The sequence below is a fragment of the Salmo salar genome, chromosome 17 (genome assembly GCF_965601325.2).
Source record: "Salmo salar chromosome 17, fSalSal1, whole genome shotgun sequence".
In the NCBI taxonomy this organism is placed as follows: Eukaryota; Metazoa; Chordata; class Actinopteri; order Salmoniformes; family Salmonidae; genus Salmo; species Salmo salar.
In genome coordinates, this window is record NC_138307.1 from 45,835,967 (window position 1) to 45,908,055 (window position 72,089).

General features: G+C 41.8%; 1 protein-coding gene across 1 annotated transcript; it reads left to right on the top strand.

Annotated features, from left to right (window-relative positions):
* The first annotated feature begins 17,899 nt into the window (after window positions 1–17,899).
* pim3 (Serine/threonine-protein kinase Pim-3) lies at window positions 17,900–22,332 on the top strand. The gene is given in 6 exon segments (NM_001139867.1): window positions 17,900–18,313; window positions 18,644–18,753; window positions 18,905–18,955; window positions 19,071–19,434; window positions 20,318–20,494; window positions 20,679–22,332. Coding segments are annotated over 6 exon segments (987 nt in total). The 5' UTR covers window positions 17,900–18,225; the 3' UTR covers window positions 20,876–22,332.
* Window positions 22,333–72,089: the final 49,757 nt, after the last annotated feature.

Here is a 72,089-nt window from a genome sequence, read left to right on the forward strand (position 1 = left end):
AAATTACAGATCAGATGTAGAACCTTCAGCCCGAGAGCCTTATCAAACAATTTCAGCTCTGTGACATAGTTTTCCTAAAGCTGTCATTGGTAATTAGAGCCAACAGAAAATATCTGTTCTAAATTCCTGTTCTTTGTAAGGCAAAGGATTCTACCTAGGACCTTCAACATCCTAATAACCATTTTTGGAAGAAAGGGTTCTTTGATGATTCGTTGGAAGAAAAAAGGATTCTTTGGAAGGCAAGAAGGGTTCTACACAGAACCATATATCATATTTCCTAGCATTCTCTATTGTAGGGTGATCTCAAAAATTGGTTGTTTTAATATCTGTGTTTTATGTACATTGTTGCATGTACATTGATTGATTGATTCATTTTATTCTACACAAAGATACATAGCATAAATGTTTCTAAACTAATCCAATCAGTTTGTAGTTTTTCCACCCGTTACTGAGATAGTTGTTCCAGTTTAGAGGATTGAGGTAGTCTCAATAGTCAATCTTTCCAACCCTGGCAGTTGCGATGAAAGCAGGAAGGGGGGGTGATAAAAAATTCCACTTGTTGTTTGTCCTAATTCTGGCTGGATTCCAGTAGGAATTAAATGTCACTTTGCCAGCCAACATAATGTGACTTGCAGGCCTGATGTGGCCTGTAAACCAGGAGTTTCCTAACACCACTGTGGTAGAGTGTAACTAGGCCCTCAAAGAAAGGCCTAATGATATGTATTGTCATAAATCATTTAATTCTAAAGGCTAAAAAGAATGGTGGAACTATTCATAGAGGGTTCTAAGAAGAACCCTCCAAAGACAAAATGGTTATTGGTAGAACCCTTCATAGAGGGTTCTAGGCAGAACCCTTCATAAAGGATTCTAGGCAGAACCCTTCATAGAGGATTCTAGGTAGAACAATATACAAATCAAATCAAATTGTATAAGTCACATGCGCCGAATACAACAGATATAGAGCTTACAGTGAAATGCTTCTTTACGAGACCCTAACCAACAATGCAGTACAAATAAGAATAAGAAATAAAAGTAACAAGCAATTAAAGAGCAGCAGTAAAATAACAATAGCGAGAATATATACAGGGGGGGTACCGGTACAGAGTCAATGTATGGGGGCAAACTGTTAGTCAAGGTAATTGAGGTAATATGTACATGTAGGTAGAGATATTATTAAAGTAACTATGCAAAGATGATAACAACAGAGAGTAGCAGCGGTGTAAAAGACATGGGGGGGGGGGGGCAATGTGAATTGTGAATAGTCTGGGTAGCCATTTGATTAGATGTTCAGGAGTCTTCTGGCTTGGGGGTAAAAAATGTTTAGAAGCCTCTTCGACATAGACTTGGTGCTCCGGTACCGCTTGCCGTGCCGTAGCAGAGAGAACAATCTATGACTAGGATGGCTGGAGTCTTTGACAATTTTTTGGGCCTTCCTCTGACACCGCCTGGTATAGAGGTCCTGGATGGTTGGAAGCTTTGCCCTGGTGATGTACTGGGCCGTACGCACTACCCTCTGTATGTTGCAGAGGGTAGTATTTGCAAACAAAATCAAAAAAACTGTTTTTGCTTTGTCATTATGGGGATTGTGTGTAGATTGATAAGGAATAAAAACAATTTAATCCATCTTAGAATAAGGCTGTAACGTCACAAAAAAAGGGGTCTGAATACTTTCTGAATGCACTGTATATAGTTCTATTTAGCACCTTTTTATCCAGATGTGTGTTGACAGATTCACTCCGCATGTCACATAGGGAATACCTACAGTAAGCTACGGTAAGTAAGGGTAAATGCATTTCTCAATACACTTAAGGTGAAGCATTGAGAGCTTGCATGTGAAGGTTCTCACCTTGCAAGGTGCTGCGGTGTCGAAGACATTACATCTCCAAACTACGAGTTTCCTATTTGAAGTGAGAAATATTGGGAGAAGAAAATCAGGAGGGAATAACCATGTATTCATTCTACCATAGTTAAAGGATACATAGTTGTGTTCTATATAGTACAATCTCCTTTTCTTCTTTCCACTTATTCAAATGCATGTAGTCCTCCTTCCATTTGTGTCAAGTTGAGAGAATAATACCTCCGGGTGTCATTATACCCCAGGTGCACGTTTTGTTTTTTTTCCTTATAGAGTTTAAATGAGTTTAAATGTATTTGGCTAAGGTGTATGTAAACTTCCGACTTCAACTGTAGTTTCAGGAGTAGCCTTACTATGGTGCACTTCAGTTGTGTCAATGCAAACCTATTGTATGCTAATGGTAGTGTTTTATTTTACTAGCTTGATTTTGCCACAATAAGTGACACAAAGGACTCTGGAATAGCAGGGTTTCCCTAACTCTGTCCTGGGTCCCTGCTTGGCTGCACGTTTAGTTCCCCCTCTAACACTACACAGCTGATTCAAATACTGTAATCAAAGCTTGATGATGAGTTGGTTATTTGAATCAGCTGTGTCAGTTGAAGTCAGAAGTTTACATACACCTTAGCCAAATACATTTAAACTCTGTTTTTCACAATTCCTGACATTTAATCCTAGTAAAAATTCCCTGTTTAAGGTCAGTTAGAATCACCACTTTATTTTAAGAATGTGAAATGTCAGAATAATAGTAGAGAGAATGATTTATTTCAGCTTTTATTTCTTTCATCACATTCCTAGTAGGTCAGAAGTTTACATACACGCAATTAGTATTTGGTAGCATTGCCTTTAACTTGTTTAACTTGGGTTAAATGTTTCAGGTAGCCTTCCACAAGCTTCCCACAAAAGTTGGGTGAATTTTGGCCCATTCCTCCTGACAGAGCTGGTGTAACTGAGTCAGGTTTGTAGGCCTCCTTGCTCGCACACGCTTTTTCAGTTCTGCCCACAAATTTTCTATAGGATTGAGGTCAGGGCTTTATGATGGACACTCCAATACATTGACTTTGTTGTCTTTAAGCCACCTCCAGGCTGTGTAAGGGCTATTTGACCAAGAAGTAAAGTGATGGAGTGGTACATCAGATAACCTGGCCTCCACAATCACCCAACCACAATCCAATTGAGATGATTTGGGATGAGTTGGACCGCAGAGTGAAGGAAAAGCAGCCAACAAGTGCTTTTCCGGGAAAAGCATTCCAGGTGAAGCTGGTTGAGAGAATGCCAAGAGTGTGCAAAGCTGTCATAAAGGCGAAGGTTGGCTACTTTGAAGAATCTAAAATATAAATATATTTTGATTTGTTTAACACATTTTTGGATACCACATGATTCCATATGTGTTATTTCATAATTTTGACATCCTCACTACTATTCTACAATATAGAAAATAGTATAAATAAAGAATAACCCTTGAATGAGTAGGTGGGTCTAAACTTTTAACTGGTACTGTAAGTACTGAGATGATGCCTTCTTATAAATGCAATGGAAATACAATGTATTCCATTGAACCCATTTCAGCCATTTGACAAGTCATTACAAACATTTCCGTGGTTGTGACTTTAAAAGGATAAAACGACAGGCACAAGCAAGAGTATGAAAGAGTTGCAGGAAGATTTAAGTGTCACAGGAAATACTGTAAATGGCTGAAAAAGACAGAACCTCAGGTGGGCGGGGCATACATGTTGCTATGAAATGGCACCCTATTTTTGAGAAGAGCCCATAGGGCTCAGGTCAATAGTAGTGCACTTTATAGGGAATAGTGTGCCATGTTGGATGCCCATCATGCATTTACATAACTCTGTAGCTGTATAGGAAGATTAGGTTCCAGAGAAGTCTCTAATGTTATACACATTCTCTTTGCTCTTCAGTGTACACAAGGGTTATCACCAGAGCAGGGGAGATAAAGGAGGTGGAAAGCACACGTTACAAACATGAGTCAAGGTTGAGTCAGACTGGATGGAAAAAGTACACAGCTTTCACCTTTCGAACACCTACTCACCATGCGTTTTTTTTTTCCTTAGACTAAACTGGATAAAGTCAGTCCTGTATTATTATTGAGCCAACTCAGCCAAGGTCGAATCAGACTCAGGTGTTTAGGATGGAAAAAGTACACAGATTTTTCCTTACGAACACCATGCGTTTTTTTTCCTTAGGCTAAACTGGATAGAATTGATAATGGAACATCTTAAAATGGCATATTGAAACTGAAACACAAAGGTAAAGATAAATTGTGCATGATGAATGCACCAAGGCTTTCCTCCTATTCCATAATGGAAATGATAGATATAAAAAAGGGTATCTGTCTTTCCTTAATCCCTCCATCCTTATGCAGAGAGAGCCTAATTACTATTCATTCCTAGTAATCACCCCCCTTTGACCCCAACCACAGCCTATGGCCTTCCCCAAGATACATTAATAAAACATGAACTCTTTGTAATAGGCCCTGCATATCATAGACCTGGTTTCCTCTTTGCTTTATGGGAAAAAAATTCATCATGGACTGCTGTGGCGTGTCAGGATGTGAGGTCAAATGGGTCTCTAATATATTCATAATGACACAGAACTATGGAGGAAGAGGATTCCTATTACAATGGTAGCCCATTGAAATGAGTTGGATGGAGAAATGATTGGAGACAGCGATGGCCAAACATTTCTAAATACATTTACAAAAAACTATTACAAAATATCATAAATATCAATGCACCAAAATAAACTGAAATGTATTTCATTAAAATAGTATTTTAAAATACAAATTGCAAGTAGCCCGCTGAACAGCAAAAACATTCTCAGTAACAGTTAACATAAACGTTTTATGACTGTGATATGCTGTTGTTTATTTATCTTAGTTGAATGCACTAACCGTAAGTCTTTCTGGACAAGAGTGTCTGCTAAATTACCAAAATGTACAGATATATACAGTAACAGTCAAACGTTTGGACACACTCATTCAAGGGTTTTTCTTTATTTTCACTATTTACTACAAATTAGAATAATAGTGAAGACATCAAAACCATGAAATAACATATGGAATCATGTAGTAATCAAAAAGTGTTAAAGAAATCAAAATATATTTTATATTTGAGATTCTTCAATGTAGCCACCCTTTGCCTTGACGACAGCTTTGCACACTATTGGCATTCTTTCAACCAGCGTCATGAGATAGTCACCTGGAATGCATTTCAATTAACAGGTGTGCTTGTTAAAAATTAATTTGTGGAATTTATTTCCTTCTTAATGCGTTTGAGCTAATCAGTTGTCTTGTGGCAAGGTAGTGTTATACAGACGATAGCCCTATTTGGTAAAAGACCAAGTCCATATTGTGACAAAACAGCTCAAATAAGCAGAGAAACGACAGTCCATCATTACTTTAAGACATGAAGGTCAGTTCAACAACTTTGAAAGTTTCTTCAACTGTGCTATGATGAAGTGCTATGATGAAACTGGCTCTCATGAGGACCGCCACAGGAATGGTGGGAGTCACACATGTTCTCATCACACCATAGTGACACCAATGCAGGGTGAAAGGGAGCTGCTATATGAACTGCTATAAAACAAAATAGTTTAGAAAAGTATTTTAAAAATACAAATTACAGCTCTTGAAAGTATGTTGTTTCAAAGTACATTGGAGTGTAGTTCAGCCGTTAGCAACTAAATTATCCTTATAACCAATGTTTTAATAATTGGTTGAAGACATACATCTAGTGTATTAGAAGCAATTATTGATTACACAAAGATTGCAATTATTCCATTCAATATAATGGGGGATCCTGTTTTGTGCTAACAATGCCTGCAGTACAGCGGTCACCCTTGAACTTCCGGGGTTTCAATGAGAGGGGGCAGTCGTTCTCACCTGGTTCGTGGTTGTTACTAGTTACCACAGCCACAAAATCAAAAACCCCACCTACAGTGCATTCAGAAAGAATTCAGACCTCCTTCACCTTTTCTACAATTTGTTATGTTACAGCCTCATTCTAAAATGGATTAAATTGCTTTTCCCCTCATCAATCTACACACAATACCCTATAATGACAAAGCAAAAACAGGTTTTTAGAAATTTTTGCTAATATATTCAACAAAAGAAATGGAAATATCACATTTCCGTAAGTATTCAGACCCTTTAGTCAGTCCTTTCTTGAAGCACCTTTGGTAGCGATTACAGCCTCGAGTTTTCTTGGCACACCTATATTTGAGGAGTTTCTCCCATTTTTCTCTGCAGATCCTCTCAAGGTCTATCAGGTTGGATGGAGAGCGTCGCTGCACAGCTATTTTCAGGTCTCTCCAGAGATATTCGATCTGGTTAAAGTCCTGGCTCTGGCTGGGCCACTCAAGGACATTTAGAGACTTGTCCCGAAGCCACTCCTGCTTTGGTTTTCTGCTCTCTCTACTTTGCTCCATCTTTCCTTCGATCCTGACTAGTCTCCCAGTCCCTGCCACTGAAAAATACCCCAAAGCAGGATGCTGACACCACCATGCTTCACCTTAGGAATGGTTTTGGCCAGGTGATGAGTGGTTTCATCAGACCAGAGAATCTTGTTTCTCATGTTCTGAGAGTCCTTTAGGTGCCTTTTGGCAAACTTCAAGTCGGCTGTCATGTGCCTTTTACTGCGGATTGGCTTTCCTTTGGCCACTCTACCATAAAGTCCTGATTGGTGGAGTGCTGCAGAGTTGGTTGTCTATTCTGTACAATTAATCGCTGTCACTATAAATGCCACAAAATCCACCTTCACAATGAGTACATTCAGATCACGCGATTGACTTAAAACACTATCAACTTGCTGCAATGCATCCACCTCCATATCTTCAACACTGTTGCCTCTTGCTCCTTCGACTCTCTTCACTGCCTCCACATAGGAGATCCGCTGCGCATCCCTGATCCTTGACACCTCGAGCTCCTTCACCCTAACAGGTCGCTCAAGGAAGTCCGGAGTATGATCCCCACCACAGTTGCAACATTTTCCATTCACAGATTCTTCAAGATCATACTTCCACCATCTGCAAACATTTGACACATGACCATATCCTTTACAATTCCCACACTATACTGGTTTGGACACAAATGCTCTCACCACATACCTCAGAAATCCAAGCTTCACACATTCAGGTAGAATCTCCTCAAATAAGCTTCACACATTCAGGTAGAATCTCCTCAAATAACAATAATGTCGACAGGCTTTACTCCTTTAATTTACCATACGGGTCAGACTACGTGCACTGACCACTCCTGGGATTTTCTGACTAAGGTACTCATCACCTATATTCAACAAGACTCCAGCTATAACTCCTTTGGCAGGCGCCCTGCTCCGAAGATCAATACATTTTACTTCTGACATGGACAATTTTGCCAGATCGAGTGCATGCTTCTTCTGTTCTTCATCAACATAATTAACCAAAACAGGGCCGCTTCTAGTCACCTTGCTTGAATCCACCTTTCCCACTGCTTTCTTCACAGTACTCAATATTACAAATGGATTTCCCAAATTAATCTCCTTGTCCAAAAACACAGTCCAATAAGAAATGCATTATTGGACCAGTCCTTGTCTTCTACTAGAACTTTTGCTTATTTTGTTCCATTCTTTGATTTTGCTATTTTCCATTCATTGCACATTTACATTTTAGTCATTTAGCAGACACTCTTATCGAGAGCAACTTACAGTAGTGAATGCATACATTTTTTTTTTCTTCCCCATACTGGTCCCCTGTGGGAATTGAACCCACAACCCTGGCATTGCAAAGACCATGCTCTACCAACTGAGCCACACGGGACCATTATCACACACTTCACTTGCCGCACTTTCAAATTCAAGCACAGTCGCCATTTTCTCCCTGTCCACCAGCCTCTGACATGCACTGTCAACTGTGGGACCTTATATAGACATGCGTGTGCCTTTACAAATCATGTCCAATCAATATCATTTTCCACAGGTGGACTCCAATCAAGTTGTAGAAACAGCTCACGGATGATCAAAGGAAACCGGATGCACCTGATGTCAATTTCGAGTCTCATAGCAAGGGTCTGAATACTTACGTAAATAAGGTATTTCTGTTTTTTATTTGTAATACATTTAGCGGCAAGCTAAAGGTTCTAAAACCTTTTTTTACTTTGTCATTACGGGGTATTGTGTGTAGATTGATGAGGGAAACGTGTATTTAATCAATTTTAGAATTTGGCTGTAATGTAACAAAATGTGGAAAAATTGAAGAGTCTGAATTCTTTTCAAATGGAATGTCTTTCTTCAATTTCTCTTCTTAACATTTCATTTTAAACCTACCTCTAACCTAACCCCTAACCTTAACCACACTGCTAAACGTATGTCTAACCATAACCTGGAACTAAGATCAAAAGCACATTTTAGTTTTCATGAATTTTTATGATACAGCCAATTTTGACTTTGTGGCTGTGGTCACTAGTGACAACCCTGGTGGTCGTTTTGCAAGCCAGAAACCTGGGGTGTATTCATTCCGCCAATTCTGTTGCAAAACGTTTCTTAAATAGAAGCAAATGGAACAAAACGGGGTGGGAGCTAACTGCATTTTGTTCAATAAAATTCTTGTTTTGCTCTGTTTTTGTTTGTTTTTAAAATTGTATAAGTGCCTTCATTTTGCTGGACCCCAGGAAGAGTAGCTGCCGGCTTGGCAGGAACTAATGGGGATCCTTAATAAATTAAAATACAAATACAAATTTGGTTCTCAAATGGTAAACTGTTTCTGTAATGAATACACCCCTGTTTGTTTTAATTTATTTTTTATTTAACATTTATTTAACCAGGGGAAACCCATTCAGACCAGGGTCTCCTTTACAAGGGTGCCCTGGGAACAATAAATCAATGTGATCAGTCTCAATAAAACACTATAAATGTACAATGACACATTACAACAAATTAAATTAAAAAGCAAAATATACAATTACACATCAATCAAAACAAGTGTAGTTCTCCTTCACCACATTCCTCATCAAGGTCCCGAACTGACCCTTCGAGACCAGAGTCAAGCCTCAAAATGACCTGCAGGTCATTCCATGTGCAAGGGCAGGAGTGTCAAACTCATTCCATGAAGGGCCTGGTATCTGCTGGTTTCAGGAAGAATTTGGTGCATTTTTCTCCATATTCCATCCAGTATGCTTTATTTTTGTAATAGATTACATTAGATCATTCTTGAATAAGTTCCTCCAGTTCTTTTTGTTTTTCCTTTAACTTATTTTGTATCTCTGTAGTATCCTTTTTATTGCTATCTACCTGTACTATTAGTTCATGTGATTCCCTTGTTATTCTTGTCTCTTTAGACAGAAACTGCTTCTTTATTATTGATGAACATTGAATTGGTGTAGAACTTACTGTGAAATGCTTACTTACAAGCCCTTAACCAACAACGCAGTTCAAGAAATAGAGTTAAGAAAATATTTACTGAATAAACTAAAGTTTAAAAAAATAATCTAATAAAAAAAGAACACAAGAAAATTACATAACAATATCGAGGCTATATACAGGGAGTTCCAGTACCGAGTCAATGTGCGGTGGTGGAGGTTAGTTGAGATAATTTAAAAAGTGACTATGCATAGGTAATAAACAGCGAGTAGCAACAGTGTAAAAACAGAAGGGGTGTCAATGTATATAGTCCAGGTGGCCATTTGATTAATTGTTCAGCAGTCTTATGGCTTGGGGGTAGAAGCTGTTAATGAGCCTTTTGGTCCTAGACTACCACTTGGCGTGCAGTAGCAGAGAGAACAGTCTATGACTTGGGTGACTGGAGTCTTTGAGAATTTTTGGGGCCTTCCTCTGACACCGCCTAGTATTTAGGTCCTGGATGTCAAGAAGCTTGGCTCCAGCGATGTACTGGGCCATACACACTACCCTCTGTAGTGCATTACGGTCAGTTGCCGAACAGTTGCCATACCAGGCAGTGATGCAACCGGTCAGGATGCTCTCGATTGTGCAGCTGTATAACTTTTTGAGGATCTGGGACCCATGCCAAATCTTTTCAGTCTCCTGGGGGAAAAGGTGTCGCCGTGCCATCTTCACAACTGTCTTGGTGTGTTTGGACCATGATAGTTTGTTGGTGATGTGTACACCAAGGAACTTTAAACTCTATAACCGCTCCACTTCAGCCCCATCGATGTTAATGAGGGCCTAGTCCATGATCAGCTCCTTTACCTTGCTCACATTGAGGTATGTTGTTCTCCTGGCACCACACTGTCATGTCTCTGACCTCCTCCCTATGGGCTGTCTCATCGTTGTCGGAGATCAGGTCTACTACCGCTGTTGTGTTGTCAGCAAACTTAATGATGGTGTTGGAGTCGGGCTTGGCCACGCAGTTGTGGGTGAACAGAGATTACAGGGGCGGACTAGGCAAGCACCCATGAGGGGCCCCAGTGTTGAGGATCAGCGTGGCAGATGTGTTGTTGCCTACCCTTACCACCTGGGGCGGCCCGTCAGGAAGTCCAGGATCCAGTTGCAGAGGGAAGTGTTTTGTCCCAGGGTCCTTAGCTTAGTTAGGAACTTTGTGGGCACTATGGTGTTGAATGCTGAGCTGTAGTCAATGAACAGCATTCTCACATAGGTGTTACCTTTGTCCAGGTGGGAAAGGGCAGTGTTGAGTATGATTGAGATTGCGTCATCTGTTGGGGCAGTATGCGAATTGGTGGGTCTAGGGTTTCCAGCATGATGGTGTTGATGTGAGCCATGACCAGCCTTTCAAAGCACTTCATGGCTACCGACGTGAGTGCTACTGGGCGACAATAATTTAGGCAGGTTACCTTTGCTTTCTTGGGCACAGGGACTATGGTGGTCTGTTTGAAACATATAGGTATTACAGACTCGGTTAGGGAGAGTTCGAAAATGTCAGTGAAGACACTTGGTCCGTTGGTCAGGGCATGCTTTGAGTGGACATCCTGCTTATCTGTCTGACCCCGCGGCTTTGTGAATGTTGACCTGTTTAAAGGTCTTGCTCACATCGGTTATAGATAGTGTGATCACACAGCCATCCAGAACAGCTGGTGTTCTCATGCATGCTTCAGTGTTGCTTGCCTTGAAGCGAGCATAAAAAGCATTTAGCTCATCTGGTAGGCTTGCGTCACAAACTTATTTTTTATTTAACCTTTATTTAACTAGGCAAGTCAGTTAAGAACAAATTCTTATTTACAATGATGGCCTACCCTGGCCAAACCCGGACAATGCAAGGTCATCTATGATTCTCCAAAATATATTTTGAAAGAGGAAGCTTAATATTTTAAGCAGATGTTCTCTTTTCCGTCTCATCCTCACCCTTTGAATGACGATTACTGTAAGGAATTCTCTCCAAATAATAAAAACAAAATAGAAAGTTAATAAATGTACAAAAAGATCAGTGCGAATGCCAAATTACAGAGGAAGAACTTTTTGAAGCTATTAAATCCTTTCAGTCTGGAAAACCCCCCAGGCTTGATGGTATACCAGTAGAGGTATGTCAAGCCTTTTTTGATGTACTCAAAGCTTCATTGTTAGCTTTTTTTATAAACTCAAATAAAATAAAATGTAATTTGTCAAATGCGTTGAATACAACAGTGAAATGGTTACTTACAAGCCCTTAACCAACAACGCAGTTTTATGAAAAAATAAGTTTAAGTAAAAAATAGATAAGTACAAAATGTAAATAATTAAAGCGAAGCAGTAAAATAAAAGTAGTGAGGCTGTATACAGGGGGTACCGGTACAGAGTCAATGTGCTGGGGCACAGGTTAGTCAAGGTAATTGAGGTAATATGTTCATGTAGGTAGAGTTACCATGACTATGCATAGATAATAAACAGAGAGTAGCAGCAGCATAAAAGAGGGGCTGGGGACAATGTAAATAGTCTGGGTAGACATTTGATTAGCTGTTCAGGAGTCTTATGGCTTAGGGGTAGAAGCTCTAAAGAAGCTTTTTTGACCTAGACTTGGCGCTCCGGTACCGCTTGCCTTGTGGTAGCAGAGAGAACAGTCTATGACTAGGGTGGCTGGAGTCTTGACAATTTTTAGTGCCTTCCTCCTATAGAAATGGTAGTCTGTCAGGTACTCAGCAGGAAGGTCTGATTTCATTATTATTGAAACACAACCCAGAGGGCATATATAAAGATGCAGTCTATCTAAAAAAAATACTAGCGAAATGCATTAAAAAGGTTTTACCAGGTATTGTTCATCCTGATCAGACAGTTTTTTTACATGGACGATACATTGTAGATAATATACGACAACTACTAAAAATAATAGAACAACATGAAACATCTAAGAAGCTAGGCCTGGTATTTATAGCACATTTTTAAAAGGCCTTTGATAAAGTAAGACTGGATTTTATTTATAAATGCCTAGATCTTTTAATTTTTGGTGATTCTCTTATAAAATGGGTAAAAGTAATGTATAGCAACCCCAGGTGTAAAATAGTAAATAGCGGCTACTTCTCAAAGAGTTTTGAATTGTCAAGAGGAGTTAAACAAGGGTGTCCGAGGTCAGCATAGCTATTATTTATGGCCATCGAAATGCTAGTTATTAAAATCAGATCAAATATCCACTGTAGAGGATTAGAAATCCAAGGCTTAAAAACAAAGATGTCCATGTATGCTGATGACTCTATTAAGTCCGCAAGCCATATCCCTGCAATGTATCATTGAAGACCTAGGTAACTTTTCTTGACTCTCTGGACTAAAACCTAATTATGATAAGTGTACAATATTACGTATTGTACATTTTTAAAAATCCAACTTTTAAATGACACTGCAGCAGGAGGTAAAGAACTGTTCTGTCTGACCAATAAAGAATCAAAACTGGTAGATGAATAAAAATAGCATAAATAGGAAAGTATACCAGTTTACTTTGAGGACCAGGATGTTGACAGCAGTGCCATACAGATTGCAAAATAGTTGGGAAGAGATGTTTGATGTACCAATTCCATGGGATATATGAGTTGATATATAAACAAAGCAAGATTCAAGACTTCATGCTTATCAGCTAAAATGATTGTACAGAATTCTTGCCGCCAACAAAATGGAATATTTGGGGCATACAATCTCAGCTCTGCATAATTTGTTGTGAGGATACAGAATCAATAGACCATTTGTTTTGGTATTGCCCACAGGTAGCCTGTTTCTGGTTTCAGGTTCAAGAACGGCTTAAAATACTTAACATTGATCTAAAATTGACCCTAGAAATAGTATTGTTGGGAGATCTGGAGAGACCGGGTCAGTCAATTACTAATATACTAATACAGTAGTACTCTTAGTAAAAGTATATATATCTTCAACTAGAAAATCTGTGGATTCCAAAGGTCAAACAACATCGAATCATGACGTCAGTGATCTTCAGGTCAGAGCTCTAGAAAGAGGCCCCTTAGAGTTCCCGACTTAGAATTCCGAGTTGGATGACCATTCAAAACGTATTTTCCCAGTCGGAGCTCGAGTTTCTCAATTTCCCAGTTGTCTTGAACTCACTGAAGTCAGAGATTTCCCAGTTCCGAGTTGTTTTGAATGCGGCAGAAGTCATGCTGGCTTGACAGCATGGCCAATATATTCAAACTTTTATGGCCAATGGTATTGAATGTTTATCCTTGTAAGCTTGGAAAAGAGACCCTTAAACCCAGACTTGGACCACACACCCACGCCACTAAATAGCAGGCTAGTGATTGCTTTGCAATGCTTGCAGTTAGCCACCGATTCCTTCCAAACCCCTCTTTGTTGAATTTGTGATTTCCAACTTGTTGTGTAATGTTTATTTCCAATGGCTGATGAGCACCGATATGTTCTATATATAATTTATTTTCATAATTTCTCTTCATATGACAAGGGTTGAAAAGGATTTGCCAGTAGATTGTTGACGTGATTCATGATGATGACTATTAGCTTGCTAGCGAAGATTTTTAAAGTATGTCCAATCAAAGCTAGTGTAGATATAACGTGATTTGACGTGATTTTATCTGTGGCAATGATTTTGCGCCTTCTTGGATGGGCACTTCTAATGTAACTCTATGGCAGCACTTGAATTTTCGAGCTCTACTCTTTTGCAGTGACCTAGTGTCCCCATGAGTGACAGAACACTGAGCCAATCACAGCGCAACTGGAGACCATTACCAAACCATACGCTCCATATTTTCCTCTGGCTGCCCAACCACCAAAGAAAGAGCTGAGCTAGGCTGAAACACCTGCATTTTGGAGCTGCCTTACTCAAGAAAGCAAAAAAGAGATCAAGTTTTTATGGGTCTTTATTAACTCAATGATTATTTTTATGAACTGATATGTGACACGTATCAAAAGCGCAATGTACTGCATCATGGGTAAATTGTGATTGACTGACTGATCTACAAATAATAATGAGTCGTTATTTATGATGCAAGGTGATTTGTCATTTGCAGTCGTTTTGATGCTCTCGAACACGACCAATATCTCTTCGCAGGACAACGCAAACTGGTACCTAGACTTTGGGTTGCACTTTGAAACCCACACCAACCATTACATATAGCACCACCCACCTGGTGAAATGCTGTGAAAAGATGGGCTTGTTTGAGTGGAAAACCTGAAGCAACCCACTGCAGAAGAAAGTCGAGGAGTGAAGTCGGGGGAGGTGCATCTACTATAGCCAAAGGTCAGATACTGATGTGGTTTTCCAACAGGAAGGCTAAGTCCAACATGATAGTGTTGCCATTGTTTACAAAAGTTTTTATTTATAATGTCAAAATAAACATGTCTACAACCCCATATCACACACTCACAAACTGTAAATATATGTGTACATTGTACTAACAATTTGGGAGCGAGGGCCTCAAACGACTGCAAAATAAAGCTAGTTCGCTAAACAGTGCATTACTTCTGGCAATGTTCAGCAAGGTTAGTTACGAAGACTGACAGCGGGTTCCACATGATTTGAGCAAATTTTCATCCCGTTTTAGTCACGTCTTGGTCCCGTTCATGTGGGTCAACCTTCATGACCTTTGATCACATGCAGTCGACATGTAGGTGCATATTGGACGTGTTGATTGACATGTAGACGCATTTTGGACAATTTTATCCGAATTATGCAACACACATTGAAAGGCGGTAACCAACGATGGCTGGTTGACAAGTTCTGGCCTGGTTTAGATCTTATCTGTCGGAAAGATATCAGTTTGTCTCTGTGGATGGTTTGTCCTCTGACAAATCAACTGTACATTTCGGTGTTCATCAAGGCTCCGTTTTAGGACCACTATTGTTTTCACTATATATTTTACCTCTTGGTGATGTCATTAGGAAACATAATGTTAACTTTCACTGCTATGCGGATGACACACAGCTGTACATTTCGATGAAACATGGTGAAGCACCAAAATTGCCCTCCCTGGAAGCCTGTGTTTCAGACATAAGTAAGTGGATGGCTGCAAATGTTCTACTTTTAAACTCGGACAAAACAGAGATGGATGTTCTAGGTCCCAAGAAACAAAGAGATCTTCTGTTGAATCTGACAATTAATCTTGATGGTTGTATAGTCGTCTCAAATAAAACTGTGAAGGACCTCGGCGTTACTCTGGACCCTGATCTCTCTTTTGACGAACATATCAAGACTGTTTCAAGGACAGCTTTTTTCCATCTACGTAACATTGAAAAAATCAGAAACTGTCTGTCCAAAAATGATGCAGAAAAATTAATCCATGCTTTTGTCACTTCTAGGTTAGACTACTGCAATGCTCTACTTTCTGGCTACCCAGATGAAGCACTAAATTAACTTCAGTTAGTGCTAAACACGGCTGCTAGAATCTTGACTAGAACAAAAAAATGTGATCATATTACTCCTCTCTACACTGGCATTCTACAAGGGCTGATTTCAATGTTTTACTGCTAACCTAAAGCATTACATGGGCTTGCTCCTACATATCTTTCTGATTTGGTCCTGCCGTACATACCTACACGTACACTACGGTCATAAGACGCAGGCCTCCTTACTGTCCCAAGAATTTCTAAGCAAACAGCTGGAGGCAGGGCTTTCTCCTACAGAGCTAAATTTTTATGTAATGGTCTGCCTACCCATGTGAGAGACGCAGACTCAGTCTCAACCTTTAAGTCTTTATTAAAGACTCATCTCTTCAGTAGGTCCTATGATTGAGTGTAGTCTGAAGGTGAACGGAAAGGCACTGGAGCAATGAACCACCCTAGCTGTCTCTGCCTGGCCAGTTCTCCTCTCTCCACTGGGATTCTCTTCTCTACTGGGATTCTCTGCCTCTAACCCTATTACAGTGGCTGAGTCACTGGCTTACTGGTGCTCTTCTATTTATTTTTTATTACCTTTATTTAACTAGGCAAGTCAGTTAAGAACAAATTCTTATTTCAATGACGGCCTAGGAACAGTGGGTTAACTGCCTTGTTCAGAACGACAGAATTGTACCTTGTCAGCTCGGGGATTCAAACTTGCAACCTTTTGGTTACTAGTCCAACGCTCTAACCACTAGGCTACGCTGCCACCCCATGCCGTCCCTAGGAGGGGTGCGTGACTTGAGTGGGTTGAGTCACTGACGTGATCCCCCCCCCCCCCCCCTCCTCCCCTCTGCGTGGTGCCGTGGTGGAGATCTTTGTGGGCTATACTCACCTTGTCTCAGGATGGTAAGTTGGTGGTTGAAAGATGTGTCTCTAGTGGTGTGGGAGCTGTGCTTTGGCAAAGTGGGTGGGGTTATATACTGCCTGTTTGGCCCTGTCCGGGGGTATCGTCGGATGGGGACACAGTCTCCCGACCCCTCCTGTCTCAGCCTCCAGTATTTATGCTGCAGTAGTTTATGTTTAAGTGTCAGGGAGCGAGGGTCAGTCTGTTATATCTGGAGTATTTCTCTTGTCTTATCTGGTGTCCTGTGTGAATTTAAGTATGCTCTCTCTTTTTCTCTCTTTCTTTCTTTCTTTCTTTCTTTCTTTCTTTCTTTCTTTCTTTCGGAGGACCTGAGCCCTGGGACCATGCCTCAGGACTACCTGGCCTGATGACTCCTTGCTGTCCCCAGTCCACCTGGCCGTGTTGCTGCTCCAGTTTCAACTGTTCCGCCTACGGCTATGGAACCCTGACCTGTTCACCGAACTTGCTACCTGTCCCAGCCTGCTGTTTTCAAATCTCTAGAGACAGCAGAAGCGGTAGAGATACTCTGAATGATCGGCTATGAAAAGCCAACTGACATTTAGTCCTGAGGGACTGACCTGTTGCACCCTCGACAACCACTGTGATTATTATTATTTGACCCTGCTGGTCATCTATGAACATTTGAACATCTTGGCCATGTTCTGTTATAATCTCCACCCAGCACAGCCAGAAGAGGACTGGCCACCTCTCATAGACTGGTTGACCTCTAAATTTCTTCCTAGGATCTGGCCTTTCTAGGGAGTTTTTCCTAGCCACCGTGCTTCTTCACCTGCATTGCTTGCTGTTTGGGGTTTTATGCTGGGTTTCTGTACAGCACTTTGTGACATCAGCTGATGTAAGAAGGGCTTTATAAATAAATGTGATTGATTGATTGATTGATTGATTGATTGATTGATTGATTGATTGATTGATTGATTGGTCCCCTCGAACGCGCCCATTGCGTCCCAGAGCAAATGGGAAGGGCTCTCGGAATTCCCACCACGTGGGCGCAAATCACCCTTTCATGATAATGAGCATTTGATTGGTCCAAATCGAAAACATGGTAATTGTATAAACCATCTCATTGGTTAAGTCCTCCAGGTTCCTAGAGAACACAGCGCAAAGCCTCCAGACAAGAGATCCTTGGGCGTCTCATACTATGAGAAAGTAGTACGTGTATACATATCATTATATCTGAGAAATTACACAATGGTTATTTTTATATTGTATAAATCTTCATTAATTCCTCTATCTCTATATTTCAATGAATTATTGCCGGATATAACAACAAAATCCAGGAAAATACCGAGTAGTCTTTCGGGGCGGAGGGATACAACCATCCTCCACTCGTTAAAAAAAAAAACATTGGCGTTATAGAAAAGGTAGGGAAAGATCGTGACAAAGCTCAGACAGCAAATACATTCCGTAATATCGACACAGTCTTTTGGATTTCTTACCATCTTCTGCGATTGCTAATAGATAACCGCTCTGCAAGTCTACTGTTTTCAGTACTTCAAGAAAACTGTCATCTTCAAAGTGCATGAATTAAGATACAGGATTCTCGTTATACGCAGCGTTTCAATCTGGAAAAGGACGATGCGGCATTTTATTTGAGACATCGACTGGGCGGGTGGAGTTGGCACACTGGATTTATTAGCTAGCCGTTACCAGCGCTAACCTTTTCAATCATATTTACATAGGATTGGATCACAATCTACCTTTTCAGATAACCACGAATTTAGTTAGTCTTCCGTTCGAATATGTTGTTGTCAAAGTTTGGCTCATTCTCGCACATTTGCCACCCTTCGAGCATGGACCATTTACCGGTGAAAATACAGCTCCAGACAGGTATGATTCGAACTCGCTGTCATTCTTCGTGCTTTACATAGCCCGAAAATATGGACTGTTTATTTAACTAGATTTATGTTAGTCATTCATGCTTCCAATAATGAAATAATTGTATTTTACTAACTAACTCTAAAATCCTTGCATGGAACTATTTTAAAGGGATTCGTACTGTCGATATGCACGCCAACTGTGATTAACATAACTAACGTTAGCTAGGTCTGGAAAAGCTAACGTTAGGCAATCGAGTCGCAGTTGTTGACTATCTTGCACTGTGAAAGACGAGACGAGACTCGTGTATGCTTATCTTCTCTCAATTTGATGTTTCTCCAGTTAAAGTGGAAAAGGAGCCATTCGAAAAGGTTTACACCGTGGGATCCGTGCTGGGTAGCGGTGGATTCGGCACAGTCTACGCCGGTAGTCGGCTCTCGGATGACGCACTGGTAAGAACAGGAGTGCTTTGATCTCGGCACATGGCGCCATCAAGGCATCTCATAGTTATTTACTAACTTACTTCGTTGTTGCTGCGATCTATCTCTTCACGTCTGGCTACAATGTATCTGATGTGTATGTTTTTTTCTCTCCCGAAATTAGGTCGCAGTGAAACATGTGCCGAAGGAGCGGGTGACCGAATGGGGAACTATTGTAAGTATCACCACTCGGGTTTGTTTAGGTTTTTCACCCATGTCAGTTGTTGTTTTTTGATAATTGAATTGATTCTAGGTCACTCAACTCATTTGTGATTCATATTTTCTTACAGAATGGTGTGATGGTGCCTTTGGAGATTATTTTATTGAAGAAAGTCAGTTCGTCGTTTCGGGGGGTTATAAAACTCCTGGATTGGTATGAGCGACCAGACGGCTGGTTGATTGTTATGGAACGACCGGAGCTGGTCAAGGATCTTTTCGATTTCATAACGGAGAAGGGCGCTTTGGATGAGGAGACAGCAAGGGGATTTTTCCGTCAGGTTTTGGAGGCTGTCCGCCACTGCTACAGCAGCGGGGTAGTTCACAGAGATATCAAAGATGAAAATCTGCTTGTAGACCTACGCACTGGGGAGCTCACGCTTATTGACTTTGGTTCAGGGGCGATTCTCAAGGACACGGTCTACACTGACTTTGACGGTATGAACTCTACCTTTACTCAATGCGTTGCCAGCAGTGGCTCCGTTGTATTTTCAGGGTTTGTTGTGTTTTTGAAGGTGCGTTATAGTCTGCACTGACCCATGACTTGCTTTCAGCTATATTTGTTTGTTTTAGTATAGATACCTACTCGCCTTATTAGATCATCTGATTATATAATATCCCCCCTCTCCTCTGTATTGGCTGGTGTGTCCACACGACGCTGTGACGCAGTGGTTTGTTTTTGGTACCTCATAAAGAGTTTTCCCTCGGGTGGTGATGTTATCAGCAACGTTTATAGGCCGATCCTTATTCATTTTGATTATCCCTATGTAGTTCATTTAAAGTACCTTTAGAAATATGTCATATTAGTCAATTTAACACACTAGTGTAGTAAAATAGACAATTATCAACATAACAAAAACCTGTGTTAAGAAACGCTCATTTCAAAGCCTTTAGGTAATGGCTATTGGGCCAGCTGCCACGTAACATCTGTTTGTTGTGAAACCTGAGCTTGGACTGAGTCATGTGATGGCTCACATTGCGCACTCGAGTTTTTGTTTGGTATCCAAGTTACTCATGCCTGGAGGGAGGGGAGTGAGGCGGGTCACCCAGTTTCATAGAGATTTGTTGTGGAAAAGAAAAAGCCATTATAACACCAGTATAACAATCTTGTTTTAGATGGAATTACACTTGCCTTGTTCAGCCTTTATAGAGACATTATCTGACTATTTTTAAATATCCATCATTTATAAACTTTCCAAATCATACAGTATTGCAATATAGGCCTATTTATATTATTATTATTGTCACAAATGTCCCAAATAAACTGTTTTGATGCTATTATAAATGTAAAAATGTCACTAATCAGCCTTTTCTTCCCCAGGTACAAGAGTATATAGTCCGCCAGAGTGGATCCGCTTCCATAGATACCACGGGCGCTCGGCTACGGTGTGGTCACTAGGGGTGCTGCTGTACGACATGGTCTGTGGAGACATCCCCTTTGAGCAAGATGAGGAAATCCTCCAGGGGAGACTGTACTTCAGGAGGAGAGTGTCTAATGGTGTGTACTACCTCCAATATACAACCTACATTCATAAAAACACTAGTCTTAAAACATATTTCTTAACACTATTTTCTATTTCATTTCTTCCTGCATGTGTGTTCCTATAACCCTCCATCTCTCTCTTGAGATTGTCCCATAAAATACTAATCCATGTTTTCCCCTTTTCTCTCCCTCCTTCCAGAGTGCCAGCAACTGATCAAGTGGTGCCTGTCGTTACGGCCCTCAGACAGGCCTACTCTAGAACAGATTCTTGACCACCCGTGGATGCGCTTGGCTGGGGAAGTGTCGATGTCCTCCAAGCCTGAGGATGGGGACATCCGGCTGAGGACCATCGACACGGACACATCTAGCACAAGCTCCAGCAAGGAGAGCCTATGAAAGAGAGAAGAGGGGATGAGAGGAGAAAAGGAGTGAATGGACATGAGGTGGTGGTGGGGGGGGGGGTTTAAACTGGACTTAAAAGGGCTCTGGTCCTTATGCCCCACCATGGCTTGGGCTGGCAGAATTATTTTTGGTTTCCTTTTGTAGGGAATTATTATAATTTATCATGGTTTGTTCTTCCTTTATCTTTTGTTTATTTTTTATAACTCATGAATTGTTTCCTAATGTGGAACATTTGCTGTTTGGGCGGTCTTTACCAGTGACTATTTATTTTGGACTTTATTATTTTCTAATTTGTTATAACAAGGCTGATTTATGCATCTGGTTTAAAGCCCCTTATTCAGACATAGCTGCTCTCATAGAGCTTGGAGAATGCTTTATATTTAAATGTTTTTGATTTGGAGTGCCTTTTTGAAAGCTGCTTCTCGGGGGGCTTTTCATAACTTTTTGTTGTTATAACCCTTTCGGGCTGGTTTGTACGTATCCCACCCTGTCATGATGGAGATTAGTTGTCTTCCTCCATAAGAGTGTGGTAAACAACACCACCCAGCATTCTTCGGGATCATAAAATAGAGGATGAAGGTGGGAGTTGACTGTTGACCATGGAATACTTGAAATGCAACTCACTCACACTGCGCCTCCTTACTAAGCTGCTCACTCATACTACAGCCTCGAGTTGTTTGGATTTCTCAAAATTGGATCCTTTCATTTCTGAATGTATACTAAAACTACATTATCTCTGTGTTTAGCCCCTTGGAAATGTATTTTAATTGAATGTTTTGCCTTTCCCCATCTCACTACTGGCACTACATTGCTCTTGCCCTGGACTGGTGTATCATGGCTTAAGTGTGAAATGCACAATCAATGCAATATTCATGGTCTCAGTTGTCTTTTACAATACAAATATTGTGCCGTTTTTTTTTCCCCATGCTTTTAATTTATTCAGAACGTGTAGACATTCCACACTTGTTTGGCTCATTTTATTTATTGTAGATGTTTAAGAGAAGGTGAGAAATTCCAGAATTTGCATATCTTTACATGGCCTTTTTTGCATTCCTGTAATGATATTTTTACTTCATTTTTTTTAGATTGTGGATGGATGCACTGAAGTTGTCGAAAGGGAATAAAACAAGGTTTACTTACATTTGGAAGAGCTATGAATGTGATTGAACTCCTTTTTATAGTCATGTAATGTTGGATTGAATTAATCTAAAAGTACATCTGCTTTTTGGGGTATATTACACGTGTGCTGTCTCCATGCATTGAACTCCATGGACGCACATGGCTATTGGGTTGGATAAGGCTATTCTAGTTAGTGACTATGATGAATCTGTGGCTTGCCTGGTGTTAGATATTCTCTTTCAGTTTAGCTGTATGACATGAATGATAGAGATCTGGTGATGCAATTTTTTTTTTTTATACAAACATTTCAATTAAATCCCTTTGTACATAAATCATACTTGTGTCGTCTTATTGACCTACTGCTAAAAATTCCTCATACAGTCATTGATGAAACTCTATAAACCAAACATTGTTAAATGGGTAAGGATGTTTGCATATATCTATATACAGTCAGAACAACCTCAATTTGTCGGGCATGGACTCTATAAGGTGTCAAGCAATCCACAGGGATGCTGGCCCATGTTTATATTTCTATTTATTATGGATCTCCAGCAGCTACTCTTCCTGGCGTCCAGCAACATAAGACTGTTACATATAGTTTAAAATACTACTTGACATTACATTTCATAACACCTTCCCCAACACATTCATTGTGTGCCCTCAGGCCACCACTCCACCACCACATACTTACAATACAACATCCAGGTGCCTGTGTGTCTTTTCTCAGTCCCCGCTGTTCCATAAGGTGTATTTTTATCTGTTTTTTCAATACGATTCTATTGCTTCCATCAGTTACCTGATGTGGAATAGAGTTCCATGTAGCCGTGGCTCTATGTATTACTGTGCACCTCCCATTGTCTGACTCCAATGCTTCCCACAGTTGTCAAGTTGGCTGGATGTCCTTTTGGTGGTGGACCATTGACACTCACAGGAAACTGTTGAGCATGAAAAACCCAGCAGCGGTGCAGTTCTTGACACAAACCAGTACGCATAGCACATACTACCATATCCCATTCGTAGGCACTTAAATCTTTTGTCTTGTCCATTCACACTCTGAATGGCACACATACACAATCCATGTCTCAATTGTCTCAAGGTTTAAAAATAATTTAACCTGTCTCCTGCCCTTCATCGACACTGATTGAAGTGGATTTAACAAGTGACAATAAGGGATCATAGCTTTCACCTGGTGTCATGGAAAGAGCAGGTGTTCGAAATGTTTTGTATGCTCAGTGTATGTGACGTGGCTGTATTAGCTGTACACAGAGAAGGACTGGGTAGGAATGAGGCAGGAATGAGGCAGGAGCCAGGGACATGCATCATCACACTCACAACACAACCCTGAACCTAGCTAGAACTAATTGCTTTTCCGTTTTATGCTGCCGGCCTCATCTGCCTTCCATACAATAACAATAACGTAAGTCACTCCATTATTGGTAGAGCAGAGCAGTGGGCTGTGAGAAAGAGAAAGGTAGACGATGTTCGTCATCATCTGTAAGTCAGTGTTCTCCAGGAAGTGGTAGTGGGGGATGGAGGGACGAGTGTTGTTGTTGTGGTGGGGAGGTGCTGCCCCCTCTGGTGACTCCCTGCCCATGAGCTGTTATGGCACCTCACCGTAGATAATGACCATAGGCACAGATCTAGGCGCTACCCCTCAAGCTAAACCTTAACTGTTTGAAGTGAAAAACACATAACAGATCTTAGTTCAGTGTCTAAGTCAAGTGTCCATGGTTAACCGTTAAAGTGTATCCTAAATATGATATGCAAAGTACATTTTTATAGCTCTCCCTATCTAAAAATCACACATCATCATATCAAATCAAATACAATTGTATTTTTCAAATGTGCCAAATACAACAGGTGTAGACCTTACAGTGATATGCTTACTTACAAGCCCTTAATCAACAATGCAGTTTTAAGAAAACACCTAAAAAAAGTAAGAGATAAAAATAACAAATAATTAAAGAGCAGCAGTAAAATTACAATAGTATGCGGGGCACTGGTGTCGAGGTAATTTAGGTAATATGTGCATGTAGGTAGAGTTATTAAAGTGACTATGCATAGATAATAACAGAGTAGCAGCAGCGTAGAAGAGGAGGGGGGGCAATGCAAATAGTCTGGGTAGCCATTTCATTAGATGAGTCTTATAGCTTGGGGCTAGAAGCTGTTTAGAAGCCTCTTGGACCTAGACATGGCGCTCTGCGGTAGCAGAATAGAGTGGCTGGAATCTTTGGCAATTTTTAAGGGCTTCCTCTGACACTGCCTGGATTTATAGGTCCTGGATGGCATGAAGCTTGGCCCCGGTGATGTACTAGGCAGTACGCACTATCATCTGTAGTGCGGTCGGAGGCCGAACAGTTGCCATGCCAGGCGGTGATGCAACCTGTCAGGATACTCTCGATGGTGCAGCTGTAAAACCTTTTGAGGATCTGAGGTCCCATGACAAATCTTTTCAGTCTCCTGAGGGTGAATTTGTTTTTGTCGTGCCCTCTTCACGACTGTCTTGCTGTGCTTGGACCATGTTAGTTTGTTGGTGATGTGGTCGCCAAGGAACTTGAAGCTCTCAACCTGCTCCACTACAGCCCCGTCGATGAGAATGGGGACGTGCTCGGTCCTCCTTTTCCTGTAGTCCACAATCATCTCCTTTGTCTTGATCACATTGAGGGAGAGGTTGTTGTCCTTGCACCACAAGGTCAGGTCTCTGACCTCCTCCCTATAGGCTGTCTCATCATTGTCGGTGATCAGGCCTACCACTGTTGTGTCATCAGCAAATTTAATGATGGTGTTGGAGTCGTGCCTGGCCATGCAGTCATGAGTGAACAGGGAGTACAGGAGGGGACTGAGCACGCACCCCTGAGGGGCTCGCGTTTTGAGGATCCGCGAAGGCGGATGTGTTGTTACCTACCCTTAATACCTGGGGGCGGCCTGTCAGGAAGTCCAGGATCCAGTTGCAGAGGGAGGTGATTAGTCCCAATGTCCTTAGCTTAGTGTTGAGCTTTGAGGGCCCTATGGTGTTGAACGCAGAGCTGTAGTCAATGAATAGCATTCTCACATAGGTGTTCCTTTTGTCCAGGTGTGAAAGGGCAGTGTGGAGTGCAATAGAGATTGCATCATCTGTGGATCTGTTGGGGCGGTATGCAAATTGGAGTTGGTCTAGGGTTTCTAGGATAGTGGTGTTGTGAGCCATGACCAGCCTTTCAAAGCATTCTATGGCTACAGACATGAGTGCTACGGGTCGGCAGTCATTTAGGCAGGTTACCTTAGTGTTCTTGGGCACAGGGACTATGGTGGTCTGCTTGAAACATGTTGGTATTACAGACTCAGACAGGGAGAGGTTGAAAATGTTAGTGAAGACACTTGCCAGTTGGTTAGCGCAAGCTCGGAGTACTCATCCTGGTAATCCGATGTCTGGCCCTGCGGCCTTGTGACTGTTGACCTATTTAAAGTTCTTACATCAGCTGCGGAGAGCGTGATCACACAGTCGTCTGGAACAGCTGATGCTCTCATGCATGTTTTAGTGTTTTTTTTCCTCGAAGCGAGCATAGAAGTTGTTTCGCTCGTCTGGTAGGCTCATATCACTGGGCAGCTCTCAGCTGTGCTTCCCTTTGTAGTCTGTAATAGTTTACCAGCCCTGCCACATCCGACGAGCGTCAGAGCCGGTGTAGTATGATTAGACTTTAGTCCAGTATTGATGCTTTGCCTGTTTGATGGTTCTTCGGAGGGCATGGCGAGATTTCTTATAAGCTTCCTGGTTAGAGTCCCGGTACTTGAAAGCAGCAGCTCTACCCTTTAGCTCATTGCGAATGTTGCCTGTAATCCATGGCTTCTGGCTGGGGTATGTACCTACAGTCACTGTGGGGACGACGTCATCGATGCACTTATTGATGAAGCCAACGACTGATGTGGTGTACTTCTCAATGCCATCTTAAGAATCCTGGAACATATTTCTGTCTGTGCTAGCAAAACTGTCCTGTAGTTTAGCATCTGCTTCATCTGACCACTTTTTAGTAGGCCGAGTCACTGGTCCGTCTTGCTTTAGTTTTTGATTATAAGCATGAATCTTGAGGATAGAATTATGGTTAGATTTGCCTAATGGAGCGCGAGGGAGAGCTTTGTACGCATCTCTGTGTGTGGAGTAAAGGTGGTCTAGAGTTTCTTTCCCGCTGGTTGCACGTTTAACATGCTGATTAGTTAAAACTGATTTAAGTTTCCCTACATTAAAGTCCCCGACCACTAGGAGCACCACCTCTGGATGAACATTTTCCTGGTTGCTTATGGCGGTATACAGCTCATTGAGTGCGGTATTAGTGCCAGCATCGGTCGGTGGTGGTATGTAGACAGCTACAAAAAATACAGATGAAAACTCTCTGGGTAGATCGTGTGGTCTACAGCTTATCATGAGATACTCTACCTCAGGCGAGCAAAACCTCGAGACTCCCTTAGATATCCTGCAACAGCTGTTGTTTACAAATATACATAGGCCGCCGCCCTGTTTCTTACCGAGGCTGCTGTTGTATGCTGCCGATAGTGTATAACCCGCCAGCTGTATGTTATTAATGTCGTCGTTCAACCACGACTCGTGAAACATAAGATATTACAGTTTTTAATGTCCCATTGGTAGGATATACTTGCTTTCAGTTCATCCCATTTCTTTTCCAGCGATTGAATGTTGGCTAACTGTATGGATGGCAAAGGCAGATTAGCTAATTGTCGCCTGATCCTCACAAGGCACCCCGATCGCTTTCCGCGAATTCTCCATTTCTTTCTCCAGCGAATGACGGGATGAGGGCCTGTTCGGGTGTTTGGAGTATATCCTTCCCATCCGACTCACTAAAGAAAAATGTGTTGTCCAATTTGTTGATGAGTAATTTCTGTTCTGATGTCCAGAAGCTTTCGACCATAAGAGACGGTAGCAGCAACCTTATGTACAAAATAATTTACAAATAATGCGAAAAAACGAACAAAAGTGCACTGTTGGTTAAGAGCCAATAAAACGGCAGCCATCATCTCCGGGGGCATCTTCATCATTCATTAAAAACTTTAATTTCCAATATGACAGCAGGCATATGGACATGTAAGGGCTTTAGCATTGGATAGCTGGTTCCTTGAACATACACAAGAATCAACACAGTAATTAAGGAACTCATTTATGTGCTGATGAAAAAGGCACGGCTTCCCTTTTAATTAGCTATCTTTGCCTTACAAACGTATTCAGACCCCTTGGATTTGTTGACATTTTATTGTGTTATAAAATGGGATTACAATGAATTGAATATACACAAAATACTCAAGTGGAAGAACACTTTTTAAAAATAAACAAAAATGTAATAACTAAAATATAGTCATTGCAGACGTGTTTAGCCCCTTTGCTTAGGCAAGCCTAAATTAGTTCATGAGATAAATGTGGCTTAACAAATCACAGAAATTGTTATATGGACTCACTATGTGTGAAATAATAGTGTTTGACATGATTTTTAAATGACTAACCCTTCCTCTGTCCCCCATTCATACAACATCTGTAAGGTCCCTCAGTCAAGTATTGAACAGCAAGCACATATTGAAATACAAAGACCAGGGAGCTTTTCGAAAGCCTCATAAAAAAGGGAATGATTTGTAGATGGGTGACAACAACAAATCAGACATTGAATATCTCTTTAAGCATGGTAGACTCTAGTTAATAATTGTTTATTATGTATTAAACAAACTAGACAATATACAGTTGTCCTTCTGAACTGAAAGGCAGGACAGGAATGAAACTGCTCAGGGATGTTAACATGAGGTCATTGGTGATTTAAAACAGCTACAGTGTTCAATGGCTGTGATGGGAGAGAACTGAGGATGCATCAACATTGTAGTGACTCCACAATAATGTATGCAACAAGGCACTAAGGTACAGTGCCTTTGGAAAGTATTCAGACCCCTTGACTTTTTTCACATTTTGTTAGGTTACAGCCTTATTCTAAAATTGATACAATTGTTTTCCCTCATCACAATAACCCATTATGACAAAGAAAACACTGGTTTTTATACATTTTTGCTAATTTATAAAAAATGTAAAACGGAAATATCACATTTACATAAGTATTCTGACCCTTTTCTCAGTACTTTGTTGAAGCACATTTGGCAGCGATTACAGCCCTGAGTCTTCTTGGGTATGACACTACAAGCTTGGCACACCTGTATTTGGGGAGTTTCTCCCATTCTTCACTGCAGATCCTCTCAAGCTCTGTCAGGTTGGATTGGGGAGAGTTGCTGCACACGCTATTTTCAGATCTCTCCAGATATGTTAGATCGGGTTCAAGTTCGAGATTAATTATGCAATGACTGTATTTTATTTATGTAATTTTTTATTAATCTTAAAAATAAATAATAATCTTCCACTTTTACATTTCAGAGTATTTTGTGGAGATTGTGAAACATAAATAAATTAGACAATTAAATCCATTTAATAGGAATAAATCAAGGGGTCTGAATACTTTGAAACACACTATAAATCTCTTAATTTGGAGCAGATGAGACGAGCTCCATATGCCTTGATGTTACTGTTCATCAAATTAATTAATTGTATGGATGATCTCACAATGTGGATTTCTAGGATAATTTGTGTGTAAAATAGAAGTTGAACCTATATGTTTAATTAGTTAAATTATATGACAGTTACTGGATTATTAATAAAATAATTGTATTATCTCTCAAACGCTATAATAGGTCTATATATATATATTTGTCTGGTTGTTGGAGTCAGGCTCAAGACGTTGACATCGGTTTTTGTTGAGCACCCTAGGTAATGGCTTTTGTTTTTGTGCCTAAGGCTTTTGACATGTAAATTACCTACTTGTCTTAATCAAGGGGCCTGCTGTTGAGACCAGGGGATGAGTACACAGTCAAATCGCAATAATGAATTAAACTCTTATGGGGTTTAACACTTTTTGGGGGTTTATATGATCCCACCCCCATTTTGTGTTAAAGATACTCTGGTCATGGTGGCTGACATTTTTGGAGTTAAAATGACAGTAAATGGCATACATATCCAACTCTCAGAGAGTTGCCTAAATTTAACTCAAATTGTCATTTTACTCTCTTCAGTACTTTTGTGTGTTGTTTTGAATTACCAGTGAAAATGTAGCACAGAGTAAATTTATCTTTCAGTTTACTTCCTTGGAGTTATAAGGGTGTAAAGACCCCCATAAAGCCATAGTACAACCAACAGTAAGTGTTGTGATAATTGTGTTGTTTGCAATATAACCATTTGGTTTATATGCCTTGACACCGTGATATATAGACCAAAGGCCGAGAAGGTAAGAAGAAACAGTGGCAGAATATATTCAACCAGACATTTGTTTCATTACAAAACCGGAGAGCAACATCTGTCCGGTGAAGTCCACAAAACATATTTCATGTAACAAACAGTTAGACGACCCACAGCATGGTCAAGCAAGGTAATGTTTCAGATATTTTTGATCTAACAAACAACCCTACTGATTTAGAACCACGGAGAGTTACCGCAAGTTGCAAAGAAAACAGGAGCTGCCACCACTATTCCAGCACCATTTCAACTTCAACATCAAATCACGTATGCTTAGTCTAATACAGTGACAACTAAAAGACACCAAAAACAATTTAGTCCAATCAACGTAAGTTAAATATGATGTGGCTGCCCATGGTACTGATGTGTGTGTGTGTGTGTGTGTGTGTGTGTGTGTGTGTGTGTGTGTGTGTGTGTGTGTGTGTGTGTGTGTGTGTGTGTGTGTGTGTGTGTGTGTGTGTGTGTGTGTGTGTGTGTGTGTGTGTGTGTGTGTGTGTGTGTGTGTGCGCGTGCGTGCGTGCAAGTAGAAAAAACATGTTGACTCACCTTACTTGTAGTCAAACACCAAAGCCATCCTCGTCTTTCATGTTGCCTAATTAGCTTATGACTCTGTCATAAAGTAAAATGTTTTTGTTTTTGTTGTCCTAGGCTGCCTGGCTAAACTGCTTGCTCTCTAGCCTAACTTCCTTTCATGGGCAACGATGTGCCAGGCCAGCTAGTTACTTTTAACATTAGCATACTACATCTAGCTACATGTTGAATTTCCATCCTCTCAGGCCAGGGGCACAATGGTTGGATCCGAATCGCTGTTATAATCATTGGCCAGTATGGAGAATTAAGTAAAACCACAAGTCCAAATCCGTATCTCCATCCATGGCTGATTTAGGAAAGGGACGATTTTAGCTATCTAGCTAGCCACCAGAGGACAACGACACAACGAGATGCAACAATTCAAGTTATTTTTTGTCAATGACGTTTGGCTTCTAATGTGGTGCGATTGGTTTGAAGCCAAATCCAAACTGACTTCCCTTGACACATTTTTTTATGCACCAGGACCATTCACAGCTGAGCTCACTTGTCCAAATACTCGCTTGCTTCCCTTGAATTCAATACTATGGGTGGCAACAATGTAATACTCTTTCTGACAAGACAGCATCAGATAGATATGCTACACATACAGTTCTGAGGCAGAGGGGCGCTGTTTTGTTCACGCGGATGCTTTCTCTGGTGAGACACATTCAGCCTTTTGGGAATTGATGAAACAAGATAAATGATTTTGTTTATGAAAAGAAAAATCTTGACACATTTATGGAGGAAACGTGTCTTCCCTTGGCATCCATGAATACACACCCCTAATGATATCCAATCTCTGTTGGAAGCCACCTTGCAGGAAGACATCCAGCACTTTTACATCATTCACAACTTTCAATCAGAATGCCTGCCAGAGTAGGGGGAAAAATGTTATGCATTAAGACTACCTACACCATGTAAACTGTAACAACTATCTCACTAACGGTTGCTATAACTCCAACCACTTATAGCTTTGATTTGTTTAGAAAAATGTATGTTTCTTATTTTTGTGTAGCTCAGTTTTACACAGCAAATTGGCCAGCGTTACCTGTTGTTGATTTTCCAGTGTAATTTCTAGTGTTGATTGAGGTGTTAAATTAACACTGTAAGTGTTAAATTAACACTCATGGGTGTAAAATAACCCCAGTGTTGATGTTAATAACCGGTGTAAAACAAAAACATGCCCATCATTATCATATTTCACAGCATCTCTATCGCAGGTTGAATAGTTTTTTAAATCTTATTTTATTTTCCTATATATATATATATATATGTTTTGCATGTACATTGATTGATGAATTGATCTTATGCTACTGAAGTATAAATAACATACATTTTAATAAACTACTCCAGTCTGTTATTGGACTTACTGCACCCGTTACTTACTGCACCCATACTGCACCCATTACTGTAATAGTTGTTCCAGTTTAGATGGTTTTTAGGTAGTCTCATATCTTAATCTTCCCAACACGGCAGTCATTCTGAATGCAGGTTGTGGTTTAATAAACATGTTGAATATCTCCACTCTGGCTGGATTCCAATAGGAATTACACATCACTTTGCAAGCCATCAGAATGTGCATTTCAGGCCACTGTATTAGGGTGAAACTAGGCCCTTAAAATAAGGCCTTACTAGTTGTATTGTGTTAAATAATTGTGTTTTAATGATAACCTATTCACTTAAGATCTTGGTGAAGGCCACAGGACTGAAAATGGATGAACGTAACAACCATTTATCTGTCACTAACAAATACAGTCAAGGATAACTCTATAATTCACTCGAAAGGCAAGGCAATCTGGGAAATATGCAAATAAGGCTTTACAATAAGCAGCATGTTAATTTAACAGTGAAAAGTGTGGACTATCCACTGGCCCAGTGTTAAATGTAACTCTGTCAGTGTTGATTTAACACTGGAGAATTTGCTGTTTAAAATCTTTTTGTTGTTGTCTAGTCTTAGTCATTTTGAATAAAATATAATTAAGTCTTAGTCACTTTTTTTTTTTTGAATAATGATTTTGTCAACTAAATGCCCTTTCATTTTGTTCACATTTTAGTCACATCATATTTGTATTGCCTTATTAACCCATAGTAAACATAAATCACTGACTATAGCAAAACATCAATTCAGTACTTTATTGTTGAATTGTATTGACAATATAATCAGCAATTGCTAATAGTTAATATCGAATTACATAATTACCAACTGGTATGCATACCAACTGGTATTTAGTGTTTAATATCACTTGCAGTTTAGGCCTCAGCAAAGGCTTCAAAACAGACAGTGACTACTAAGTTTTTATTTTTTGTCCAATGAAATCAATAATTAAATGTAAATATTTGTAGCTGCTCGATGGAGGTGACAGTTGTGGTGGCAGCTGCTGTGTCCATGGTTGGTGGAGGGGTTGGTGCTGAGGCTGAAACTTGGAACCGTGCTGGTGTTGGGGCCGGGACTGGAATCCTTGGGTTGGTGCTGGGACTGTGGAGTGGGAACCAGGAGCCAGAAAACAGGAACCAGGAGCTGGTACAGGTGTTGGGTCTGTAGAGGGTAGGAAGAACAATCTGAGGAGCAAGCAGACAAGATATATGAGCAGGGCGCCTATGAAAGGAGTGATTGCTAAGTGTTAAGTGTTGAGGTGGAGCAACTGTAATTGAACATTTCGTGTCAGTGAGGCCTGCTGTTTGGTGCGACACAGACCTAGTGGTGAGCGTGGTGGAACTGAGAAGACATTGGATGTCCTTTTGAATGTTGAAGCAGAGTCTTTACCTGATAAAGTCATGTTAGGATATGTCATTTTTCCAGTGAGAGCTTTTGTGCAGAACCCACTAAGGTGTTGCAGATGCCAAGATTTTGATCATGTTGCAGCAGTTTGTAGAAGGGAGATTACAATATGTGAGAAGTGTGCAGGAGGGCATGGGACAAAGGAATATGTAGTATCGGTGGAAAGAAATGTGCATGTCCGTTCTGGGGTGCTCATGTTGCTGGGGATCAGAAATGTCCGGTGCGATAGACAGGTTGAGATTGTCAGGGTCAGAGTAGAACAGGTGTCATATGCTGAGGCAGTGAAGAGAGTAGAGGATGATGGGTCAAGGGTGAGTAGAAGGCCTAGGCCAATACAGAGTGATAGGAATTTGTGCTTCAGTAAGGTTGGCTTATTAGCATTCATTGCCATGGTTATCAACTGTACTGCAGAAATGGCAGGTAAATCACAGAAAATAGATGTTGTGGTGGCAGCTGCAGAGAAGTAGTTGGGTGTACGAGGTTTTACTGCAGAAGAGTTGCATGGTGTGCTGAACGAAAGAGTTCCATCCTTCCAGGCCTGGTGTAGGATCAGTTAACGAATGGGGTGGTGAAAGTAGTGGAATGGGGCGGTGATAAACAAAAAAATGAAATAGTGGTGCAATTTTTTCCATTTAGGAACATGAAAATAAAAATAATTTAGTGTAGGTAGGCCGTGACTGGCCTCACACTACAGTACTGTGTACGCACCTTAAAAATTGGATGCAATCCACAAACCCAAAGAAGAAGAAGAAGAGCAAGCAGACCAACAAGGGAGCCCCAGACCCAGAGGTCAATGGTGGCACTCTCCTGTGGTCTGCTCACTTCTGGTGAAGGTCTGATCTTTGGTCCCTCCTCCGCGCCTTGTCTGGTGGTCTGGTGCTGGAAACCGGTGACTGGGTGGATGCTGGTGCTGTGACTGGGCCTGCAGAGGGGAGGAAGGACAACCTGAGGCGCAAGCAGACACACAAGAGAGCTCTAGACCCGGAGTTCAATGGTGGCACTCCCCTGTGGTCCACTCGCTCCGGGTGAAGGTTAGATGTTTGGCCCCTCCTCAACGTTTTGTCTGGTGTTTTGGGGCTGGAGTCAGGGAGCTGGGTCATTGCTGATGCTGGGACTGGGATTGGTGCTGGATCTACAGTATAAGGGGAGGAAGGACAACAAATAAAACCACCCCCAGGCCACCAGTTGGGGAATCCTGGTGTAGAGAGAGGTAGGGGTAAAGAGAATGTGTCCATCGGCCTTGGCTGCTGCTGGGGTGTGGTTGGTGGTGTGGGGCGTGGAGAAGGAGGGATGTGGCGGCGAGGCTGGAGGACAGGTCTGGGGTTGGTATTGGTCTGAGCGGCACAGAGGGCGGTTTAGATGTTGATGTCCTTTCATCTTGCCACCCCCCATACTGCCCTCACCTGGTCCGGGTCTTTGTGGAAGTCTGTGATGGCGTGATCCCTGAGAAGGATAGTGATCCTCCTCCTCAGGGTTGATCGGTCAGTGGTTTGTTGTTGGAAGACCCTGATGTTCCTTGTCTTCTGCTTGATGGCACCGATGATCCTCCACTGCTAGCAGAGCTGGGTGGTGGTGCATCCGCCGAGAGGACCATTCAGGATGTTCTCTGCCATCAAGCGAGGTAAGGTCAGCAACATGTTGGGGGAGACAGAGGGAACAAACAGGGCCCAGACCCGCATGGCCACGGGGGACTCAACAAACAAATGGTAGAAGTTTTCTGTGTCAGTGCATCCATAGGGGCAGTTCTCTGTATGTTTTATGTGCCATCTATACCTGAATTTCCTGGTGGGGCAGCAACCATGAACTGCCATCCATGAGATGTCTTTCTTTCTGTTTGTGATGCAGTGGTGATTGACATTTAACCATACCTGTTGCGGTTCCATGGCTGAGCTGTCTCTCAGGTGGGCGATGGTGTCCTTGGAGCGAATGTAGGCCACAATGTCCTTGTACTTCCAGGATTCCTGCCCAGCCGTGGGCAGACCTAACCTAAAGGAAAAATCTCTCCACACATTGTACACTGGTGGGGGGTCCCAGCAGTAGGGCACAGAGTGGTTGTTGGTGCTGAATACGAGGGTTCTGAGGATGGGGGTGGCAAAATACCTGGCTTTCCTGTCTGTCTTGTGGATGTAGGTGACCAATTTGGATAGTGCCTGGGACCACCTTCCCCCATTCTCAACTGTGTACAAGGTGCTGCGTTTGAGTCGCTCCATCTGGCATCTCCAGACAAAGGAGAACATCATGCATTCAATCTACTTGCTGGTCACACTGTCTGGGGAAAACAGCCTGCTAAGGTACAGGAGAATGGTGAGAATGATAGCCTTCAGGACCAGGATCTTATCCAATATTGTAAGGGGTCTTCTGTTGGATGTGGCGCATGGTCTTCTCCCACCTTCATCCCTCTGGAAAGTGACCACCAGCAGCTTGATGGTCTCTGTTTTGACAGGGAAAGAGGTGGTGAGAGACTTAGGCCAGTTCTGTGACAGGAACAGTTCACTCTGACCCCTGTTGACGAGGGTGCCAGTGACTGCATGGTAGTCGTCCACCACCTTTGTTGCCATGGCGATGGAGTGACTATCTGTGCCGACGATGGTCATGCCGTCCATGTACACCACCCCTTTGAGCCTCTCCCCCTGGGCCCCTGGTATCTGGTAGCCAGGGATTTCTGGTGTTGACCTGATCTTCTGGGTAGATGACGTACAGCAGAGGGGCTAGGGGGCAACCTTGGCATACCCTGGATCTGTTGGGGAATGGGTCTGTGAGGGTGTTCTTTAACAGAACTCTGCTTGTGATGTTCTCGTAGCAGAGTTCTGTCCAGTGGATGATGTGTTGGGGGAAGTTAATCTTGGTTAACACCCTCTGGAAGAAGCCATGGTTAAACCTGTCACAAGCCTTCTCCTGGTCTAGGCTGAGAAGGCCCAAAGGGGACCTCCTCTCCAGGGAGTGCAGGATGAGATCTTTCACCAAGAGCAGGTTGTCATCGATGGACCTACCGAGAATGCAGCAGGTCTGGTCTGGGGCTATTACTGAGGGAAGGTGTGTCTGGTTTGGTGAGGGCCTTGGTCATGATTTTGTAGTCGACGGAGAGGAGGTTTATGGGGCGTCAGTTCGGAGGTCCTTGAGGTCCCTTTCTTTGGGATAAGAGAGGGAAAGGGAAAATCTAGTCAGTTGCACAACTGAATGCATTCAACTGAAATGTGTCGTGCGCATCAAACCCAACCCCTCTGAATCAGAGAGGTGTGGGGGGCTGCCTTAATTGATGTCCACGACCGTACTCTGTCCCATGTGTCCTCTGTCTCTTTTACCTGTATACTGCTCTGAAGACTTCTGCCATGTCATCTTTGAGGAGATCCCAGAAGGTCTGATAAAATATTCCTGGGATCCCATCCGGTCCTGGTGCTTTGTGTCTGTTCAGGGAGCGCACGTCTCGGGTGAGCTCCTCTGCGGTAAGGTGAGGGTTCTCGCTCTAACCACCCTCGGTGACTCTGTCTACATCATCTAGGATGGTGGCCATAAGGGCCTCATCTGTAGGCTTGATGTCATGCAGCCTACCGTAGAACTGCCTGGCCACCCCCAGGATGGTTACAGAGTCCCCTTGGTTGCTGTACAGGGAAATTATGTGTTTTTGTTTTGACCATGCTCTGCAAAAGAAGAAGCGGGTGCATTTCTCCTCCTCCAGACCCTGGGGGTTTGACTTGTGCTGGATCTTCTCTTTTTGGTTTTGGCCAGCTCTTGGGCCACATCCCACCCCTCTAGCTGGAGGGGGCTAAGACATTGTTGGGCCTTGTTGTGGTGTTCAAAACTGTCCCTCTTCTCCCTAGCTTTCCTCCGCCCAATTCCCCGGAAGTATCCCTTGGCCTGGCCTTTACCATTTCCCACCACTCAGGGAGTCAAATAGCTCTTGCAATATTCTCCACTCCAGGTATTGTCTGGAGAAGTAGAGCTTGACTGCTAGGAAAGATGTATTCATCCTCCCTACTCACTAGGTCTTCCCAATCTAAGGACACAGTCAGCGTCTTGTGGTCTGAGAAGTGCACCACTTGGCTTGTCAGGGAGCACATTCTGAGACCTGGAAAGAGCAAGAACATATCAATCCTGGAGTAGGATGCACCGGAGGAACTCATCCATGTTGATGTTGGAGGGTAGGTGCCACCAGCATCTGTAAGGGAGACGTCATCGATGATTTATTGTAGTTCCTGTGTGCTACGGTCTCTCCTGGGCCTGCTGCGTTCGTTGTCTCGGAGGGCACTGGTGTGAGAGATGAGCAGGAGTGACTGAAGCTGTTTGAAGAGGGATTCTCTCTCGGCCACGTTGGTGGGGCCATACACATTAATGACCATCAGGGGAGAACTCTGAATTTCGAGGTCTAAGACCAGGATTCTCCCGCTATCGACTAACCTGTTAGACTTAGGGGTTGGTAACCAATATGCCAACCCTGTCTGCTCTGGCAGTGTTGGAGCCTGACCAGAGAGAGCCGCCCTCTTCTTCCAGGAGTGCATCCATTTCCTTGTATTGGATGCCGCACTCCTGGAGGAGGTAGATGTCTTCAGGGTTATTGGAGAGGTGTCCCAGGAAAGTCTGTCATCTGTCTGGGAACCGAATGCTTCTGATGTTGATGGTGGATATTGTATGGGTCATAATGGGTTAGGAAGAGGGTATGGGTCCAGTGTTGGCCATGTCATTGCAGATTTGGATGAGGGCTTCTAGCGGATTGATGGTGCTGGATGGTGTCCCCTCCCTTTGGCTGCTCATGGGTCTTGACGTGCCTCCCCACTGACTGTCTGGTGGCACCATAAAATGTCCAGATGGAGGGTGATAGGAGGGATGAAGGTGGTAAAGGTGGCTCAGCGTGTACTGGGGGGTCTGGACTGAGTCTTTCTGGCTTGCTGCTATGCGGGATCAGAGGCAGGGAGGGCTAAGGGGGGTGGATCTGGGTCACTAAGGAGCAGAGTGGAGGAGTTAGGGGCAGTAGAGGGTATGAGAGACAGGGGCAGTTGGAGGTTGGGGGATCAGGGACAGTAAGGGACAGGGAGGAGCGATCAGGGGTAGTGATGGACTGGGGGAGGGTATGGTATGGTGAGGGGTCTAGAAGAGGGAGTCCATTTCTTGGAGGGGATAGTGGAGTTTGGGGGTCGTGTTTGCTGGCATCAGGATTTGGGTCCTGGGCTGGTCTTCTGGTCTGGTCTCTTGTTGGTCTGTTGTTTGTCTGATCTTTTTTGGTTGGTCATTTTTGTCCAGTTTGGGTTGTGAGGCGAGGGGTTCTTCCTGTTGTATGGGCTCTCGCGAAACTGGTATTCTTTGACCAGGGGTTTGGAGGGGCTGGGGGTGTTTCTTTTGTTGGTGGTTGGCCCTTACCCTGTAGGATTTGGGGCAGGATCTATAGAAGTGCCCCTCCCCCATGCACAGGTTGTAGGGTCGTGATTGTTTGCATTCTGATGTGGGGTGGTCGCCTTTGCAGTTTTTACAGATGATGTCTGTGTGGGCAGAGTGCCTGCAGAGTTTGGGAATACCATAGTACTGGACCACCGGAGGCTGCTGCAGGGAGGACGACTCAAAATAGTATTTATGCTGCAGTAGTTTGTGTCGGGGGGCTAGGGTCAGTCTGTTACATCTGGAGTATTTCTCTTGTCTTGTCCGGTGTCCTGTGTGAATTTAAATATGCTCTCTCTAATTCTCTCTTTCTCTCTTTCTTTCTTTCTCTCGGAGGACCTGAGCCCTAGGATCATGCCTCAGGACTACCTGGCATGATGACTCCTTGCTGTCCCCAGTCCACCTGGCCATGCTGCTGCTCCAGTTTCAACTGTTCTGCCTGCGGCTATGGAACCCTGACCTGTTACCTGTCCCAGACCTGCTGTCCCAGACCTGCTGGAACCCTGGCCTGTTCACCGGATGTGCTACCTGTCCCAGACCTGCTGTTTTCAACTCTCTAGAGACAGCAGGAGCGGTAGAGATACTCTCAAAGATTGGCTATGAAAAAGCCAACTGACACTTACTCTTGAGTTGCTGACTTGTTGCACCCTCGACAACTACTATGATTATTATTATTTGACCATGCTGGTCATTTGTGAACATTTGAACATCTTGGCCATGTGCTGTTATAATCTCCACCCGGCACAGCCAGAAGAGGACCGGCCACCCCTCATAGCCTGGTTTCTCTCTAGGTTTCTTCCTATGTTTTGGCCTTTCTAGGGAGTTTTTCCTAGCCACCGTGCTTCTACACCTGCATTGCTTGCTGTTTGGGGTTTTAGGCTGTGTTTCTGTACAGCACTTTGAGATATCAGCTGATGTAAGAAGGGCTATATAAATAAATTTGATTTGATAATACTGTCAGGAATGGAACAAATGGAATGGCATCAAACACAATGTGTTGCTAATATTAATTGTGCTTATCACTGAAAGCGCTCAATCGTTCCAATAACCTTTGTCCAGTCCACTTAGTAGTCAGATTTTACAGAGATAATTTAATAATAATAATAAAATGATCTTGTTAATTTTTGTGTAATTATAGGTATTCTGGGTCTATTTAATCAGTTATGGCAGAGTTTCTAAACTCTTTCCTGGGCTCCGCCTGGGTGCACATTTTCACCCTAGCACTACACAGCTGATTTAAGTAATCAACTCCTCATCAAGCTTTCATTTTTTGAATCAGCTGTGTAGTGCTAGGGAAAAAACCAAAATGTGCACCCGGGGAGGGGGTAGAGGTGGGTCGGGGGGTGTTTTGGGCTAGGACCAAGTTTGGGAAACCCTGAGTAATAGTCCAGCCTATTACTACTGAAAAATATGTTTTTGACAAATATCTAGTCACATAAGATAACATAAGATAAAAAAACAATCAATGTATAGTACATGCAAAAACACAGATATTGAAACAAACAATTTAAATCTACCTGGAACAGAGTATGCTGAGAAATATGACAATGAGGCCCCTCCAACATCTGTGGATAACTCCATAGATTTAACTCTCTGTCTCTGGTTAATCTTAATGGAGTTCAAAGTACGCCGTCCCAATGAACTCCAGTTGGCCACACTGACTCCAGGGAGCATATTACTCTCTTGAGAGAGAGTAATATACTCTACTCCAAGTAGAGTCAATTTGACCCATTTTTTTAACACTGTGATTTCAACTATCCTTGATTTACTGTGTAGCGTCTCATTCTCACCATAAAATCCTCATTAACCTGTTGGGGCTAGGGGGCAGTATTTGCACGGCCGGATAAAAAACGTACCCGATTTAAACTGGTGACTACTCTTGCCCAGAAACGAGAATATGCATATAATTACTAGATTTGTATAGAAAACACTCTAAAGTATCTAAAACTGTTTGAATAGTGTCTGTGAGTATAACAGAACTCATATGGCAGGCCAAAACCTGAGAAGATTCCATACAGGAAGTGCCCTGTCTGACAATTTGTTCTCCTTCTGTGGCATCTCTATCGAAAATACAGCATCTCTGCTGTAACATGACATTTTCTAAGGCTCTCAGAAGGCGCCAGAAAGTGGAATGACGTCTCTCCTGTCTCTGGGCGAAAAACAGCAGGAGATTTTGTGAGTGGTCAGGCTGAGAACAGTGACACTGGAGATGCGTGTTCATGTGAATTCTCCATGTTTTTCTTTCAGTCTTTGAATGAATACAACGTCGCCCGGTTGGAATATTATCGCTATTTTACGAGAAAAATAGCATAAAAATTGATTTTAAACAGCGTTTGACATGCTTCGAAGTACGGTAATGGAATATTTTGAAATGTTTTGTCACGAAATGCGCTCACACGTCACCCTTCGGATACTGACCTGAACGCACAAACAAACCGGAGCTATTTGAATATAACTATGGATTATTTGGAACCAAAACAACATTTGTTGTTGAAGTAGAAGTCCTGGGAGTGCATTCTGACGAAGAACAGCAAAGGTAATCCAATTTTTCTTATTGTAAATCTGAGTTTGGTGAGGGCCAAACTTGGTGGGTGTCAAATTAGATAGCCGTGATGGCCGGGCTATCTACTCAGAATATTGCAAAATGTGCTTTCGCCGAAAAGCTATTTTAAAATCTGACACCGCGATTGCATAAAGGAGTTCTGTATCTATAATTCTTAAAATAATTGTTATGTATTTTGTGAACGTTAATCGTGAGTAATTTAGTAAATTCACCGGAAGTTTGCGGTGGGTATGCTAGTTCTGAACATCACATGCTAATGTAAAAAGCTGGTTTTTGATATAAATATGAACTTGATTGAACAAAACATGCATGTATTGTATAACATAATGTCCTAGGAGTGTCATCTGATGAAGATCATCAAAGGTTAGTGCTGCATTTAGCTGTGGTTTTGGTTTTTGTGACATATATGCTTGCTTTGAAAATGGCTGTGTGATTATTTTTGGCAGGGTACTCTCCTGACATAATCTAATGTTTTGTTTTCGCTGTAAAGCCTTTTTGAAATCGGACAATGTGGTTAGATTAACGAGAGTCTTGTCTTTAAAATGGTGTAAAATAGTCATATGTTTGAGAAATTTAAGTTATAGCATTTATGAGGTATTTGTATTTCACACCACACGATTCTACTGGCTGTTGACTAGGTGGGCCCCAAGCGTCCCACTTTGCCCAGGGAGGTTAATCAATGTTACTCCATTAGTTTTATAAGTCTCCCATTAATTTATTTTTCCAGGTAAGTTGACTGAGAACACATTTACAGCAACAAACTGGGGAATAGTTTGTAAGCTGGGGATGATTAGGGGGCTGTGATGGTATGAGGGCCAGATTGGGAATTTAGCCAGGACACCAGGGTTAACAACCCTACTCTTACAATAAGTGCAATGGGATCTTTAATGACCTCAGATAGTCAGCACACCCGTTTAACGTCCCATCCGAAAGACAGCACCGTACACAGGGCAGTGTCCCCAATCATATTCTTTAGACCAGAAGAAAGAGTGCCTCCTACTGGCCCTCCAACACCACTTCCAGCAGCATCTGGTCTCCAATCCAGGGACTGACCAGGACCAACCCTGCTTAGCTTCAGAAGCAAGCCAGCAGTGGGATGCAGGGTGGTATGCTGCTGGCTTATTAATGTACAGTGAATACAATAAAACAACGTTTGTTTGTATTAAGATGAGAGAGAGCTTACTGGGTTGATCTACTCAAGACTGAATTGGCTGCTCTGTTTCATGTATACCTGAGAGGAAGTTAGAACCTCTTGAGGACCCCTTCGAGATAAAATCCCGTTAACGGGATTGGTTGGACAACAACCAGAGAGATAGCACGGCGCAAAATTCAAAAAAAATTATCTCCAAATTAAAATTCAAGTATTATACGGCATTTTAAAGATACTTTACTCGTTAATCCAATCACGTTGTCCGATTTCAAAAAGGCTTTACGGTGAAAGCAAAACATTAGATTATTTTAGGATAGCACCTTAGCAACAAAAAAAAAGCTGTTTTCCAAGCACGGATAGCCGTCATAAAACCAGATATATAGCTAAAATTAAGCACTAACCTTTGACAATCTTCATCAGATGACACTCCTAGGACATCATGTTAGACAACACATGCATTTTTTATTCGATCAAGTTCATATTTATATCCAAAAACCCAATTTTTACATTGGCGCTTGACGTTCAGAAAATGTTTTCTCCCCATAACTTTTGGTGAATTGGCACATTAATTTACAGAAGAACTCATAAACGTTGACAAAATGTATAACAATTATTTAAAGAATTAGAGATAATCTACTCCTTTATTCAACCACTTTGTCAGATTTCAAAATAACTTTACGGAAAAAGCACATTGGTCAATATTCTGAGTACAGAACTTAGCCTTCAATGCTAAGCTATACAGTTAGCCTACAACCACGGCGTTGACAAATCTCTAAAAATATGTTCGAAATATTTTCTTACCTTTGCTGATCTTCGGCGGAATGCACTCGGAAGTGCTCCCACTTCCACAAGAAATGTTCATTTATTCTGCAAAGTCCATCATTTATGTAAAAATACCACCGTTTTGTTGACCCATCCAGAACACTTTACAATGCCATGTGGCGTGGACGCAAATCCATAGACAAAATGTTCAAAAGTTCCATTACCGTTTGTAGAAACATGTCAAATGATGTTTACAATCAATCCTTTAGGGTATTTTTTTTAACGTAAAATTGCTATAATTTTACAACCTGGCAATAGGTATTCATCCCAGAAGAATAATAACAAACAGCGAAGTCACGTGCACACGCGTCACGTTTCACCTGTCCTCAGACTGGCCAGTGATTGACTGAGCCACAATTTTCTGCCCGGTAACAGGTGACGGATGAAACCAGTTCCTAAAGATTGTTGACAGCCAATGGAAGCCTTAGGAGATGCAACGTAAATCCTATGTCACTGTAGTTTTTCAAGGGATTCAAAAGAAAAACTACATTTCTAATTTCTCCCACTTCCTGATTCAGTTTTTCTCAGGTTTTTTCCTGCCATATGAGTTCTGTTATACTCACAGACACCATTCAAACAGTTTTAGAAACTTCAGAGTGTTTTCTATCCAAATCTACTATAATATGCATATTCTATTTTCTGGGCCAGAGTAGTAACCTGTTTAAATTGGGTACGTTTTTCATCCGGCCGTGAAAATACTGCCCAAGACTAAGTCCTCAGACATTCATTCTGTTGATCATTCTCCTCACTAGACTAGACTACTAACTATATGAAGATAGGATGAATCATGGCTTGGAGGTGTTAGACAATAGTGTCTGACTGTCTTGGTATGTGAGTGGTGAATAGAAAGAAGAGATTAAGAAGAGAAGTCCACCTCTAGCAGCATTCAGTCCTCGTCAAAGCCAAGCCAGACAGTCTAGACAACATAGCAGAACTCTGAACTGACAGGGAGGCGGGTGCCAGATGGACCCTCAGGGCTGCGACGGGCACAGATGGGGAGGTGGGTGGCACACAGGCAGGACAGAACAGAAGCAACACTTCCTCTTCCACAGCCAGGATATGGAGAGAGAGAGATGGAGAGGGGGAGAGAGACACAGACAGACAGACAGACAGAGAAATGGAGAGAGAGAGAGAGAGAGAGAGAGAGATGGGGAGAGAGGGAAAAACAACAAGATACAAACCCATACATGGTGACAAAGATGAACATCTTTCCTGGAGCTTGATCAAGAAAATGTGGGAATTGATTCACAAAATGCGCAGACATTTTTTTCTTCAAAACTGTACGTTGCACCGGTGTTTTACTAATTAAAGCACTCACCAATGACCCAGTGATTACTATCAAGTAATTACCCATTGACTGTGAACAGAGAGAACTTTTAGCATCAGATAAATACTACACCAGGAAACAAATCAATCAGGATGTTCTTGCATGTTTGTACACAGCACATTCTCCAGTGTTAAATTAACACTGAGAGTGTTCAATTTAACACTGGTCCATTGTCTATTCGGGTACACACTTTCTGTTAAATGAACACAGTGCAAAGCTGTATTTACATATTTCCCAGAGTCCCTTGCCTTTCAAGTGAATTGTAGAGTTACCATCCATAACTTTATTTGTTAGTGACAGAGAGATGATTGTTGCATTAATCCATTTTCAGTCCTGTGGCCTTCACCAAGTGAAGCCCTAAGCGAAGATATCATCATTAAAATGTAATTATTGAACAGAATAAAACAAACACAGAGTATATAAAACATTAGGAACATCTTCCTAATTTTGAGTTGCATCCCCCACTTTTGCCCTCAAAACAGGCTCAATTCATCGAGGCATGGACTCTACAAGGTGTTGAAAGTGTTCCATAGGGATGCTGGCACATGTTGACTGCAATGCTTCCTTCAAATGTCTCAAATTGTCTGGATGTCCTTTGGGTGGTGGACCATTCTTGATACACATGGGAAACTGTTGAGTGTGAAAACCCAGCAGCGTTGCAGTTCTTGACACAAACTGGTGCACCTGCCACTTACTACTATACTCCATTCAAAGGCACTTGAATCTTTTGTCTTGCCCATTCAACCTCAGAATCCATTTCTCAATTATCTCAAGGCTTAAAAATCCTTCTTTAACCTGTCTCCTCCCCTTCATCTACACTGACTGAAGTGGATTTAACAAGTGATATCAATATTTACATTGATTGTGATATGTTGTTGTTTATCTATCTCAGTTGAATGCACTGACTTTAAGTCACTCTGGAAAAGAGCATCTGTTAAATGACCAATACAATTACAGCTCTCGAAAGTATCTTGTTACAAAATACATTGGATTGTGCTTCAGCCCAATAAAATTCAAATGACAAAATACTCAGAAGATATTGAAATACATATTTCAAATACATGTAACAGGAATACTCTCCATCTCTGCAGGCAGCAGACAACCCTGGTGAAGTGGGCCAAGAGGATCTCCCATTTCTCCGAGCTGCCACTGGACGACCATCCTACCAAGACCAGGTACAGCACATCTCACACGCCATAGCACACATATTCATGGATGCTCACAAACACATACCACTTGCATACATACACATGCACACATATAATAACCCCATATACACAACACTTGATAATCGGGTAATTAATGTAGTCACAATAAACTATTCAATCCAGGCTAAACTCTCACTCTCTCTGTCAGGCTGGAAAGAGCTACTCATTGCCTCATTCTCGTATTGCTCTAAAGCAGTGCCCACAGCGCTTGAGTGGGCACCATCTTTGACAGGTCAGAGGTCAGCCCTCACATACACAAAGGGTCCTACTTCTTGAAAAAAAAATTGAGATTTTTGACCATAGTCAGCACGTTTACATGCACACTAAAATAATTTGATATTAAGCTGATTATGGCTATACAGCAGTAAAATTGGGCTCTGTTTTTTCCTGTTACATTGCCTCACTGCCACTTGTGTTATGGTCTCCAGGGTTCTGACCGTGCTGGTGTCTAAGATGAATGACATGCAGATGGACAAGACAGAGCTGGGCTGCCTCCGAGCCATCATCCTCTTCAACCCAGGTTAACACTCATGCCTTAAAAAAAAAATGCAATTTTTTTTTGTATTTTTACATTAGCAGTGTCACGGTCGTGATAATGGAGGGACCAAGGCGCAGCGTGATTTGAGTTCCACATACTTTTATTAAGTGAAAATTTCTCAACAAAACAATAAACAAGCAACGACACGTGACTTACGTGGTGCAACAAGCACAAACAATATCCCACAAAAGCAGGTGGGAACAGGGACACCTTAAGTATGATCCCCAATTAGAGACAACGATAATCAGCTGCCTCTAATTGGGAACCATACTCACTCCCAAACATAGAAATAAATCGACTAGAACACCCCCTAGTCACGCCCTGACCTACAACACCATAGAGAACCAAGGGCTCTCTATGGTCAGGGTGTGACAAGCTGTTGTCACAAAGTGCTTTACAGAGTTACCCAGCCTAAAACCCCAAAGAACAAGCAATACAGAGTCAGAAGCACAGTAGCTAGGAAAAACACACTAGAAGGCAGAAGCCTAGGAAAAACCTTGAGAGGAACCTGGCTACGAGGGGTGACCAGTCCTCTTATGGCTGGACCGGGGTAGAGATTTAAAAATACATATGGCCATTAAGGCCAGATCATTTTTCAAGACGTTCAAGACGTTCAAACTTTCATTGATGACCAAAACGGTCAGATAATAACCATGATGGCTATATGGAGGGAGCAACACTTCAAGATTCTGTCAGATGGGTTTTCATAGTCAGAGATTCATTTTAATTTTAAAGTAGGGGGTGTGAGGTGGGGTTGTTATAAGGCTCTAATCACCATACTGTAGGGATGACCAACTCCAACCAGTTCCTGATGATCAGTTGATTAGAAGGATCAGGTCTGTTAGAGCAGGGCTAGAACAAAAGCCTGAACAACCCAGTGGCTGTCAGGAGGAAGGTTGGCCACCCCTGCTGTAAATCAATTACCATAGAACCCCCCAAAAAGTATATTAAAACGTTTTTTTGTCTCTAATTTAACAGGTGCTGGTACAGGTTGGTGGGACTACAATCATTTGAGACTCATGGGACAATCACACCATCTTTTATTTTTCGCATTATCATTTGCAGATTTCATTTATATTGAACAAAAATTAAAATGCAACAAATAAGTCAATTTAAATAAATTAATTAGGCCCTAGTCTATGGATTTCACATGATTGGGCAGGGGCGCATCCATGGGTGGGTTTGGGAGAGCATAGGGCCACCCAGTTGAGAGCCAGGTCCACCCACTGGAAAGCCAGGCCCAGCCAATCAGAATGAGTTTTTACCCACAAAAGGGCTTTATTACAGACAGAAATAGTCCTCAGTTTCATCAACTGTCTCAGACAATCCCGCAGGTGAAGAAGCCAGATGTGGAGGTCCTGGGCTGGCATGGTTACATGAGGTCTGCAGTTGTGAGGCTGGTTAGAAGTACTGCCAAATTCTCTAAAACGACGTTGGAGGTGGCTTATGGTAGAGCAATGAACATTCAATCCTCTGGCAACAGCTCTGGTGGACATTCCTGCAGTCAGCATGCCAATTGCATGCTCCCTCAAAACTTGAGACATCGGTGGCATTGTGTTGTGTGAAAAAACTGCAAATTTTATCCCCAGCATAAGGTGCACCTGTGTAATGATCATGCTGTTTAATCAGCTTCTTGATATGCCACACATGTCAGGTGGATGGATTATCTTGGCAAAGATGAAATGCTCACTAACAGGGATGTTAACAAATGTGTGCACAACATTTTACAGAAATAAGCTTTCTGTGTCTATCTACGATTTCTGGGATCTTTTATTTCAGCTCATGAAACATGAGGGGTATGCTAGTTCTGAACGTCACATGCTAATGTAAAAAGCTGGTTTTTGATATAAATATGAACTTGATTGAACAAAACATGTATGTATTGTATAACATAATGTCCTAAGATTGTCATCTGATGAAGATCATCAAAGGTTAGTGCTGCATTTAGCAATGGTTTGGGTTTATGTGACATTATATGCTAGCTTGAAAAATGGGTGTCTGATTATTTCTGGCTGGGTACTCTGCTGACATAATCTAATGTTTTGCTTTCGTTGTAAAGCCTTTTTGAAATCAGACAGTGTGGTTAGATTAACGAGAGTCTTGTCTTTAAAATGGTGTAAAATAGTCACATGTTTGAGAAATTGAAGTAATAGCATTTCTAAGGTATTTGAATAACGCGCCACAGGATTCCACTGGCTGTTACGTAGGTGGGACGAAATTGTCCCACTGGCCCTAGAGAAGTTAATGCTGAGTGACTCGACCAGGGAAAAATATTTAAGGAAAATACAAATTTGCAGTGTGCAAACTTAACATGATGGACATGAATGGCATTTACTCTCACGTGTGGGCAAAAATAACTGTATGAAAGCCCCCAATTGGCGCCACCTCCTGGAAATAACCTATGCATTACATTTAAAAAGACCCAGGTGCTAGGTCAACTCAGAATTAAAGTGAATAAAAAACTCAACTGGTGGTAAAATTAACCCATGTTTGGCTAATCAGATTATTTATTTATTTCTTATGACATTGTACAGATATAAAAGAATGCTTAGGTTATATCAGGTCACTTTTCATATTGTAAGTAATACTTCTTGTTGAAAAGCTTGTTTCCAATATTGGAAGATATGGTACTTTTTTATTTGACCTCCAATCTCCCATGGGAGTTATACAGTTCAAAGTATGGTTCTCTGTAGTTCAAAGTCTGACAGAAAGGTCTACTTTCCATTAATGTCTCTGACACCCATGCCAGTGTATGTTAGTGCGATGGTGGTTTAAACTTTATAAGAAATAGAGCCTGATTACAAGCTGAGACCACAGCAGAGACCTCACCAACAGATTCCTCTTTAACATCTCAAACCCAACCTTCTCCCTGATAGTCCTGATTACAGGGGAAGTAAAACTACAGGTATGTAAGGCTGCTGAGGGGAGAACGGCTCATAATAATGGCTGAAACAGAGCTAATGGAATGGCATCCAACACATGGAAACCATGTGTTTGACGTATTTGATACCATTCCACCTATTCCGCTCCAGCCATTACCGCGAGCCCGAGCTCCCCAATTAAGGTGACACCAACTTCCTGTGGTAACCAACACAACTACTTCATACTGTGAGCAGCTAGGACTGCAACAGGAATGCAGTGGAGCTGGAGAGCTGTTTGAGGCGAAAGCAAAACTATCTGTTTGTGGAGAACAGGTCCATTAATGTTGTCCCCCCTCAAAGCACTTCAACTTAACCACAGACTCACCATCATCACCACCATCCGGCTGCATGAAGATGGGTTGGTGGATGGTGTACGGAGTTATTTTACTGATGTTTTATCATAGTAAAGAGGACATGACCCCTGGCAACAGAGGTGTGTGTGTGTGTGTGTGTGTGTGTGTGTGTGTGTGTGTGTGTGTGTGTGTGTGTGTGTGTGTGTGTGTGTGTGTGTGTGTGTGTGTGTGTGTGTGTGTGTGTGTGTGTGTGTGTGTGTGTGTGTGTGTGTGTGTGTGTGTGTGTGTGTGTGAGAGACGCAGTTAGCAGTGGCCTGCATTTCCAGATCGCTGCATCTGGGCTCCACTGCTGGTCTCTCTGCTTCAGGGAGCGCTTCGTCTGTGCAGTGGAAATATTTAAAACTGTCTTATTTCTCAGCACTTAGTCAGTGAATGTGTCTTTCTTTTCAAATGGATTCAGCATCACCTCTTTCTCAAGAAGATATGCTCTGTGAGTTCTCTTCAAACTCTCTTCAAACCTCATTTCCATCCCATTTTCTTTACACAATGTCTTTTTCGTTTGCGTCATATCAAGATTTATTTTGGGGTGTGTATTTTTGGTGTGTATTTTGGACTAAAAGCATTCCTCCTCAAGCATACTACTCTCTCTGTCCACCTGAGCTCCTTCCAAGCCGTCTCCTCAGCAACATGTCATTACCCTGTCATCATTCATGTCCCTTTAGTAAAATACCAAGTTGAGAATACAGTGACCTCAATGTAGGGGACTGAACACAACAGACCTGAGGGAGTCCGTTCACTGACGCACACTGTTGTGGCGCCACACCAAACTGGAAGTCTTCCGACTAGCTTGGAAAGACAGTACCGTGCAGTATCGAAGAGCCCTCATTGCTGCTCGATCATCCTATTTTTCCAACTTAATTGAGGAAAATAAGAACAAATCAACATTTCTTTTGATACTGTCGCAAAGCTAACTTTGAGGAAAAGATCATGATCATTAGAAAGCAAATTACGGACTCCTCTTTAAATCTGCGTATTCCTCCAAAGCTCAGTTGTCCTGAGTCTGCACAACTCTGCCAGGACCTAGGATCAAGCGAGACACTCAAGTGTTTTAGTACTATATCTCTTGACACAATGATGAAATAATCATGGCCTCTAAACCTTCAAGCTGCATACTGGACCCTATTCCAACTAAACTACTGAAAGAGCTGCTTCCTGTGCTTGGCCCTCCTATGTTGAACATTATAAACTGCTCTCTATCCACTGGATGTGTATAAAAATCCCTAAAAGTGGCAGTAATAAAGCCTCTCTTGAAAAAGCCAAACATTGACCCAGAAAACATAAAAAAATATCGGCCCATATCGAATCTCCCGTTACTTTAAAAAATGTTTGAAAAAGATGTTGCGCAGCAACTCACTGCCTTCCTGAAGACAAACAATGTATACAAAATGCTTCAGTCTGGTTTTATACCCCATCATAGCACTGAGACTGCACTTGTGAAGGTGGGAAATTATCTTTAAATGGCATCAGACCGAGGCTCTGCATCTGTCCTCGATCTCCTAGACTTTAGTTCTGCTATTGATATCATCGATCACCACATTCTTTTGGAGAGATTGGAAACCCAAATTGGTCTACACGGACAAGTTCTGGCCTAGTTTAGATCTTATCTGTCTGAAAGATATCAGTTTGTCTCTGTGGGTGGTTTGTCCTCTAACAAATCAACTGTAAATTTCGGTGTTCCTCAAGGTTCCGTTTTAGGACCACTATTGTTTTCATTATATTTTAACTCTTGGTGATGTCATTCGGAAACATAATGTTAACTTTCACTGCTATGCGGATGACACACGGTTGTAAATTCTGATGAAACATGGTGAAGCCCCAAAATTGCCCTCACTGGAAGCCTGTGTTTCAGACATAAGGAACTGGATGGCTGCAAATGTTCTACTTTTAAACTCGGACAAAACAGAGATGGATGTTCTAGGTCCCAAGAAACAAAGAGATCTTCTGTTGAATCTGACAATTAATCTTGATGGTTGTACAGTCGTCTCAAATTAAACTGTGAAGAACCTCGCCGTTACTCTGGACCCTGATCTCTCTTTTGATGAACATATCAAGACTGTTTCAAGGACAGCTTTTTTCCATCTACATAACATTGCAAAAATCTGAAACTTTCTGTCCAAAAATGATGCAGAAAAATTAATCCATGCTTTTGTCACTTCTAGGTTAGACTACTGCAATGCTCTACTTTCCGGCTACCCAGATAATGCACTAAATAAACTTCAGTTAGTGCTAAACACGGCTGCTAGAATCTTGACTAGAACCCCAAAATTTGATCATATTACTCCAGTGCTAGCCTCTCTACACTGGCTTCCTGTTAAGGCAAGAGCTGATTTCAAGGTTTTACTGCTAACCTACAAAGCGTTACATTTGCTTGCTCCTACCTATCTTCCCGATTTGGTTCTGCCGTACATACCTACACGTATGCTACGGTCACAAGACGCAGGCCTCCTAACTGTCCCTAGAATTTCTAAGCAAACAGCTGAAGGCAGGGCTTTCTCCTATAGAGCTCAATTTTTATGGAATGGTCTGCCTACCCATGTGAGGGACGTAGACTCGGTCTCAACCTTTAAGTCTTTATTAAAGACTCATCTCTTCAGTAGGTCCTATGATTGAGTGTAGTCTGGCCCAGGAGTGTGAAGGTGAACGGAAAGGCACTGGAGCAAGGAACTGCCCTTGCTGTCTCTGCCTGGCCGGTTCCCCTCTCTCCACTGGGATTCTCTGCCTCTAACCCTATTAAAGGGGCTGAGTCACTGGCTTACTGGTGCTCTTCCATGCCGTCCCTAGGAGGGGTGCGTCTCTTGAGTGGGTTGAGTCACTGATGTGATCTTCCTGTCTGGGTTGGCGCCCCCCCCTTGGGTTGTGCCGTGGCGAAGATCTTTGTGGGCTATACTCAGCCTTGTCTCAGGATGGTAAGTTGGTGGTTGAAGATATCCCTCTAGTGGTGTGGGGGCTGTGCTTTGGCAAAGTGGGTGGGGTTATATCCTGCCTGTTTGGCCCTGTCCGGGGGTATCGTTGGATGGGGCCACTGTGTCTCCCGACCCCTCCTGTCTCAGCCTCCTGTATTTATGCTGCAGTAGTTTATGTGTCGGGGGGCTAGGGTCAGTCTGTTATATCTGGAGTATTTATCCTGTCTTATCCGGTGTCCTGTGTGAATTTAAGTATGCTCTCTCTAATTCTCACTCTATTTCTCTCTTTCTTTCTTTCTTTCTTTCTCTCTTTCTTTCTTTCGTTCTTTCTTTCTCTCTCTCTCTCGGAGGACCTGAGCCCTAGACCACACCATTTATAAGTCAAAGTCACTAAGTCAGTATGTTAACATAAAGTGTTGTCCAATGGATAAGATATTGCAAAAAAACCTTATGGCAACACCAAGTGACCTTGTCAAGAGGTTAGGACCGCTTGGCATACCAGTTAAGGTGTTAGCTTGACATTTATTGGACCCTGGTTTGAGTGTCAGTTGGGGCTGCCCCCCTGAATTTGCTACAATATAGTCCACCACCTTCAGTATGTATTCATGTACCACTCTATTCTCTGCCATTCAAAAGTCAATGTGTCAACATAAAATATATATCCAATTGAAATATGCCACAGATATATTAAGATACAATAGAGATATATGAGTAGAGACATCAATAGTGTTCTATCTGTTTCTGAGGTAGTTGGAGAGGTTTTTTAGGCAAAGGGAACACAGAAAGATAAATATTTTCAATAATTCCCTAAGAAATGTTTCCTGGAAAAAGGATAAAAGGCCTTTTGTTTCCTTTTTTCTTAGTACTGGAGGTGCCAGATGCAACTTTTCATTGATGGCACCAAAGCATTGATGGCCTCAAGCAACTCCCTTTTTCAGGACCCTGTCTTTTAAAGATAATTCGTAAAAATCTAAATAAATTCACAGATCTTCATTGTAAAGGGTTTAACCTCTATGGGCTAGGACGTTTGCGTCCCACCCTAGTCAACAGCCAGTGGAATCCCGTGGCGCGATATTCAAATACCTTAGAAATGCTATTACTTCAATTTCTCAAACATATGACTATTTTACACCATTTTAAAGACAAGACTCTCGTTAATCTAACCACACTGTCCGATTTCAAAAAGGCTTTACAACGAAAGCAAAACATTAGATTATGTCAGCAGAGTACCCAGCCAGAAATAATCAGACACCCATTTTTCAAGCTAGCATATAATGTCACAAAAACCAAAACCACAGCTAAATGCAGCACTAACCTTTGATGATCTTCATCAGATGACACTCCTAGGACATTATGTTATACAACACATGCATGTTTTGTTCAATCAAGTTCATATTTATATCAAAAACCAGCTTTTTACATTAGCATGTGACTAGCATGTGACTAGCATTCCCACCGAACACTTCCGGTGAATTTACTAAATTACTCACGATAAACGTTCACAAAAAACATAACAATTATTTTAAGAATTATAGATACAGAACTCCTTTATGCAATCGCGGTGTCCGATTTTAAAATAGCTTTTCGGTGAAAGCACATTTTGCAATATTCTGAGTAGATAGCCCGGCCATCATGGCTAGCTATTTTGACACCCACCAAGTTTGGTACTCACCAAACTCAGATTTACTATAAGAAAAATTGGATTACCTTTGCTGTTCTTCGTCAGAATGCACTCCCAGGACTTCTACTTCAATAACAAATGTTGATTTGGTTCAAAATAATTCATAGTTATATCCAAATAGCGGCGTTTTGTTTGTGCGTTCAAGACACTATCCGAAGGGTAAAGAAGGGTGACGCGCCCGGCGCGTTTCGTGACAAAAAATGTCAAAATATTCCATTACCCTACTTCGAAGCATGTCAAACGCTGTTTAAAATGAATTTTTATGCGATTTTTCTCGTAAAATAGCGATAATATTCCGACCGGGAGTCGTTGTTTTCGTTCAAAGACTGAAAATGTAAACATGGAGTCGTCTCGTGCACGCGCGCCCCCTTCTCATTGTTCTCAGATCGACCACTTACCAAATGCGCTACTGTTTTTCAGCCATGGCCTGCAAAGTCATCATTCAACGTTCTGGCGCCTTCTGAGAGCCTATAGGAGCGTTAGAAAATGTCACGTTATGCCAGAGATCCCCTGTTTTGGATACAGATGACAAAGAAGGCCAAGAAATGGTCAGAGAGGGCGCTTCCTCTTTGGAATCTTCTCAGGTTTTGGCCTGCCAAATTAGTTCTGTTATACTCACAGACACCATTCAAACAGTTTTAGAAACTTTAGGGTGTTTTCTATCCAAATCAAACAATTATATGCATATTCTAGTTACTGGGCAGGAGTAGTAACCAGATTAAATCGGGTACGTTTTTATCCGGCCGTGCAAATACTGCCCCCTATCCCCAACAGGTTAAACACTGTTTCCCATGCTTGTTCAATGAACCATAAACAATTAATGAACGTACACCTGTGGAACGGTCGTTAAGACACTAACAGTTTACAGACGGTATGCAATTAAGGTCACAGTTATGAAAACTTAGGACACTAAAGACGTCTTTCTACTGACTCTGAAAAACATGATCGTGCCTTAGGTATGCTGCAAGGAGGCATACCTAAATTGCAACGTCCGTACAGTGAGACGCCTAAGACAGCGCTACAGGGAGACAGGACGGACAGCTGATCGTCCTCGCAGTGGCAGACCACGTGTAACAACACCTTCACAGGATCGGTTCATCTAAACATCACACCTGCGGGACAGGTACAGGATGGCAACAACAACTGCCCGAGTTACACCAGGAACGCACAATCCCTCAATCAGTGCTCTGACTGTCCGCAATAGGCTGAGAGAGGCTGGACTGAGGGCTTGTAGACCTGTTGTAAGGCAGGTCCTCACCAGACATCATCAGCAACAACGTCACTTATTGTCGAAGGAATAAGCATTACACCAAGGCCTGTACTCTGGAGCGGGATCGATTTGGAGGTGGAGGGTCTGTCATGGTCTGGGGTGGTGTGTCACAGCATCATCGGACTGAGCTTGTTGTCATTGTAGGCAATCTCAATGCTGTGTGTTACAGGGAAGACATCCTCCTCCCTCATGTGGTACCCTTCCTGCATGCTCATCCTGACATGATCCTCCAGCATGACAATGCCACCAGCCATACTGCTCGTTCTGTGCGTGATTTCCTGCAAGACAGGAATGTCAGTGTTCTGCCATGGCCAGCGAAGAGCCCGGATCTCAATCCCATTGAGCATGTCTGGGACCTATTGGATTGGAGGGTGAGGGCTAGGGCCATTCCCCCCAGAAATGTCCGGGAACTTGCAGGTGCCTTGGTGGAAGAGTGGGGTAACATCTCACAGCATGGACTGGCAAATCTGGTGCAGTCCATTTTTTATTTTTATTTCACCTTTATTTAATCAGGTAGGCTAGTTGAGAACAAGTTCTTATTTGCAACTGCGACCTGGCCAAGATAAAGCGGAGCAATTCGACACATACAACAACACAGAGTTAGACATGGAATAAACAAAACATACAGTCAATAATATAGTACAACAAAAGAAAACAAAAAGTCTATATACAGTGAGTGCAAATGAGGTAAGTTAAGACAATAAATAGGCCAAAGGAGATGGAGGAGATGCACTGCAGTACTTAATGCAGTTGGTGGCCACACCAGATACTGACTGTTACTTTTGATTTTGATCCCCCCTTTGTTCAGGGACACATGATTCCATTTCTGTTAGTCATGTCTGTGGAACTTGTTCAGTTTACATCTCAGTTGTTGAATCTTGTTATGTTCATACAAATATTTACACATGTTAAGTTTGCTGAAATAAACGCAGTTGACAGTGAGATGACGTTTCTTTTTTTCCTGAGTTTACATGTAATAATACAATTAAATTATATATTTACATGAAAAACCAAAGTCTATCAGAATTCCAGTCATTCCAATAAATGTTATACCCCTTGATCTTCAAGAATAGGACTTGGATATATGGAAGTATAGATTAGCCAAATTGTTTTACCTGAGCATGACCCCAAAACTAAGGGCTTATTAGCCAGCTCTACTCTGTTGTTTATGATTTTGTTGTCATGGAGGACTGATTGGGCTCATTGACTCGAGTTGAAAAATAAATGCTGCGCTCATGGAATGTCATGCTTTGAGCACTACTGAAAAGTACTATTTTCATGTGAAAAATGAATGCCATATGCCTCATTTGCTATAGGCCTATTGTTTACCTTTTTGTTGGTGACACTGATATCTTGATAATATGCAGCTGCTTAAAGGTCAAATCCACAGAGGAAACAATAACAAAACGGTCGCCCCGCCACTGTTTTGGTAAAAAGCTGAGGGATGGGCCTGGAGAAATGTAACCACTCTCAGGTTAATAGACAGACCTATGGATGCAAGGACTGACCATCTATGATATCAAAATTATTGTTTTAACCATGTTATGTGGCTATATATAGTGTTTGTTTACATTTACAGTGTTAACAAACATTGGAGTAAAGCAAGCTAATATTTTCAGTTTTCACAGAGTGTGACAGTTGAACTAAGCTCATGAGGCATTTATAAGTTATTTTCTTCAAGAATCAAGGGACATATATATATATATATATATATATATATATATACATAATTTATAAATCCAAAAATGGATGAAGCAACTACAGATTGCCCCGTTAAGTCTATCAAAAGTGTGCAAGTTTGAGCATGTGTCCTGTAGGCCTATGGGTAATAAAATGTATCTTCATGAATTAGATTGAGCAATAAAAGCCCTACTTTTATTCCATAGGCTGGGATCCGCACTATGCAGCTGTTGCAAGAGCACATTTTTCACTGGCTGTCCACTGGTTTCAAAAACAATGGTTGAAACACAGCTTAAACTTTATGAATTCAACCATTTTTGGGTTAAAAAAATACACATTTAGATTTGTGAACAGCCATCCACAACAACCACAATCCGTAAGGCGCAAATAGCTAAACGAGAGAGCAGCATTGTGATTCACATCAATGCGCTATGTAGATATCAATAATAAGAGATATCGCCGTATTGCTGTAGACTACACCAGTGCTGTCATCCTTTCCTCCAAGCTTTTATTCAAGTTGGATAATCTTTGGATGTCGACAGCAGCCGCACCATTGGAAGACATAGCTTGGACCTTAGCCTACAAAAGCCTATTCCTGCTCTTTTCCCACGATCCATCAAACACATCTGCTGTGTCATCATAGTGGTCTCTGACTTGTGGTCAGACTCGCTCAGGTGGAACAAACTTAAACTTTTTGGAATGCTGATATGAATGTCTCTGAGAAAACAGAGAAGTCCCAAAAACATTTTTTTCAAACGTCCTTTCTCAATTTAAAAGTAATCCTCGAAGTAATCATCTAGTTTTTCAAAAGCATCTGTAATCTGATTACAATATTGTTGCTGGTAACGTAACAGACTACAGTTACCATTTTTTTGTAATCCCCAACCCTGAACAACAGTAAACTCCCATGACGGCTGTTGTTATTGTTGTTGTTATTGGGAGAGAGTACACGTCTTTGTCTGAGTCAGTCACTTTTAACCTACAAATGTGAACCTTCCTCTTCCTCCCCTCTCTGTTTAACTGTGAGTTCTATCCACTTCCTCCTCCTCCTCCTCCACCCCTCTTGTTTACCTGTCCTGTCCCTGTGTGTGCTAACGGCGACGTTCCAGGTTGTCACTGCTCTCCTTGCCTACACATCTCTCAGGTTTCAACTAGGACAGAACCATACCTCCCTATCCTCAATAAGAAGCAGGTATTGTTCAGTATTGTTTTGAGGTAGCCAGCGGCCACTCCACACCCAGGACAACGCACAGACTATTATACAAGTATCAGTAGTGTGGATAGTAGACGACTTCCGCTTAATGTAAACAGTTTAGATTTTTATTTGAGTCAATTAACATAGTGTTCTGTCCAGTAGCAATATTTATTATATGGCCTAATTGTTATTATTGTCAAACATACGGAATGTTACTGCAATAAATGTCCATTTGAATCACCTTGATTGATGTGAATATTATGGGTTGTTATCAGGTACTGTAACTAACAAGCAATGTGTGTCGACTAGAGTTTGTCCTGGTCAGATCACATGATCAGAAAAGAAAACCTCCTGGCCCCAGACAAATGCTATGTCCTGCTACAGAAGAGAACGGATCCTCTAAGGATTTTCCAAAACACGATGTAGTACTCCTAACCTTGATTTTAGAAAGAGTGCAGTTTTATATAAAAAAGGGAGAATGCAGTAGTTGGAGCTAGGAACTCAGATGTTGGTTATGTGCAAAAGTAGGTCAGATGAAGTCTAGTCATTATGAACAAAACAGAACAGGCAAGTGGAAACAGGAGGTCTCTGGCAGAAAGAGAGAGAGAGTGAAAGGGAGAGAGAGAGAGAAAAAGAAAGAGGGAGACAGAGAGTGTCCTATTTTCGTTTCTGTTCTACCCAACCAGCAATGTTTTGTGATCAGCAGCTGTTTTTTCATAGAACGCCACTAGTCCAGCTTTATAATTTTCTTCTATTCTTCACCTTCCTCCTCTGAATCCATCACTGCATCTTAGAGGGAAGAATTATGTTAAATTGTTTTTCACGATCATTGGTTTTCACCCTAATGTGAGAGCTGTATTTTCAGCATCAGGCTACCACATACTGAATTAGAAAAACACAAAAAATACAAAACATTTTTTTTAATTTCTTTGAGGTTTCTACCCGGCAACAGTCTCTTTAATGGTTGTGATGACACAAGGTAATATCTATAGTGGGTATCTACAGACTTTTCATGTCTGAGAAGTTAAATCTAATCTAAAGGTTGCTTTAAAGCACTTTCAAAAGCATGAAAGTGTCGGTCAGTATCCTGTTTTTAACAACACTGGAAGTGAAGTGTCCTCATTGCATGGGTGTGTGTGTGTGTGGGCTGGGGGGGGGGGGGGCTCTTTCTCTTACGGGAACTTGTCACTAGACTTCCCTGTTTTCAACAGAGACTTTCCTGGCATGGGCTTGTGAATGTCCCCCCGGCCTCTGTACTGTTACTCAACCGGGATTTACACAAAACACGGTCCCTGGTACAATCTGCTCCAAGGCCTGTGTAGAAGAGAGGAAGGAAGATCTGGGGAGAAAAAGTGAAAAGTGAGAGAGAAAAAGAGAAAGTGTGAAGAAAGGGCTGATAACGGAATTGACCTGGCTGGATTTCAGCTTAACCTGTCAACATATGGCTCACAATGATGACCTCACAGGTATACCTGTCAAGTGCGGTTTGGTTTGCCTTAGTGATGACATCCTGCTGTTGTGGATGGAAACCAGGTTATTTAGAGATCTTTGTGTGTGTGGGGGTGTGTGTGTGTGCGCACTAGAAGACCACAGAGTGATGTTGAGGTGACGTCCCACACAGGACCAACATCCTGTAAACACCTGGCTTTATTGTCCCTCGTCGCCATGGTGACCAGGTTTATTGTCCAGGTGTTTGTTCTAGTGAGGTTTAATTATGCAATGACATCTTCGCCACCATCATCCAATCCATCCATCCGTGGAATGGAACGGAACCTGGAAGCGGAATGGCACTTATCCCAATTTCTAGCTGTCGTGGTTCCAGAATAATCATGGAGCGTTTAGATGATGTCATAAAGATCCCTTCCTTTCTGACCCGCTGGAGAGGTCTGTTGATGGAGTGGCAGTAGTGCATGTCCTAGCTGTTACCATAGTAGCCTAATACGGCTCAAGTCAATAATAGTGCAGTATTATTATTGGGTGCTAATTGAGATTTGCCCAGAGAGAGAGTGTGTGATCCAGAGACACATCTTTGTTTTTCAAACTTATGCCCAGCACATGTTCTATCAAGGGCCTTGACACACACACACACACACATCTGACACAGTCGAAGACTGTTACATTTTCCTCCAACCCCTTCCGATTCACTTGGCCTTGGATGAAACGTCTGAAAACATGCTATTCCTTCAATTTATGGATGTTGTTTTCCCGCATGAGTTCCTTGAATAATACATGCATGGCCGTTGGTTGCCGATATGACATGTCAGCATAGATTGCATTTCTTCCTTCTAGTTCACAACACAAGGTAACTTGGAAGAAGGATTATAAATGGGAAGGTCAGCAATTTTATCTTGAGTTGAAAGCGGGCAAACAGCTCATAGGATTACCCAACAGGCGTTGTGTTTCACGGAGTGGCCAGAGCTAAAATCACGCTGTAGAGTAGAGGAGAGATATAGGGAAGATATAGGGAGATCCTCTTCATTGTATACTTGTAGTCCAATTTGTAGCATCCCCCATAGTTTCATGCTCTTGGCTTTTAGATCATTATCTTTCCCGCATTGACATACTTCTATGGCATTTAGCACTAGCAGTTTTAAAAACCTCTTAAGGATCGAAGACAGCAGGGGTTCAAACTGTAGAACCCAGTTCCCTCATTTGAATATAAAAATTGATTTTATCAAACAAAACTGCTACATTTTATATCTGGGACCCTCAGGAGGACAAATCAGAGCAAGATTACTGAATCTAAGTATATTATTTACCTTCAGAGTTGAATGTATCAAGCCAGTTGCTGTGATAAAAGTTTTTTGTTGTTGTGCACTCTCAAACGATGGATGGTATTTTTGCAATGGTATTTTTTCACTGTAATAGCTACTGTAAATTGGACAGTGCTGTTAGATTAACAAGAATGTAAGCTTTCTGGCCATAAAAGACATGTCTATATCCTGGAAAGTTTGCTGTTTCTTACAAAGCCATTCTAGTCACATTAGCGCACGTTAGCAGCAACCGTCCCCGTATAGGGACACCGATCCCGTAGATTGTTAAGAGTTAATATTATTGGTTTCATATGCATAAGGTTGACAAAGCACTATGGAATTTTGCACTGGTAGTTTTCTTGTGTTATTGGTTGCAGAAACAGTTTGTTGTTGTTGATGATGCTAACTTAGGGTATAAAGAGAGAGTGTGATGGTAAATAGCTTGTAGTAGCAGCATTGTTGCTGTAACTTTTGTCATTGTTAAAATGAACAGTGCTGTGCTGGTACGTTGTGTGTATGTGTGTGCATGCGCGCGTGTGTGCGTGCATGCGTGTGTGTGTGTGGACTGCACTATAAAACATTTCCTGTAATTTTTACAATAAATGACTTGCAGATTTACAGAACCTTTACTGTAACACAAATGTACAGCATATTACTGGAACACCTGACTACAGTAACATGCTGTATTACTAGAATTTCCAGTGCATTACTGGAAGCACAGTGGTTAGTAACAGATTTATAGTGCAGGTAGCTAGTGCCAATAATTGGCAGTATTTCTGTTACATGTATTTGATATAGGTATTTCAATACCTTCCATACCTATTTTGTATTTTACTGGCATGATCAAAAATTAATAGAGGCCTATTTTGGAACACTTGAATTAGAATGCATGCATTTTGGATTTTCTGATACAAAATTAGACTTGCAAGTAGCCCGCTTAACTACAACATTTTCGGTAACAATAAAATAATATTTTTACTTGCTATGACTGTAGTATATTCTTGTTAACCTTTAATACACTGACTGTAAGTCACTCTGGATAAGAGTGTCTGCTAAAAGACCAAAATGTAAATGTAAAAATGAACACTTGCAAAGCACACTGCTAGGTATTATTCTAATGCCCGCCGCCCTCAAACAAGGCCAAATTTGATCACAATACAAATAGTTTGAGGGCAGAGCTCATTAGAATAAAACCCAACAGTCTGCTTTGCAAATGTTCATTTTTAACATTTACATTTCGGTCATTTAGCAGATGCTTGTGTCCAGAGAAACTTACAGTCAGTGCATTCATCTAAGGTTAATCAAAAAAAAATATCACAGTCATAGCAAGTAAAACGTTTCTGTAACCGTTACTGGGAATGTTGTTTTAGTTAAGTATACATTGGTCTTCAAAATAGGCTATATTAGAAACAAGATATCTTTTAGATGTATCTCTGACTTGTGCAAACTACATTATTGTAATAATCACAGTAATTTGCCATCAGATTCCTGTAAGTTACTGGAAAATGCAGAACAATGTCACAGTACAATAATGTAAAATGTGCCAACTGTAAGAAAGTAAATACTACTGTAATCATGTTGGTGTTTCACACTATTTTACTGTAATTACATGGGATTAGTGCAAACAGGTTGGCTGTTAGGTATTTGTATATTACAGCATATTTATGAATATTTTGTATTTTAAATAACTTGCACTTGTCAAGGCCTCAACAAAGGCTTCTAAACTGGCAGTGACTACAAGGCCAAACAAATCGAAGGACATGGCTAGCAATCACTAAAGGTTTGAGACTTGCTGCCACTCTGATCTGTTCACTATATACATTTGATTATATTGAACTACTACCAAATACAGTGCCTTCAGAAAGTATTCACACCCCTTGACTTTTCCAGATTTAGTTGTGTTACAGCCTGAAATTAAAATTACCCAATACCCCATGTCAGTGGAATCTTGTTATTAGAATTTTTTACAAAGTAAAAAAAATGAAAAGCTTAAATGTTTTGAGTCAATAAGTATTCAACCCCTTTTTTATGGCAAACCTAACGAAGTACAGAAGTAAAGATGTGCACAACAAGTTACGTAATAAGTTGCATGGACTCTGTGTGCAATATTAGTGGTTAACATGATTTTCGAATACTGCCCCATCTCTGTACCACACACATACAATTATCTGTAAGGTCCCTCTGTCAGGAAGTGAATTTCAAGTAGACCACAAAGTCAACCACAAAGTCCAATGCCTCGCAAAGGGCACCTACTGGTAAATGGGTGAACATTTTTAAAAGCAGACACTGAATATCCCTTTGAGCATGCTGAAGTTATCAATTACACTTTGGATGGTGTATCAATACACCCAGTCACAACAAATATACAGCCATCCTTCCTAACTCAGTTGCCGGAGAGGAAGGAAACCACTCAGGGTTTTCACCATGAGGCCAATGGTGATTTTAAAACAGTTACAGAGTTAATAGGACTGATAGGAGAAAACTGAGGATGGACCAACAACATTATAGTTAGTCCACAATACTAACCTACATGACAGAGTGAAAACAAGGAAATCTGTATAGAAAACAAATATTCCAAAACATGCATCCTGTTTGCAATAAGGCACTAAAGTAATACTGCAAAGAAAAGTATGGCAAATGAGTACAAATGAGTTCTGTTATACTCATAGACATTATTTTAAGTTTTGGAAACTTTAGAGTGTTGTCTATCCAAATCTACCAATTATATGCATATCCTAGCTTCTGGGCCTGAGTAACAGGCAGTTTACTTTGGTCACGCTTCTCAAGCCATAAGAAGTTTTAACTGATGTATGACACTTGTATTTTCATGAATGTTAAATATGACTATTTCTGTCATTTGAATTTCACGCTCTGCAATTTCAACGGAAGTTGTTGAGATGGGATGCTAGCGTCCCACTGATCCGCAAGAAGTGAAGCCCTAGACAACCAGGTGAGGGAAGTTCCTTAAAAATGTGTGACCTTAATTCATCAATCAAGTACAAGGGAGGAGCAAAAACCTGTAGTGTCACATCTACTCATGCAACGCCCTCTACTGCTCATCCTGTGTCTCCTTGACCTGCCGCCACTCCCCCAGTACTCTCTCCCTCTCCCTCTCCCTCTCTCTCTCTCTGTGTGTGTGATTGTGTGGGCGGAGACAGGTGTGCTGGAGTCAGAGTAAATCCCCACCAACTGCAACCTGTTCCATAATCAAGACCTCTACAAATACTCAGCCCTGCCACTTCCACGCTGCTGCCAAATCGTAATCTCTGCTCAGTCAGTCTACACTTCTAGCCATTTGTTACTATTCAGATCCTGTTGTGCCTGTTTTCCTTGCCGCTACAGTTCTGCCCTCTCTGACTCTGGTCCCTGTCTCCAGTCTCACGTCTCATCATCCTGCTACTCTGTCTTGGATTCCCCTCCAGACCTGCTTACCCTATCTCAACCCCTCTCGCTCACACTCACACGGTTCGAAGAATACCAAGCCCGATGCCCTCTCTCGCCAGTTCACCAACACGGGTACCGAGCCAGAAGCCATTGTGCCATCCACCTGCATCGTTGCCGCCGTCAGCTGGGAGATCGAGTTCCGTGTCCGCCAGAATCAGCAGAACCAGGCTGACCCAGGTAACATTCCTAGTAATGCTCTGTTTGTTCCAGATTGTGTTCACTCTGTTCTTCAGTGGGGCCATTCTACCCACCTCACCTGTCACCCTGGTATGAACCGGACCCTCGCCTTCCTGCGTCAACGCTTTTGGTGGCCCACCATGGAGAGAGATGTCCGGGAGTTTGTCTCAGCATGTTCGGTTTGTGCCCGGAACAAAACCTCCACTAAACCCACTTCCGGTCTGCTCCGCCCTCTTCCCATATCCAGTCGCCCCTGGTCACACATAGATCTGGACTTCGTCACTGGCCTTCCCCATCTAACGGTAACTCTGTCATCCTCACCATTATTGACATGTTTTCCAAAATGGCTCACTTCATTCCCCTCTCCAAGCTCCCGTCCTCCAGGGAGACTGCGGACATGTTAGTATCCCATGTGTTTCGCCTGCATGGCATCCCCACTGACATCGTTTCTGACAGACGACCCCAGTTTACCTCTCAGGTATGGAGATACTTCTGTTCAGCTCTTGGTCTCAATGTCAGTCTTCTGGATATCACCCCCAGACCAACGGCCAGACTGAACGGGCCAACCAAGAGATGGAGACTGCCCTTTCGCTGCGTGACTTCTGCTAACCCTTCCTCCTGGAGCGCTCAGCTACCCTGGGTTGAATATGCCCACATCACCCTCACCAATGCCTCATCAGGTATGTCACCCTTTGAGTGTGCTCTGGGTTCCCACCCCCCTTGTTCCCCGCCCCAAGAGGTTGCGGTTCCCTCTGTCCAGGACCTACTGCGCCATTGTCATTGTACCTGGAGAAAGGCCCTGGCTGCTCTCCTTCTTGCCTCCGACAGGACCCAGTCCCAAGCCAACTGTCGCTGGGCCTCAGCTCCAGTCTACACCCCGGGTCAAAAGGTATGGCTCTCATTGAAGGACCTGCCATTGAAGGTGGCATCGAAGAAACTTTCCCCCTGATTCATTGGTCCCTTTGAAATTGACCGTGTCATTAACCCCTCTGCGGTGCGCCTGAAACTGCCAGCCTCTCTCAGGATTCATTCTACTTTCCATGTATCCCTGGTTAACCTCTCTGGGATTTGTGGGATGCTAGCAAAATTGCCAGCCAGTGAAATTGCAGGGTTCCAAATTCAAACAACAGAAATCTCATAATTAAAAATCCTCAAACATACAAGTATTATACACCATTTGAAAGATAAACTTCTTATTAACCTCTATGGGACCGGCGGGACGAATTCGTCCCACCTACGTAACAGCCACTGCCATCCTGTGGCGCGATTTTCAAAATCTTCAAAATCATATTACTTCAATTTCTCAAACATATGACTATTTTACAGCCATTTAAAGATAAGACTCTCGTTAATCTAACCACACTGTCCGATTTCAAAAAGGCTTTACAACGAAAGCAAAACATTAGATTATGTCAGCAGAGTACCAAGCCAGAAATAATCAGACACCCATTTTTCAAGCCAGCATATAATGTCACCAAAACCCAGAAGACAGCTAAATGCAGCACTCACCTTTGATGATCTTCATCAGATGACAACCCTAGGACATTATGTTATACAATACATGCATGTTTTGTTCAATCAAGTTCATATTTATATCAAAAACCAGCTTTTTACATTAGCATGTGACGTTCAGAACTAGCATACCCCCCGCAAACTTACGGGGAATTCGCTAACATTTTACTAAATTACTCACGATAAACGTTCACAAAAAGCATAACAATTATTTTAAGAATTATAGATACAGACCTCCTCTATGCACTCGATATGTCCGATTTTAAAATAGCTTTTTGGTGAAAGCACATTTTGCAATATTCTCAGTAGATAGCCCAGGCATCACGGGCTCGCTATTTAGACACCCGGCAAGTTTAGCACTCACCATAATCATATTTACTATTATAAAAATGTCATTACCTTTTGTTGTCTTCGTCAGAATGCACACCCAGGACGTCTACTTCAATAACAAATGTTGGTTTGGTCCAAAATAATCCATCGTTATATCCGAATAGCGGCGTTTTGTTCGTGCGTTCCAGACACTATCCGAAATAGTAAAGAAGTGTCGCGCGCTTGGCGCAATTCCTGACAATAAAATTCAAAGTATTCCATTGCCGTACGTGGAAGCATGTCAACCGCTGTTTAAAATCAATTTTTACGTCATTTTTCTCGTAGAAAAGCGGTAAAATTCCGACAGGGAATCTCCTTTTCGGCAAACAGAGGAAAAAATCCCAAAGGCGGGGGCGGTCGGGGTCACGCGCATAAGCTAGTGTCTCTTGATGGGCCACTTGAGAAAGGCGATAATGTGTTTCAGCCTGGGGCTGGAATGACGACATTCTCTTTTTTCCCGGGCTATGAGAGCCTATGGAAGACGTGGGAAGTGTCACGTTAGAGCAGAGATCCTTAGTAAATGATAGAGATGGCAAAGAAGTTCCAGAAATGGTCAGACAGGCCACTTCCTGTAAAGGAATCTCTCAGGTTTTGACCTGCCATTTGAGTTCTGTTATACTCACAGACACCATTCAAACAGTTTTAGAAAATTTAGGGTGTTTTCTATCCATATGTAATAAGTATATGCATATTCTAGTTACTGAGTAGGAGTGGTAACCAGATTAAATCGGGTATGTTTTTTATCCAGCCGTGTCAATGCTGCCCCCTAGCCCTAACAGGTTAATCCAACCACAGTGTCCGATTTCAAAAAGGCTTTAAGGCGAAAGCAAACCATGCTATTATCTGAGGACAGCACCCCATCAAACAAACACAGATAATCATAATTCAACCCGCCAGGCACAACACAAAAGTCAGAAATAACATATAATGCGTGCCTTACCTTTGAAGATCTTCTTCTGTTGGCACTCCGATATGTCCATTAAACATCACAAATGGTCCTTTTGTTCGATAAATTCTGTCGTTATCTACCCAAAATGTACATTTATTTGGCGAGTTTCATCCAGAAAAACACCTGTTCCAACTCGTGCCACATGACTAAAAATCTCATAAGTTACCTGTAATCTTTGTCCAAACATTTCAAACAGCTTTCCTAATACAACTTTAGGTATTTTTTAACGTAAATAATCGATACAATTTAAGACGGGATAAACTGCATTCAATACCGGAGGAAAACAAAGTGGAGCGTGCTTTCAGGTCACGCGCCTCTATCAAACAGTACACTTCACTCGACCCTCGTTCTGGACAGCCCTACTTCTTCATTACACAAAGGAAAAACATCAACCAATTTCTAAAGACTGTTGACATCCAGTGGAAGCGATAGGAACTGCAAGCAACTGTCTTAGAATTCTAGATTCCCAATGAAATATCATTGAAAAGAGAGTGATCTCAAAAAAAATTATCCTGGTTGGTTTGTCCTCTGGGTTTTGCCTGTCAAATAAGTTCTGTTATACTCACAGACATTATTCAAACAGTTTCAGAAACTTCAGAGTGTTTTCTATCCAGCTCTACCAATTATATGAATATCCTAGCTTCTGGGCCTGAGAAACATGCAGTTTACTTTGGGCATGCTTTTCATCTGGACGTGAAAATACTGCCCCCTATCCCAAAGAAGTTAAACCTGTCTGCTCCAGTGCCCTGTCTCTTCCTGCAGCAGCTCCTCCACCCCCTTGGCTCATTGATGACCATCCTGCCTATACCGTCCGGCGGCTTCTGGGCGTGCGTCGTCGTGGCTGGCAGTAACTGGTGGACTGGGAGGGATACAGGCCTGAGGAGTGCTGCTGGGTGCCCTGCCTTCACATTCTGGACCCCTCCCTCTTACGGGATTTCTATACCTCCTACCCAGATAGGCCTGGTCTGGTGCCAAGTGGCGCCCGTCGGGGGTGGGGGGGTTACTGTCACATCTGCTCCCGCAATGCCCTATACTGCTCATCCTGTGTCTCCTTGACCTGCCACCACTCCCCCAGTACTCTCTCCTTCTCCCCCTCTCTCTCTGTGTGGGCGGAGACAGGTGTGCTGGAGTCAGAGCAGATCCCCACCAGCTGCAACCTGTTCCATAATCAAGACCTCTACAAATACTCAGCCCTGCCACTTCCATGATGCCAGATCGTAATCTCTGCTCTACGCTGTTTACGCTTCTAGCCGTTTGTTACTATCCTGTTGTGCCCATTTTCCTTGCCTGACGCTGGGGAGGAGTCTAGGGAGGAGAGGAACGGCTAGAAACTGCCAGGCTGGTAGAAAAGTGATAAACTGTGTGTGTGTGTGTGTATGTAGGTGGGGGTGGGAGTTATAAAATGACTGTGTTTGCATTTTTGACTTCAGAGTACTCTCTGAATAAAGAATTAACCTTTTTCAGAATCTGAGACTTTGCCCAATTATTATTAAACTCAGGGTCTTACAAACCTCGGAATTGGTCAAAGCTTAAATGATTGTTAAGTTATCATCATTGGGATTGAAAATTCTCGTGACACTAATGGGTGTAAGAAATATAGCCTCTTACAAGGCACACCTCAAAATATGTTAATGAGACAGATGCTTTCCCCCCACAACCCTAATTCACAGTATGCTGCTGTAAATATACAGCACAACTGGTAATACAGTACTTTATTGTAAAATGGTTTTCATTTTACAGCAGTGTAGCTGAATGCCATTTAGCCCCCATAATGCATTGCTCTTTACAGTACGGTACTGTAATATATAATTAGAGTAGCTAACAGTAAAAGTTTTGCTGTGAATTTACAGCAATTTGTTAGTGTGTTTTCCACTCATTCTTCTTCTTACGTTTTCATGAGTCATGAACTCCCTGAGTGTTTTTCATATGACACTATAAATAAACCCAAATGTATCTGCTCTCTTCATGTGTGCATGTGAATGCTCGCTGAAGTTTACTGCTAACCAAGTGCTTAATTATTCAAGATGTGGAAAGGGCTGTGTTTTCTTAGACGGGGGAGTGCCTGCGTCATCTCTGAGTGCGTGTCACTGTGTCATTCGTTCATACGTGCCTCTGCCCGGTGACAATAATAGAAAGGATTGTGGCACTTGTCGTTGTCACACAGCATGTGTCATCTGAAAAAAGACCAGTGTGGCTCAGAGCTAGAAATCAGGGTGGTGGTCAGGATGTGACACAAACACACACACACACACACACACACTGCGAAATCCGCCCCACCGCCTCAATGTGACTCCATGGGGCTGAATCGTTCATACACCGAACAGTCTCTATGGTTCCTGACCCAGGTTCCAATAGCGATAGAAATGTTCTGTAGCCTAGTATGTTTGTAGGTCTAAGTGATTTCTATTAGGCTATGTTTGCCATGCGTTATCTATTCAGTTTTCTCATGCTATTTTGTATGCAATGTGTGAATATGTAAATTCTGCATTTCTTCAGTTTGTGTAAACTGTGAGCAAAACTGAATAAATCCAAAGTCAAAGTCGCTCGATCCCTTGTTTGCTATGGAAAATATCAAGGTGACCTAAAAATAGGATATGATGACAATTGTTTTCGTAATTGCTGAACAAATCATTGAAGTCTAATGGCAGGCAGGAATTGGGCTTCAAGTAGACCTACAATCATCCTACAATGAAATCATTAAACAATTAAAATAATAAAAAATGATTAACGGACAGATTGCAATTTACTGGGGGAGGGATGGTCTAAAATAGGGGAGGGCTGTCAAGTTCTTTGTGGATAGGGTTGTGTGGTGTTTTATTGGGCATGGGAGGGTAATGCATTTTTTTTGTTCCTGGTTAACATTCGCTGTTTGTAGGTTTTAGTATATCATTTCTTCCATCCTGGCCAAATTTCCTCATCTGCTTGCATATATCAAGGTGTTTTGGTAAAAACGTTAAGCACTATGCTTTCCATGTGCTAACTCTTACTATACCACAGGTCAGTATAGTCTACCAGGCTAAGGGTCTATCCTGCCCACTATTGACCATTCATAGTGACAATAGCGGCAGGTGGATCATTTGTCCAGCTCTGCAATAGGCTAACTAGCAATCATACCACATATACAAGCATTCAAAGCTGCATAAATTTTCAATATGAATTGACAAGAACAAATAGGAATAGGTGATTGGCAGTGGACAGGCCAGGTGCATCATTGCAAATGAAAGAACAGTGAAGAGATGAAACGCACAGCCCAGAAACTTAGGGACAATACAAGTATCCTACCTAGACTATAATAGCCTACAACACCACAGGTGGTTAGAGCATTGGAATAGTAACTGAAAGGTTGCAAGATTGAACCCCCGAGCTGACAAGGTAAAAATCTGTTGTTCTGCCCCTGAACAAGGCAGTTAACCCACTGTTCCTAGGCTGTCATTGAAAATAAGAATCTGTTCTTAACTGACTTGCCTACTTAAATACAGGTTAAAAAAAATGTGTCTCCTTAATTGCATTATTGTTTTCAAGTGAGTACAAAATTGAAGTGAATAAGAAAGCCCTCTGACGTTGTTTCATTCGATTTGGATCCGTTGTGGGTCTACTCTCGAAAGTTTACAAGGGCTAGAAAGGCACACTATCAGGTAGCAGTCTGGCTTTATTTTTACTTCTGATACTGAAAGCGCTGTCTGTTTCAGATCATCATTCTTCCAAGTCGTCCTATTATAATGTGCCCACATTATGCTATCTCCTGGCAGGCCCAGTTATTCAGGAAACACGCGCTCTGCCTCCTCTCCAGTCCCATCGGCTATTCCTCATGCACCTAGAACTTAACACTTCAATATAGCCAAAATATTTATCCTTCAACTTTTAAAATGTATTATTACCTTTTATATGTGGCATAAAAAAAACAGTCACAATGCTTTCATCTGATTAGGCTACTTCAAAGTTCTCCTGTAGGTATACGCACGTTCATCCAATATATCATTCCAGCATCCTCAGAATGGCTTGACATTAACCAGGTTTCAATCCAACCTTTCTATGCAGTAAAGTAGCCTACATGTCTGATAAAAAAATGGCACCATATCATGGGAAAGCATAAAGTTTATTAGGCTAAAGATGAAATAAATGATGATGAGCTTCACAGAATGGTGAAAGTGCACAGTGATCAAGTTGATGCTCCTTTCAATAAATATGTAGGGTCTTATTCTGGTGACATGATGATTGATGCTTGGCTGCCATTTGACAGATAAAGATAATATCATACTTTCGTCCACAATAATCTCATCATGTAGTAGGCTATACCTGCACTGTATCTGCAAGCTGTTGGCTATAGCGCACGCGCCAGTACCAGAGTGGGCATATTGCTATACCTACACAACATTTTTTATGACAAACAATCAGTAGGCCTAGAGTTGAAAATGTGATGGAAACCCATTTAACTTGTATTTTTTATTCAGTACATGGGAATTAACCTCAAAAGGTATTTTTATGTACACTACATATTCATTCACAGACTTTTATCTGCAACAAGTCAATTAGATGGAAACAACTCTGATGGGTCTGCATTTTTTTTCTCTGAGGTCTTGGCTGATTTCTTTTGATTTTCCCATGATATTGTCGTGTCTTTGGCTATGCCGGATTAAGTGATATGACATGCTAACTTATAAAATGATCTCTCTGTAATTAATATTACCTGATTAAGCTAATCATGTAAATGTAATTAACTAGAAAGTCGGGGCACCACGGAAGAACGTTTATAGAGCCGTTATCTTCCGAATAAACTCTTAAAATACTTTGTAATATTTTACATCGACAGCAGTCAATATTAACCCTTATCTTATTTTCAGTCTCATAATGAAAGTTGTAAATTCTTGGCTATCTTCACGAACCCTGGCTAACAAGTTGAATCAGCAATACAAAATTGGGTTTAATTATTTATTTACTAAATACCTAACTAATCACACAGAATTACAAATACACAGAATACAATGATGTCATACAGAATTCACCCCTGGTGAACGGAACCTGTATGAAAGCTGGTTACACAAAGGAAAGGGGGTTGGGCTTGAATGAAAGAGCGGGAAGATTTAGGAACAGAGAAACAGCAGCTAGGCTATCGTAAATACATTATCTTATGCATTCTAAATTACCGCCCATTTGGAAAAGGAAAATGCAATAAATATTTACTCTGAGCTGCGCTTCGGTAGATTGGTCGTAGATGCTGGCCAGGTTGGCCAACAGATCTTCCTGTAAACTCT